We start from the raw sequence: 72089 nt of genomic DNA on the forward strand, positions 1-72089 counted from the left end.
GAGCTAGGTTCCAAACAAACCAAACCCTCGACAAATTTTCATGATGGCACAAAGCATCATAAAGATCAAGACTTGCCTCCCATCAACACACATGATGGGGATCAAAAGATTTTATGATGCACAAATAAAGAGAGTGTTCTAAAGAGAATAGGATAGCTCCCCCAAGGGATGTGCATTATATAGAATTTGCATTTAAATACAAAATGCACAAGATGGGGTCATCACTTTCTCTATATCTATAAAAACACTAGACATGTTAAAATAGATCCATAAAAGGTAAGGAAGACAAACGAAACACAAAATCCAATGTAAAGACGATTAGCAATTTCTACCATATGATGGGAATACCAATTGTCAAAGGACAAGAAGTATTGTAAATAATACTCATTGGTAGATCGCAAATATATCCAACATCATATTTTACCCCTAAAATGCAAGCAAATGACACTTGTAGAGATAACATGCCACCTAGAAACAAGATAATTTACAATATCAACACTAAGTGGCAATACCTCGAATGTACACATTTTCTAGGCTTGTAATATTCACATAGCATATTACTCCCCCATAATGTGATAATCCAACAATATTAACAAGTGGAAAATTAAACCCAACAAGAGATATTTAATGGACCATATAGAATTTGAATTTCTCATGAGTAAGACATACCACATAGAAACTAGATAATCTTGAAATATCAATACTAAGTGGTATTCCCCATGTATACACATTTATAGGATCGTGAGGTGTGCAAAGCACGTCACTCCCCCACAATGGGATAATCCATTAATCTCTCACAAGAGCCACCAAAGATACAAACACGATGCAAAAAGGCTCAATACAAGACTCATATGTACATTATGTGCAAACCAATATACACATACTCGATTACTCAAGATAAGCAAGTTGGAAGAACAACATATACAAACACACGCAAGGTACAAAACCACAACATGCAAAGGGGCAAGTAACTAACAAAGTAAACAATTTAAGTACAAGTTACCATAAGGAGGCACATTGGATATAAGATGGAAACTCGGTAATCGAAATGACTTGGCTTGAGAGAATATGAATGATGAAGACCCCTTAATTCTTCATTATGTATCCAAGTCTCCAATGTCCTCCATTATCACCTATTGATCAAGTTTGTGATTGTTGGTTCCCAACCAAGTTGGGTCCTAAGAGGTTAGTCACAATAGGCTTGGCTACACAAATGGTTCTTTTCTTGACACCACTTGAGTACCAACAAACTTGGCAAACACATTGCCAATCTTATCCTTCCCGAGAGAATATATATCATCAATAATGATTGGGTTGGATACATTACCTCTTGTGCAAGAAGAAGCGAAGTGACACTTCTCACGACATAAGTAGCAACATCTACCCTTTCCTTTCTTCCCAATTGATTTGTCAAATTGACGAGTGTTGGCTTGGGTCTTCTTGGGAAGAGGCCTATCTTCAACTTGTAGTTGAGTATGTGATTGAACTTGTGCCACTTCCCTTGTTGCTTGTGACTTTGCGGCTTCTTCTTTAGTGGGCAAGATCTAACATGGTGCCCTTCAATTTTGCACTTGAAGCAAATAATCTTGGCCGAATTCTTGACTTGTTCTTGGCCCTTCTTCTTGAAGTTTTTTGACTTCTTCTTCTTGTTGGAGTTGAATCCAAGTCCATCTTTGTCATTCGGAGATTTTTTTTCCCACACAAGACATTGTTGAGTGTGGACATCCCTTCAGGACTCTTCTCCAAGTCTTTCTTCAAAGAAGTGACTTGGGACTTGAGCTCTTCGATTTCCTCTACATGGTTAGTATCAAAACAAGTACTAGAGGAAGTATAAGCTTCATTGTTAGAGCAACATTATGAATAGAAGAATTACGAGGACTAGCACATGGCAATATAGCATTTTGACTAGAAGTACTGCCATTGTCCACATGAGGCTCACTTGATGTTACCTTGGTAGTAATAGCCTCATGAGCTAACTTTAGCACATTATGGGACGCTAGAAGATCATCAAGAGAGCTTGTGAGCATTACATGACTTTCTTCCAATTTCCCATAATTGCTAGATAGCAACTCAAGTTGATCCCTTAGCCCAACATTCTCCTTTAAAATGGATGCTTCACAAGAAGTAGAGTTAGTAGCACAAGCATCATCATTAGCAATAAGAGGAGAAGGCAACTTGGCAAGCTCTTTAGCATATGAAGCTTCAAGTTGAGCATGAGACTCGGTGAGTTCGATGAGACAACTCTTAATAACCCTTGAGCCATTTTCGAGGTGCTCATAGTCCTCAAGGAGTTTAGCATGTGCAACTTCAAGCTTATCATTTTTAGTTCTACAATCATTAGCCACCTCGAGAGCTCTATCATGGGACTCCCTTAATCTAGATAATTCTAGAGCAAAGGTTTCCTAAAGAGATTCCTTGGTGGTTTTTTCATTTTCAAGAGCTTGAGATAGCTCCGCGATCTCATTAGCATAATCACGCTCATGACCTTCCATTGTCTCAATGGTGGCCTCATGCTCCTCAAGATTAGCTTCCAACTCCTCAATGTATTTCTTGCCCTCAATGGCAACATACATGATTTCCAAGAAGTTGGAACAAGCAAGTTTATTATTATAAAGAGATTTAAAAATCATTTCACCCTTAATTTTGAAGGATGCAATATTATCACTCTCTTCATCATTATCCTCATCCCCATTATCATCAACATCATCATCATGAGATATATTGGGATTCAAAGTAGGAGATACCTTTGAAGCCTTAGCCATAAGGCAAAAGTGAGTAACAATAGATGATGATGTAGGATCCCTTGAAGCATCATTCAAGGCCACATATTGTTCCATGGAGTGATGAATTTCCTCTACATTGTTAGCACAACAACTCGAGGAAATAGATACATTTTTATCATGGCAACAAGATATAGAAAGCACATCATCATGAGATTTAGTCAAGCAGTTTTTACATGATATGCAAGGACTATCAACACAAGCATGTAAAACATTTAGAGTGCTCGAAGTATTAACGCCCAAAGATGAAGAATTGCAATAATATAGTGATGAAGGATCATCAACAATAAACCCACTATCATCATTGCAATGATCACCACTACTGACCATATCATTACCTTGTGGCAATCCACATGTAGGTGGAGTAGATGAACTTGAGAAGAACACACGACCGGAGGTAGAGGGAGAACAATCATCCCTACAAATCTTGGACACACCATATTTATCTTGAAGCTTTGTCCACAACTCATGAGCATTCCGGAATGGCATGAGTTGAAATATAACTACATTGCTCAAAGCATCAAAAAGTACATTAGAAGCTTGAGCATTGAGATAAGAGTTTTTCTCATCCTCTAAAGATATAGTTTGAGAATCCTTTGGAGGATAAAAACCCATATCTACAATTCCCTCTAAATTTAGGTCCATGACCCTAAAGAGATTAAGCATGCGAATTACCCAAACATCAAAATTTGTGCCATCGAAACTAAGAGTGTCACAGAATCCTAATCCCCTAGTCGACATCCTTAATCTTTAGGTGGTTAAACCTAATAAAGAGAGACCTAGCTCTGATACCAATTGAAAGGACGTGGATGTCACCTAAAGGGGGTGAATAGGCGCTTTAAAATAATCACGGTTTAGGCTTGAACAAATGCGGAATAAAACTAACTTTTAATTTGTCAAGCACAAAACCTAAAACAACTAGGCTCACCTATGTGCACCAACAAACTTATGCTAAGCAAGATAAACAACTAAGTGATAGCAAGATATATGACAGGAAACAATATGGCTATCACAAAGTAAAGTGCATAAGTAAAGGGTTCTGGTAAGAGATAACGGAGGCACGCGGAGACGATGATGTATCCCGAAGTTCACACCCTTGTGGATGCTAATCTCCGTTTGGAGTGTTGTAGAGGCACAATGCTCCCCAAGATGCTACTAAGGCCACCGTAATCTCCTCACGCCCTCGCACAATGCAAGATGTCGTGATTCCATTGAGGGACCCTTGAGGGCGGTCACCGAACCCATACAAATGGCAAACCTTGGGGCGGTCACCAGTACCCATACAAATTGCTCGGGGCAATCTCCACAACCTAATTGGAGACCCTCACGCTTGCCCGGAGCTTTACACCACAATGATTGAGCTCCGAGACACCACCAAGCTTCTAGGACGCCAAAGCATCCACGAAGAACAATCTCTAGGGCACTAAGTACCAAAAGGTAATAAGCTTCTCAAACTTCACTTCCACGTATCACCGTGGAGAACTCAAACCTATGCACCAAATGCAATGGCAAGAACACACGAAGTGGACAAGTCCCTCACACTCAAATCCCCCGACAACAACAAAAGCTATGGAGAAATATGAGAGGAAGAAAAAGGAGCTCACAAAGAAATCCAAGATCAAGATCCAAGGGGTTCCCCTCACATAGAGGAGAAAGTGATTGGTGGAGATGTGGATCTAGATCTCCTCTCCCATTTCCCTCAAGAACAAGCAAGAATCATTGGAGGGATTGAGAGTTAGCAAGCTCTAAGAAGGTCAACAATGGGGGGCAAACTCGAGCTTAACGGATAAGTATCAATGGGGAAGAAGACCCCCTTTTATAGGTGGGGAAAACCCAACCGTTATGCTTCACAGCCCACACAGAGCGGTACTACCGCTCATGGGAGCGGTACTACCGCTCGATAGGATCACCAGCCATGCTGAGGCAAAAAGGATGCGCAAATAAAGTCCGACAAAGGGGTACTACCACTCATGGGAGCGATACTAACTCTCGATAGGTTCACCAACCATGCTGAGGCAAAAAGTATGCGCAAATAAAGTCCGATGGAGCGGTACTACGGCTCCTAGAGCGGTACTACTGCTCGGCACAAGTGGTACTACCACTCGCCACAGAAAGTGCCTTAACTTTCGCATACGGACTCCAATTGAATGAAACCAAGTTTTTTTGGAAAGCTAACGACATGGATAACACAATCTTGATAGAAATATCAATAAGAAGCAAGTGATAAAAGGCCCATAAGAAAATGGTGAGAATCCTTCCTCGAATAAGACCGCTAAAAACTCCCAACATCGAAAACATCATAAAAGATGCATATGGACTCCATTTTTTATGAACTCGAGCTTTTCATGAAGATGACCATAGGCTCTAAAACTCACAAAAAGAAACACCAAACAAGAACCAAGAAGTATGATGCAAGTATGCAAATGGTTTGAGCTCTCAACAAACGATACGATCAAGCTACTCACTTGAGAGCCCCCCTTGGCTATCCTAACACAAAAAACCTATCAAGGGCAAACCTATATGTTGGGGATATTATCCGTTAGGTAACCCGCCCTAGTTGGGCCGGGTCACCAAAGCTGGCGACTCATCTCCAAGTGGTCTGGCCTTGGCCCAGTAAGGCCGGAAGTCGTATGGCGGTTCAGGACCTTCGGGAGGAGTCCCTAGTAGAGGAGATCTCCAAGTCTTGGAAAGATGGCAACTTAGAGATCTGAAGAGTCACGATTTGTGAAAAGGAAAGGACCCTTGTAAACCCTAAGGACTCGACCTGTATATAAAGGCGAGTCCCAGGTAAGGAGAGGGCAGTTTAGAAATCATCGAGTGCTTGGTCAGGCGAGTTACGCCCTCCTTGTAATCGAAACATCATCAATACAAACACAAAGCATGACGTAGGCCTTTACCTCCTCACGAGGGGCCGAACCTGGGTAAATCTCTGTCTCGCTCCCACATAACCCCTTTGAGTCGCCACCAAGGTGCGATGGCTCCAACACTAAGTCCTTTCACAAGGACATCTGCCGTGAAAAAACCACGACAGTTGGCGCCCACCGTGGGGCCTGCGCACGGTGGAGTTGAGTTCTCAAAGGGAGCCCTACCAGGGTTTGGGAGCTACGCGACGGGGCTCATGACTCGGAGCCGCCGCGGGAAGTACTACATCAACAACTTGCTATGGGGGCCCGAGGCGGATTCGATCGAATCTGGTTACAGGGTCCCCTTCGGCAAGATCAGCGTCTTCATCGGCATGATTGGATCGCCCGTGCCTGAGCCGGACACCTCCGCCGACATCGTCGAGCCGGCCAGGTATGTCCGTCCGGTCATAATGCCAAACCTAACCCGTCCGGTCTTTGTTGGATTCACGCAGGGATCTGAGGAGCCAGAACACTCAGCGACCCAGGAAACCACGCCGGTCAACACTGATGACGAATCGTCCATGGGCGATTCAGATTCAATCCAGTCTCTACACGGGGGCTGCCTTGGGGGCTTGTCACTAGCCATGGACCCCGAAGTTCTTGACCGGACTCACCGTCAGATCGTTGTTCACATGGCAGGGGCGACTCAGCCCTCGCCAAACCCGGCAGGCGGAGATGGAACTGGCGAGATACTTCACAATGATGCTCGAAGGGACGGCGTGTACTTGGTTAAAGAACTTGCCCCCCAACTCCATCCAGACTTGGGCTGAATTGAAAGAGCGTTTCGTCAAAAACTTCTGAGGAATCTGCAAACGTCCGATGACAATAGTTGATCTACAGCACTACATTCAACGCCCGGATGAGTCGGTCCACCACTGGTCGCGGCGGGTCGCGGAAATCATTCACTCGTCGGACGGTATTACGGCGGCTCAGGTTGTGCTCATCCTTGAGAAGAATTGCCACTACGAGCCCTTGGTACAGAAGTTGGGGCGACTCAAGCGAAAGGTCCAAGACATGGGGGAGCTAATGGACACCCTCACTTGGTACGCTAAGGCGGACGACACCAAAGATCCCGGCGAGGATGGTGGTAAAGCTAACTCGCCAAGGAAGGGCGAGTCATCCAAAAATCATACCCGGTTCCAGGGACGTGCCTGCCATAATCAGGGAGCGAATGGCAAGAGAAGGCAGCAGGAAGAGTCTTCGGACTTAGTCGCCAACACCAACACCAATAATGGCAACCAGCGTCAGAAAAAGAATAGGGGTTACATTGGCAAAAAGCCGTGCAACTATAATGAGTTACTCAAGGGCCCCTGCCCGCACCACGCCATGGCAGACGGACCGACGACTCATTCTTGGGAGGACTGTTACGTGATGCGGGAGTTTCGGGCGGAGGCGATCAAAAAAGGGCAAAGTGGTGACCCGGACCAACGGCAGGAACAGTTCGGCGCACCTAATCAACGCCAGAACCCCTTCGGCGGTTTCCCCAAACCCGGGGCTTAGGGTGGCTCGCAGCCAAGCGGTGGCCAGTATCCGGTGCATCACCAGCGACGGTATAACCCGCCTGGAGTATTTCAGCAACCGCCCCCACAGGGGGCTTCGCAGGGGCAGGACGACAATGGCGGCTTCCGCAATAATCCCAAGCAGTTAAGCAATGGGCAGTACGACGTTTTCACCACCAATGCTTGCATGCGTGATAAAAAAGGTGAGTCACCGAGCGTATAGTGTATCTGAGCCGGCACTCCCTAGATACCTCCACTGGTCCGAGCAGACTATATCATGGAGTAGGGAGGATCACCCGCCAAGAGTTGACAATCCCGACAACTTAGCGTTGGTCGTGGCTCCCCAAGTTGGAGGATATACTTTGTCGAAGGTACTGATGGATGGTGGCAGCAGCATCAACATATTATACTTCGACACCTTCCAAAGGATGAACCTGTTGGAGAAAGATTTGATGCCCTCAACCACGGTATTCCACGGGATTGTCCTAGGTAAATCGGCGTATCCCATAGGCCGAGTTAGGCTCACGGCTGCGTTTGGAACAACGTCAATTACAGGAGTGGGTCGCTTATGTTTGAGGTGGTCAAGTTAAAGAGCCCCTATCATGCGCTGTTTGGGCGACCGGCTTATGCCCGGTTCATGGCTCGCCCCTGCTATGTATATCTTAAACTCAAGATGCCTGGTCCGAAAGGACCCATCACGGTTGATGGCGATAGGAGGATTGCAAGGGAGTGTGAAGAAGGGGATGCGGCTTACGCAGAAGTCGCCTGTGCTGCGGAAGAGCTGAAATATCACCAGGCCAATGTTGATCCGGCTGATATGTCACCTTTAAAGAAGCCAACGACAGACGCTGAGCGGCCCCTCAAGTTCAAACCAACAGATGACACTAAGACAGTGGATTTCGTCCCTGGCGACTCAACCAAGTAGTTCACTATTGGGACGGGTCTGGATCCCAAATAGGAAAGCGCGCTCATCGAATTCATCCGTGAGAATAGGGACATTTTCGCATGGAAACCTTCTGACATGCCTGGTGTGCCGAGAGAATTCGCTGAGCACCATCTTAACGTTGACCCAAAAGCAAAACCTATTCAGCAATATCATCGTAGGTTCAATGAGGAACGACGCAAGGCAATCGGGGAGGAAGTTGCCCGTCTCTTGGCTGCCGGATTCATCATAGAGGTCTTCTACCCCAAATGGTTGGCTAACCCGGTCCTGGTGCTCAAGAAGAACGGTACCTTCCGTATGTGCATTGATTACACGGATCTTAACAGAGCTTGTCCAGAGGATCCTTTCGCTCTTCCCCGCATCGATCAAATTATTGATTCAGTGGCGGGATGCGAACGTTTGTGCTTCTTGGACGCTTATTCCGGATATCACCAAATCAAGATGGCCGTGGAAGATCGGGAGAAAACAGCCTTTATAACCCCCTTTGGGGCTTTTTGCTATGTGTCCATGCCATTCGGACTCAAGAGTGCAGGGGCGACCTATCAGCGTTGCATCCAAAATTGCCTCCGTGGCCAAATCGGACGCAACGTCCATGCCTATGTTGATTACATTGTGGTTAAAACTCACAGGAAGGAAATGCTGCTGGGAGATCTCAGGGAAACTTTTGATAATCTGCGGGTATACCAGATGAAGCTTAATCCCACCAAGTGTGTCTTTGGTGTTCCTGCAGGGAAATTGTTGGGTTTTTTGGTGTCTGAGCGCGGCATTGAAGCTAACCCGGACAAGATTGAGGCGGTTACTTCCCTTGGGAAACCAGCGAATATTAATCAAGTCCAACGGATGGCGGGTCGTATTGCGGCTTTAAGTCGTTTCATAAGCCGTCTGGGAGAAAAAGCTATTCCCCTTTATCAATTGCTTAGGAAATCTGACCATTTTGTTTGGACAGACGAAGCCAATGAAGCCTTTGAAGCCTTAAAACGGCAGCTGGTCAACCCGCCGGTCTTGACCGCCCCGATTGAGAAAGAGCCCATGCTTTTATATATTGCGGCAAACTCCAAAGCGGTGAGTGTGGCGGTGGTCTTCGAAAGGAAGGAGGAAGGGAAGGAATATCCTGTGCAGCGCCCGGTGTATTTTATCAGCGAGGTGCTAACTCTTTCTAAGCAGCGATACCCACACTGGCAGAAATTAGTTTATGGGGTCTTTATGGCAAGTCGGAAGCTCAAACATTATTTCCAAGAGCATCCCATCACGGTGGTTAGATCCGCTCCCCTCGGGGACATCATCCAGAATCGGGAGGCAACAGGGCGAATCGCCAAGTGTGCGGTCGAACTTGGGCCGCACCACGTGCGATACACCCCTCGCACGGATATCAAGTCTCAGGCCTTGGTTGATTTCGTCAATGATTGGACCGAGTTACAGATCCCGGAGGACAAGCCTGACCTTACATACTGGACTATTTATTTTGATGGATCTAGACAGTTGAAAGGCTCGGGGGCTGGCGTGGTGCTGATATCGCCTCAAGGAGACAAATTCTGCTATGTCCTCCGACTCATGTTTCCATGTACCAACAACGCAGCGGAATACGAAGCTTTTCTTCATGGCTTACGACTCACCAAAGAGATGAACCTTACGCGGGTCAGATGTTTTGGCGATTCTGATTTGGTGGCTCAGCAAGTTTCAGGTACTTGGGACTCTCGGGACCCCCTGATGGCAGCTTACAGGAGGGTTGTGTCTGATGTGGTGGGTCATTTCCATGGCTATCAGGTCAATCACATCGACCGGCGCCTTAACGAAGTAGCTGATGCCCTTTCACGTTTCGGTTCCCAGCGTAAGCCGGTTCCCCCCAATGTTTTTCTGGATACTCTCCATAATCCTTCCGTAAGGTTGCCCTCGGAGGAAGAGTTGGCAATACCAGATCCTGAGTCCCAGTTCGTGGCGGCTCTCCATGTTATGCCAGATTGTGTTCTTCCGTATCTGGCCTATCTCGCCCGAGGCGAGTTACCTACGGATGAAGTGTTGGCTCGACAAATCGTTCGGCGAAGCAAATCCATGATGATCATCAATGGCGAATTATATAAACGAAGCACTTTCGGGGTTTTCCAAAGATGTGTTTCCTCCGAAGAAGGGTGCATAATTTTAAATGACATTCATTCCGGAGATTGTGGGCATCACGCCGGGTCACGCTCCTTGGTTTCAAAAGCGTTCTGTCATGGTTTCTTCTGGTTGACGGCCCATGCAGATGCAGAGGAGATAGTTCGTCGATGTGATGGATGCGAGCGTTACGGGCGACAAGCCCACGTGTCGGCTCAAGAACTAAGGATGATACCCATCACTTGGCCCTTCGCGGTCTGGGGGTTAGACATGGTTGGCCCCTTCAAGATGTCGTCCAACAAGAAAACTCATTTGCTGGTGGCGGTTGATAAGTTCACCAAGTGGGTTGAAGCAGAGCCTGTTGGAGCTTGCGATGCGGAGACAGCGGTCAAATTCTTGAAAAAATTGATCTTCCGGTTCGGATATCCACACAGCATCATTACTGATAATGGCACTAATCTGTCTCAAGGAGCGATGCAGGAGTTTTGCCATCGTGAGCACATCCGTCTTGATGTTTCTGCGGTTGCTCACCCACAATCTAATGGACAGGCGGAGCGGGCGAATCAGGAAGTTTTCCGGGGAATCAAACCCCGACTCATGGTTCCCTTGGAACGTACCCCGGGGTGTTGGGTTGACGAGTTGCCTTCAGTACTATGGAGTATCCGGACCACCCCGAACCGTTCTACGGGTTTTACTCCTTTTTTTCTAGTCTATGGAGCAGAAGCCGTTCTTCCCACTGACATAAGGCATGACTCGCCCAGAGTCGCCGCTTATGTGGAACAGGACAATGAGCTGGCGCGTCAGGACTCTTTGGACGCCTTGGAGGAAGCACGTGATTTGGATGGAGCCCGATCGGCCATTTATCAGCAGGACTTACGGCGTTATCACAGCCGCCGGGTCAAGAGCCGAACTTTTCAGGAGGGCGACTTAGTGCTTCGACTGATACAAGATCGTACTGGCATGCATAAGTTATCACCTCCATGGGAAGGATCGTTTGTCGTCAACAAAAACCTTCGCAACGGGTCCTACTATCTGGTGGATCTACGGCCTGATCGGCCGACCACGGAGGCTGAGTCAACTCGCCCCTCGAACATAGCCCACTTACGGCCTTATTACACTTGAGCTATTAGCTCTACGTTTTGTAAGTTTTTTCATTTCTTATAAAGCAATAAAATTAACGCCTCCCGACCTGGGGGCTTTCCTGCTAAATCATCTTATTGAAAGGCATGGATCTTTATTTCTTCATCAACAAGTCTCCCAAGCATGGACGCTATCCATACCAAAGAGCTTAAGTCGCCACAATGCGCTTATTACAAAACTGGGTATCGATAAGCCAAAGAGGATCAAAGTCGCCATAAGCGTGCGATTCAAACATAGGCGCCTTATATGATTCTGTGGATTAGGCCGGCTTACTTGAGGACAGTTTGTTCTCAAGTTGTTTTGTGGTAATAGTGTATACGCTTCTACAATCCTATGTCGGTCTTTCCCTTAATCATAGGTCACTTGGGGGCTTCCTCTCATTGAGATCAGCCTTACTAACCATTTGGCCTGCGAAAATTACCGCATTACAAATGGTTATACCGGACTGTGTGTTGGCCGAATCGCCATATGGACCCGTGAACTCTTGGCGAGTTATTCCACTCATGGACCCTGAACTCGCGTTGGTTAAAACATGTTTGGTACCGGCAAGCGCCTCACATGGAAAATAGAGAAACCATTGGTTCATTGAACCCGCTTCATTGAAGCTTGACTCGTGCCTGATCAGCCGGTCTAAATACTTGAGCTTTTGATACAAAAGACTCCCTCGGGTAGCACTTGAGTTTATTTAACTCGTCCTATCCTATCGCAACCTGATGAGCCGACGAAATTGCTATTTTTTACCTTCTTGGCACTGCCACAAGGTCTTTCAGTACGTGAGCTTTTAGTACAAAAGTCTCCCCCGGGTAGCACTTGAGTTTATTTAACTCGTCCTATCCTGTCGCGACCTGATGAGCCGACGAAATTGCTATTTTTTACCTTCTTGGCACTGCCACAAGGTCTTTCAGTATGTGAGCTTTTAGTACAAAAGTCTCCCTTGGGTAGCACTTGAGTTTATTTAACTCGTCCTATCCTGTCGCGACCTGATGAGCCGACGAAATTGCTATTTTTTACCTTCTTGGCATTGCCACAAGGTTTTTCAGACTTTTTTCTGACTCGCCTCAAATATCTTGGGTCGGTTGTTATTTATTATCATCCATTACTCACTGAGATGGTTTTATACATGTTTTCAAGCTTAAACAGGTTGATGATCAAAATCATTCTAGCCATGGCGGGTCAAGCATCATAAAAATACCTCAACGGCGGATCAAGCATTTTAAAACGCCTTAAGGGCGACATAAGGATTTTTCAAGATATCACAGAAGCAGTTTGATCTCTAAAAAGACTTATTACATGGCTCTCATGGCCAAAGCTATGAAGTTTTATTCTGCTGATGTCCTTGGATCAGCCTGCTGCGAGCTTTGGCCGACTTCAATTTGCAAGTCGCCCAGTACCCGGTTACATTTGGATAACGCGGCGAACTCATCTTCATCGTTCAGCACTGATGAAAGATCCACCTCCAAGTCAAAAGGATTCTTGGGTCGACGCGGAGTTAAGCTGGTCGTTACAAAGGTTGGCGGGTTAACTTTCTTATTCTTGTTGTCATAGGCGGCTTGGTATTTTGATAAATCCAAGATTACAGCAAGCTGAGTCGCCGCCAAACGGGATTCTTTGGCAACACGCTCGTAGTCTTCTTCAGCAAATTCTGACCCGTCATCCTTGAGCTGGGGAAAGCCCGCCGCTACTTCTTCTGGATTTATTTCTGGAGTATACGCCAAACACCGACTCAACGTAGTCAGTGCTCCTTTTCGGGCGGCTGACCGAGTTAGCTCGCCAATTTGAGGAGGAAAAGTAGATAAGCATCCAAGCATCTTCTTTATTGATGTTATGGGTTCCTTGGCGCCCATCACTGCTTTCACGGTCAGCACACTTCCGGTATACAGTTGCTTTGTCAACCTATAAATTGCCTTCAGCATCAGGACACAATCATCCTGAAGATTGGCAGCTCTCGGATCTGTGTAAGAGGTAATTATAGTCAGCGGTTTATACAAAACTATTTATTTACAAAAGTGCAAGGTGAAGGGTTGGTTTTTACCAAAGACAGCTTGCGCCATGTTGGAGATATGTCGCTTTAAGCCGGACAGCTCTTGTTGCACAATGTCCAATTTGGCTTCAGCTTTTTCTGCTCGCTTTATTAAGGCATCTTGATCAGCTTGAGCCCTTTTTAAGTCGGCTTTTAGCTTCTCCATCTCAGATAAGATCAGTTGACACTTCTCTTCTGATTTTGTCCGGGCATCCTGCTGATCGGTCAAACTTTTCTTCAAGTCGCCAAATGCTGATTCATTTTGGATAAGTGATTCCTGTCGAAATATATAGTCAAGGGGCAAGTCTCAGAATTATTGCAAGCAACATCCCTGACACTTGGGGGCTAATGTATAATTTTTTAGACAAAATTATATAGTATCAAGACCCGGCTCATCTTTTTACAGATGACCCAGCCCTTGGGGGTTACGGGTCGAAAGTTTTTTCTTCAATTATCCACACCCCGCTCATCTTTTTACAGATGACCCGGCCCTTGGGGGTTACAGGTCGAAAGTTTTTTCTTCAAGTATCAAGACCCGGTTCATCTTTTTACAGATGACCCGGCCCTTGGGGTTACAGGTCGACAGATCCATTCTTACTATCAAGACCCGGCTCATCTTTTTACTGATGACCCGGCCCTTGGGGGTTAATGAGGATAATACAGTGCGCAATAAGACGTACCTCATGTTTGTTCTTCAGCAATCGAAGCAGACTTTTCTCCATCTCATAACTCGCCTCCAGGCGACTTGCAAAGCCAGAGCAAAGTTCTTTGAATTCGAGATTCTCATACTGGGAGAGCTTAGCCTTGGAAAGTTCATGCTCAAAAACAGGTTGAGCTGATGATGATACATGCTTTGATAAAACTGCTGTAGCCGGCTTAGAGAAGCGAGTACCAGTGATAACTACAGTGTCTGGGTCTTCTGCCATTTTCAATGGACTTGGCGGGTTAGGCGCTTCCATGGTTTCCTTGGGCGAGCTGGGGAGATCCACTTGATCTTCAGGTTTGTCTTGGTCCGGGTTATCCTGGATCGGCGCCGATTTTTCAATAGGCTCCGAAGTTGTAATGGAAGTTGACCCGCCAGTTTTCCTTTTCTTCGCCTGGGCCCTGAAATCAAAAGGGGATGCGTTTAAAGGAATGGATATTACTATCATCCGACCAAAGGTAAATGTTGTCAAAGGATTACCCAGGGACACGGATCATCGGTGGAAGTGCCGACATCACTGAGTCGCCGGATGTGGGAGGAGAACTCTGTAAAGATAAGTACTTCAAAAATATGAGCAAGTTACAAACGTGATCCAAAAGGCTATGAAGAAGTGTTATTAAAAAGATACCTCATTTTGCCTTTTCTTAGTTCTTGTTGGTAACCCGGACACCAAGTCTCCAGAATGACTCCGAGTTTTCCGATTTGAGGCATGTTGCGCCTTTTTCAGAAGGTAATTTGGATCCAAACAAGCATTTGGGTGTGAGAAGGGAACTTTCCCACAAATTCGCCTGGCCGGCTTAGGTGGAGGAGAAGATGAGTCGGAGGAAACAGAAATTACCTCAATGGAGTCTTCCTGGCTTTCATTTTCTTCATTCTACACAAAGAGTTACAGAGACGTAAATACAAAACTATCAACAATGAATGGCGAGTTAAAAGAGGATGAATTTTTACCTCTGAAAGTACATCGCCGACTTGGGATTCATCAACGTCAAATGGCTCAGTGACGGCGGCTTTGCCTTTGCCCTTGGACTTCTTCTTTGGGGGCGGCCTGGCTTGCTTCATGGCCGACTTTTTTGGCCTCTTGGACCAGAATTTATCACCTTTCTGAAATGGCATATTTTATAAGAGGTCATAGTTCAAGTAAGACGAAAGGAATAAAAACAAGTGGCGGGTTAAGTTATTTACCTTTGGTGTCGGGTTGATCTTGCAGAACGGCTTAAGACCTATTTGGCCGCATTTTGTCGTGGGTTCGCCGGTCAACTTCTTGATGATGGTTACGATATCACTCTCTGTCAGAGCCGTGTGGAAGTAGCACTGAGGGTGATCCAGGGTGCCGTCAAAATCACAAATTAACCCGTCTCGGCGACTTAAGGGGAGGATGCGCCATTCAACCCAGCAGCGGATCAAGTCAACCCCAGTAAGGTCGTTGTTTGTCAGAGATCTTAACTCGGACAGTACTGGGATAAAGTCTGACTCCGCTTCTTCGGTGAGCTTTTCTAGGAGTTTGAAATTTGTTGGAAGGCGATCTTCCCTATAACCGAGAAGCTTGTTCTCGCCCTCAGGCGAAGTCTCCCGACAGTAAAACCAAGACTCGCCCCAGCCTTTGGGATGGCTTGCCATGGCGAGTGACGGGAATGAGCTATCCCTACGGCGTTGAACATTGACACCTCCAAGCTCCAAGATAGGGCCATTGTGAAATTCTGTTTGGCGATTCAGATGGAAGAAGTACCAGAATAAAGGAACTGAGGGTTCCATCCGCAAGTAAGCCTCACAAAACACTTGGAACTGGCATAAATTGCTTATCGAGTTGGGCCCTAAATCCTGGAGGCGGACATTCATAAAGGTCATGGCATCTCTGAGGAATTTCGATCCGGGTGGCTTAAAGCCCCGTTCCAGGTGTTCAACAAAAACAACTATCTCCGCTTCCTTCGGGTTGGGTACTTCTTCTCCTAACCCGGTACGCCAACCGATAACTTCTTGAGGGTCCAGATTCCCCTTTTTTACATAGTCGTTAAGTATAGCATCATTGACCTTGGTTGGGAGCCAATCACTTTTGAAAACAGTGCCCATGCTACAAAGGGATAAAATTACGGGTAAATCGACACGCCAAGCATCTACTAAAAATGGTGAAACAAGTTCATTTGACTCGCCAAACAATTTGCCTGATGGCTGAGGGAGTTTTTTGACCCGCCGAGGAAGGTCCGGGTCAGGCTGCCAGGGCGACTTATGAAACTTTCACTACTTAAAGGAGAGGTGTTTTAGAGCTTCAGTAGTATTTGCCAAGATGGTGAAGTATGAGACTATAAACAGATTTCACTCGACAAGTGATAGATTATGGATCTACTGGACAGACAGAAATGGATGTGAAGAAGGTCTGGATAAAACGGCCTGTGACTAAAGTGGGAACAGTACTGTTGATCTGGTGAAACCTTTTCTAAGTATGCAAATCAAGGCCGAACAACTAAAGGTATGGAAAAACATTGTTGTACTCGTTATCATCACCGCCAACTAATCAGGAACTACGAAGCCGTTCGGAATATACCAAGAACACAGTAGGCATGAACCTCGAAAAACTTGGATCTGCCTTCAATAGCGGGATGCTGACCTGGTGGATACGGCTGGAGGCGTCCGAAGAGGGGTTCGCCGCGAGCGTTGCGTGGACGGCAGCGAAGATTTTGGACGGACGCGAAGATCCCGGGCGGCGACGAGGTGCTCGACGGCGACAAGGTGCTCAACGGCGGTGAGGCGTTCGACGGCGACGAAATGCTCGGCCACGACGAGGTGTTCGACGATGATGAAGTCTTCGGGCAGCGTCGAAGCTTATGGACGACGTCAAAGTCTTCGGGTGGCGGCGGAGCTCTCGGGTGGCGATAAGGCTTTCAGTCTGACGGCGAGGAAGAGAAGGGTGACAAGATGGGTGGGTGAAATGTGCCATGTCCCTTCCTCCCACCTATTTATCAGGTCGGGCGCTAGGATCGAGACGCCACGAGCGGGAACTGCCAAAAGATAAAGATTCGCCATGATGGCGCCCCAAAAATTTTGGGATAAGGATACCGAAGGATCCGTTGGAGATTACGTCATCATCTCTTCCGAGATTCAAGGGATAAGAAGGCGCCAACAAGAAGTGGTTTGGCGACTTGAATTTTTCCGCAGCAGATGGTGGTTTAAGTGTCTGGTGTATACGAAGAATGAAGATGAATCGCCCCTAACTGAGTGAGGATATTGGCGTGAAAGAAATTCAAGTCAATCTGGGGCCTAATGTTGGGGATATTATCCGTTGGGTAACCCGCCCTAGTTGGGTCGGGTCACCAAAGCTGGCGACTCATCTCCAAGTGGTTCTGGCCTTCGCCCAGTAAGGCCGGAAGTCGTATGGCGGTTCAGGACCTTCGGGAGGAGTCCCTAGTAGAGGAGGTCTCCAAGTCTTGGAAAGATGGCGACTTAGAGATCTGAAGAGTCACGATTTGTGAAAAGGAAAGGACCCTTGTAAACCCTAAGGACTCGACCTGTATATAAAGGCGAGTCCCAGGGAAGGAGTGGGCAGTTTAGAAATCATCGAGTGCTAGGTCAGGCGAGTTACACCCTCCTTGTAATCGAAACATCATCAATACAAACACAAAGCAGGACGTAGGCCTTTACCTCCTCACGAGGGGCCGAACCTGGGTAAATCTCTGTCTCGCTCCCACATAACCCCTTTGAGTCGCCACCAAGGTGCGATGGCTCCAACACTAAGTCCTTTCACGAGGACATCTGCCGTGAGAAAACCACGACAGTATACCTTGCACCTCGTCCTCTTCAGCTAGATGACGATGATCTTGGCTTCCTCAAGATGGACCACCTTTCTTGATTGCGTTGGCTTGATGAAGACTACTTGATTGCTCCCCATACACACTATGGGTGAGCCGCTCTTCAGCATATCTTCACAAGTCCATTGCCACCACAATGGACGACAAGCTTCAAGCATGATATCTTCGTGATGATCCACTTGAACTTGCACACCGCAATTTTGATGACGATCACCACTTGACGTTATCCTCCATGGGTTGTATGAGATCTTCCTCTTGACGCAAGCCCATGGAAACACACCTAACCCCACATAGAACTCTCACGAAGACCACGGGTTAGTACACAAACACATAATGGACAATGTTTACCATACCATGGGATCACTTGATCCCTCTCGGTACATCTTGTACGCTTTGTGTGTTGACCATCTTGATTTACTCTTTGTCTGACGATCTTGATCAACCTTGTGTCTCTATGACCATTCTTTGGATAATACCTTGAATACCACCTTGGTCATCATATAAACTCCTTGAACCCAACAGATGGACTTCAAGAAGTGCCTATGGACAAATCCTATAAATATAACTTAAGGCAACCATTAGTCCATAGGAATTTTCATCAATTACCAAAATCACATATGGAGAGATATGCTCTAACATCGTCTTACATGAAACATGCATGAAAATCACAAAAAGAAACTTGATGGGGTTATCTTTAAGGTGGATTTCGAGAAGGCTTATGATAAGGTCAAATGGCCATTCCTTCAACAGGCCTTACGTACGAAAGGGTCCAATGAGTCCTGTAGGGGTCAGGTGTCCTCTTTCATTCAGCAAGAAAGTGTTGGGATTAAAGTTAATGATGACATAGGTCATTATTTTCAAACTCACAAGGAAGTGAGACAGGGTGATTCAATATCCCAGTGCTAATCAACATAGTAGAGCATAAGTAGTCCTTATTGGCCGAGCTAAAGAGAATGCTCATGCAGGAGGGCTAGTCCCACACCTGGTAGAGGTGGGAGTATCCATACTACAATATGCGAATGACACGATAATTTTGATGGAACATGATCTTGCAAAAGCTAGAAACATGAAGCTAGTGTTTTGCCTTTTCGAACAATTGTCTGGACATAAAATCAACTTTAACAAAATTGAGTTGTTCTGCTTTGGAAGAGCAAACGAGGAACAAGACAAGTATAGGCAGCTATTTGGGTGTGAAATGGGCTCACTACCATTTAGTTACCTAGGAAGCCCCATTCATCATAGACACTTGACGAATAGGGAATGGAAATATATTGAGGATAGATTTGAAAAGAGTCTAAGCTGCTGGAAGGGCAAGCTGATGTCTTATGGAGGAAGCCTGGTGCTGATAAACTCAGTGTTGTCAAGCGTGCCGATGTTTCTCCTATCTTTCTTTGAAGTACCGGTGGGGTAGGAAAAGATTAGACTTCTATCGCTCTCGTTTCTTCTGGCAATGTGATGAGGCTAAGAAGAAATATAGACTAGCAAAGTGGGATATTATCTGCAGACCAAAAGACCAAGGGGGCTTAGACATAGAGAATTTAGAGGTTAAAAATAGATGTCTGCTTAGCAAATGGTTATAAAGGTTCTCTACTGAGACCGATGGGATGTGGATGCAAATTTTGAGAAATAAGTACCTACATTCTAAGTCTCTGTCTCGGGCCACTGCTCGACCTAATGACTCACCTTTTCGAAAGGGGTTAACGAAGGTGAAGGTAACTTTCTTTCAGAGGGTCAAGTTTTTAGTTGGCAATGGAACCACGACCGGATTCTCGGAAGACACGTGGCTGGGGAATACGCCGCTTGCTTTGCAATATCCTTCCCTTTATAATATTGCACAACGTAAGGAAGATTACGCAGCGACAATATTTCAATCAATACCTCTAAATATCCAATTCAAGCAAGCGCTAGTGACAGAAAGATGGAATGCTTGGATGCACTTGGTTAGACGTTTGATGGATGTTGAACTGTCGAACCAGATAGATTCCATTAACTGGAAATTAACTACATTTGGTAGGTTTACGGTGAAATCAATGTACACTGATCTAATTAATTCTGGACCACTTTCGAGATCTTTACATATTTGGAAGATCAAGGTGTCGTTCAGAATTAAGATTTTCATGTGGTTTATACACAAGGCGGTTGTGTTAACCAAAGATAATTCGATAAGACAACGATGGATAGGCAGTCCTAAATGTTGCTATTGTGATCAAAATGAAATAGTTAAACACCATCTTTCTTGATTGTCCTTTGGCCAAATTATTATGGCGCACTCTACATATAGCTTTTAACACTACTCAACCAACAAGCATTAACACACTATTTGGGATGTGGCTCAACGGAGTGGACGGAACTATAGTGAATCATATCAGGATTGGAATAAGTGTACTATTTTGGGCTATATGGAACACGATAAATGATCTGATTTTTAATGGCAAAGGTATTCATAATTTTTTGTAGGTTATCCACAGAGCTACAACATGGATCCGTACGTGATCGTTATTCAGCCATGTGGACTCCAAGGAGCTTATGGTTATTTGGTGCAATCGGTGGGAGACGGTCCCATGGGCTATCTTCAGTCGGTTTGGATGGCGAGCTACTAATAGACTAGGTATATAGGCATCGTAGTCTATTTATTTGTTTTTGCCGGATGTGGCAGTTCTTTTCCGCTTGTGAGCGGTTTTCATCCAAGTTTGCTTTGTACATGAGAACTTAAGACTATGTTTGGTTTCTTGTTTAATAAAATAGCTGCATGCATCGATTGATGTAGAGGCCGGGGGCTATGGTCCTCTTTTCTAAAAAAAATAAGAGATGCTATATACAACAAATGATGTTTGGTAGACTGCATTTGACCTCAAGTCTGTGAACTTTTCTCTTCCAATTTCAATCATTTCAACTGGATCTGGATCATTCCATGGAACATGTAAAAGAGGTGGAGGGCGACGAGTTGGCTCGGACGCGGATGGGCAGCCAGGAGGAGATGCTAATGACGAGATTTGACTGCGGCTCGTCGGAAGGATTTGGAGCGGTGGCGCGGTTTGAGAGGAGGGGAGAAACGCGGCACCCGTTGTGGGCAGCAACGCCCAGGTGGTCCCATCTCCCCTTCTTCCTCTCTATTGGTGGCGGATGGCGTGGTCCCCGACGTGGGCATGGAGGAGCACCAGCGAGGGAGCTCGGACAGGTGGTGGACGAGGAGGTTGTCGAGTCAGGGGGAAGCTCCCGTCGTGAGCGTGGAGAAGCGCCAACTATGGATCCCGGACCGGTGTTGGACGAGAGAGCTCACGCGACGACGACGGCTTACTCGATTCAATCTGATGCGTGAGAGAGAGGGGAGGAGGAAAAGGAGACACGACATGGGATTTGCGGCTACAAGTGCGAGCCTCGCTCGGAGATACGGCTGATTCGTGCGTGCCCCTCAGCCTAGCTGGGAGGCCTCCTTTTGCATCGGTTGGGCCAGGGTGAGAAGGCCGCACGGGCCACCAAACACACTTGATTTTGCATGACGGGTGCGAACCAGGTGCCACCCAGGCAACCAAACACGCCCTTAAGATATGTGAATATACTACGCAACATATGAGGGGCCGATGGGCGCTCTCTACGAGTGTGTCTGGACGTGTATGTACGCGTACAGGAGGGAAGATTTATCAAGTCCGACTATAGATGCTCTTATTACGGGCCCTCTTTGTCTTGCACGAGCATGATCGCGCCATCTTCTTCAACTTGCACAAGCCAATGTGGGGGTGAGGGTGGGAGGGAGGTCGGCGCTGCAATATTGATGTCATGGAGGAAGACGTCCGTCCCCCAAACCATTAATTTTAGATTGAGAGTTTTTTTCCTTTTCACCATCGGTTATGGTGTTTGGTCATAGACTGAAAACAAAGATTACATTTTTTTCAAACTTTTATGCTTGTTCAAGTACACAGAATATGCTTCCTAATTAATAGACATGCAAAGCTCTTGATTTGTTCTGGAAAGTCTAGACAACTTCAGCAAATCGATTAGAGGTCTTTTGGGCAAAAAACAACGAACTAAGTGAAAACAAACTAAGAGTTCTTTTGATTCAAAGGATTTTAATAGGAATTTTGAAAGACTGAAATCTTTAGATTCTTTTTTTATTGATCCTGTAATTCATATGATTGGATCCGATATGAATTTTTTCTATGGATTTTTTGTGGGAAATTTTGTTTTGCCACTCTTGATTTCATCAATTTTCCTTATGCCACTCTAGATATTGACATTTCACTTTTATCACTCTTAGTTTTTGACAATTATCACAATTGTAATTTTCGTGAAAAAAAAAATCAGATTGACAATTGTGATAATTGTTAAAAGCTAGGAGTGACAAAAGTGAAATAAAATTGTCTTGCTTTTGCCACTAAATGGTAATAGTGATAATTGTCAAAAGGTGAGAGTGGTAAAAATGAAATGTCAAATTCTAGAGTGGCATAAGAAAAATTAACAAAATATAGAATGGCAAAAACAAAAATTTCCCATTTTTTGTACTGCTTTTCATAGGATTTCTAGCATCCACTCACATTTTTTTGAAAAAGAAATCTTTTATTTATTCTATGATACAATCAAACAACCAAAAATAATGTAGGATTGAAATGATCATGACAATCCAATTATATGTTTTTCATGTTTCCGTGTTTTTAGAATCCTGCTAATTAATTAAAGAGGCTCTAAACGTACTCACTACACATATACGTTTCTTGAACAAGCATTATGCGTCGATTAGGCACGAAAAGATCAAAGAGGTCCAACATAAACACCCCCGGAATGTACTCGAATCTACTCGAATCTATCAAAGCATGCATGCAGTTAAAGCATCTCCAACAGCAGCGTAAAAAAGCGCGCGTGGGGGACAGAATGGCGCACTCCAGCGGCGGAGGGAAAACCGCGCGTGCGGGCCGCTTGCGCGCGCGCGAAAAGGCGGCAGCACGCGCGCCATTTTTGCCGCACCGCTTTCCTCGCGCCTATAAAAGCGCAGCACTCTGCCGCTCCCTCGTGCGCCGTCATCGCTCCGCTCTCTCTCTCTCCCTCTACTTCTCGCGCCGCCGCCGCTCCAGCGCGCCGCCGCCGCTCCAGCGCCCCGTCCCCGACGCGCCACCATGTCGCCGCGCCGCCGTTCTGCGTCGGGCTATCGCGGCGTCTGCGAGCGCCCCAACGGCGGGTTCTACGCCGAGATACGCTCCGGCGATCTCCGGCTTAGACTCGGCACATACGACACGGCGCACGAGGCCGTCCGCGCGTTCGACGCGGCGGCGTGGCGCCTAGGAAGGCCGCGCCGCCAAATGAACTTCCAAGACGTCCACACGCTCCAGCAGGCGTTAGACGTCGCCCCGCCGCCTCGTGTAAACTCCGCGCAAGACCGTGCGGAGCACACTGCGCGGCAGCGCCGCCTCCTCGTCGCCCAGGAGGACGAGCGGGTCATGGCGGAGTGGCGCCGGCGCCACCCGGAGGACGTCGCCTACGAGCAGGATTATTGGGCAAGGCGCCGCGAGGAGGACACGCGCCGGCGCCGCGAGGAGCGGTTGGACAGGCGTCGGCAAAAGGCATTGGCGAGTGCGCAGGCCGACATCGTCAATGCAGGCGGGAGGTCCTTCTTCACTGAAGAAGATGAGCGTTGGTTTGACATCTGGCTGTCAACCTCTGACGACACCAACGACGATGATGATGGTGCAGATGATTGGAGCGACTGGGATTAGTTTTATGTTTTTTAACTATCTAGCACCGAACTATCTATCTATGTTTTCGAACTACCTATTTAGTTGCAATCTATGTAAAATAACTTTGTATCCTTTTTATTTTGATGCAATCTATTTATTAAAAATGTTGTGCGCGCGCTGTATATTTGGGCACTGCTGGAGCGACGCGCGCGCTGCATTATAGAGCGGTTGTTGGAGCCAGCGCCTATCCCCACGCTAAACCAGCCGAAGCACGCGCGACAAACGCATTTTTTAGACGCGGCGCGAAGCGCGCCTCTTAACCAGCTGGCCCAAAGGTTACAAATGTTCACATACTCGAATCTACACATATACGTTGCTACGACTACCACGTTACCACACCTAGCGCTTGATCAGATGCCTAACCTAATACTCCTAGCTAGCTACTTGATGCGTACGTACGCTACCGAGCAAATTAGGCTGTCGTGGTAGCAATAGCAACAGCACGCATGGGCGCGCTAAGTTGTTCGAGAGAAAACTCGATGGTTCCAAGTACATTTCGTCGTGTTTCGTTGACGGCGATTTCAAATGGTTTGAGGAACCCTGCCGGATTCTGCCAACTGCCAACCTCCCTTTCTATGCAACAGTCAAAACACTTTCTCGGCTAGTGGCCGAGTAGGAGTAGCTGACGCCTGACCGGGCGAAGAAGCAGCTAGGAAACCAGCTGGGGTTCCATTCTGCCTACAGTCAACACGCCTATGTGTGTAGCTGCAAAAGCAGTTCCGGAACCACTATCTCGATCGCGTCGCGCGTCCACCTTTCTTCTCGCATGTCAAGTCAAGCTAGCCACACGTAGTATGGTTTTTCAACAGTACAAGTCAGTTGGTGGCTTCAACAGAGTCGTACACACGGCGCAATTTTTAACCCAATCCAGATGATTTTGTGGATCAGTTTCCAGAAGGGCAAAATGGATATACTCCATTCGTTTTTGTATACAAGGTCACACCATATTTTTCATGTTTGAATTTGACCACTAATTTTATCAACAAAATGTGGGTATTTTGTACTTGGATAGCAGTCGTATACTACAAAGAGAAACTACATGTTCTACGTACGATAAAGCGGGGTGCCAACCTAACTTTTAGATGCACACAAGTCTTTTTTTGACCATTACAAAAGCCGTTGAGAGATATGATGACTGGTTCAAGCTTCGGAGAAATGTATTAATTGCAAGCCCTCGATGAAGTGCATTACGGTTGTTCGAGCCTTGGCATATGGGTGTTCGGTCGATGCAATTGATTTCTACATCTGCATTGGTGAAGCCACAATCTTGAAGGTTGTTCGAAGGTTCATTAAAGTAGTGATCGTTGTCTTTTGTCCGGAATACTTGAGAGCACCAACCGAGGTAGACACCAAGAGGCTGATGACTCAGAGTGAAGCAAGAGCATGGCCAGGGATGCTCGAATCACTTGACTGTATGCACTGTATATGAAAGAATTGTCCTGCAATGTGGAAGGGCCAGTACACACCAACAATCCAACGATCATACTTGAGGCAGTTGCATCGATGGATCTTTGGATATGGCATCCATTCTTTGGCTTTCGTAGCTCTCACGGTGACATGTCGAGATCACCACTATTCGATCAAGAAGCTGCTAGGAAAGACAGGAAAAAAATAACGCGCTATACAAAATAGCGTGGCCCCTAAAAATATGCTATTAGCGTGTTATAACGCGCTATAGCGTGCTATTACCGAGACATTGTACACTGATCAATTTAGCGAGTCAATTCTCTACATGCTATAGCGTGCTATTAGCGGTACTATAGCATGCTATTTTTTCAATGTGTGAGAGAGCCTTTGGTGTGCTTTAGAAGCGCTTTGCAATTGTTCATGGCCTTGCCGAGTACTTTGAGCTCCAAGGTTCTATGTTGGATCATGACTTGTTGCATCATATTGCATAACATAATTATTGAAGACCAGAGGATATGCCTAAGGACTTTGGTACATCACCAACGAGACTCTGGTTGAACCAGAGTATGATACGGATAAGATCCTGGCATTTCCTGAGGAGCATCGCGAGATCGAGAACCAACAAGGTCATGCTCAGCTCCAATAAGATCTCATTGAGCATCATTGCGAGTGTCTTAGCGAGTCCTAGTTGTTCTATCACATGATATTTGCTATATTTGGACCATTCGGCGTGTTTGTATTTGAATAATTTGGTTTGTAGACTATGAATTTGGTATGTAAAATATATTTGTGATTTAGTTGAACATTCAAATATATATTTAGTTTTAATATGTGTGCTAATATGTAGCTGCAATGTATATCATAATTGCAAAATTTAGGAAAAAAATCACTTCATTAAATATAGGGGATCGGCTAGGTCCCATCAAAACTTAGTGGAGTAAATATATCCAACTAAGGGTTTACTCCACCGGATACTTCACTATTTTTGGGGTTTCAGTTAGAAATGCCCTTACATGTGAGTGACTTGCATGTTTGGATAGAGGGGCAGAGCTAGCGAATTACCAAAGCATGGGCACGCCGTAAGCTAAAATTAAGCATAGTCTATCAAATGCCACAAGTATCATATACTTGGATAAACGTCATGTGCAATATACGCGCTAATGTTTCATAGATCATAGAAGTAAATAAAAACATGAGATATAATACCAATTAACTTGCTAGAAACTAACTACACAACCAAACCTTTCGACATATCGACGACAAAAATCAAATCTCGGATGTACATCCTTGTGCACACATGAGAATCTACATGATACAATACATTAATAAATTACTCCCTCCGTTCTTTGATATAAGGTGTATAGATTTTTGAGAAAAAAAATCAAAATATAAGGTGTATTGGGTTGCACCATTTGTTTGGATATTTGTTTTAGGGATTTTATTACATTTTCTTATATCACGCAAGCTCCTTTATTTTCTGATATCAATTAGTCAGGTGTAATCTCACCCCAAAATTTGTGAAATATTTCCTCCACGTGCGTTTTTAATTTTCGTATCAAAAACTATACACCCTATATTTAGGAACTGAGGAAGTATATAATATGATTGAAATTAAACACATTAATGAGAATAAATCATACCAATAATGTGCTAATTGAACCTAGGCAAATGCCCTTTCCAAAACTTCATGGCTCAAAACCGTTTAATAATGACATCATCACCAAGTCCTTTAAAAAATTCTTCCGCTCAGTGTACCAAATCATCAAGTCATTAAACAGTGTATTATTCAACTTTCACTTGTAAATATCTTCTAGCGTCAACAAAAAATCAGCTCAATTTTGTAATTCAACAAACAAATGTGGAGCCAACACAATCATCGATTAATTGCACAACTTCCCAATATATTATAGATAAATAACTTACCTAGGGGTCGCTTGCCGCCGGTAACCCTACTTGTTGGCAGTTTGCTGCCAAATTGGACAGTTTTACTGTACGGCTAAAACCAAAATGTCCCAAAAATGGGATCAACTATGCTTGTCATGGAGTGAGCACTGGCATTATCGATGTTATATATCAACAGGCTAAGACCCATACACGCACGAGAAACATGTATAGTCCTAACTAATTGAGGGGAAACAGCAGCGAAATTGAATAAGTGGAATACCAAACGGCAAGCGTACCTTTTCTTAGTAGTGCACAATGTCATCAGTTGCTACTTGTTGAGACCAACTTAAACAACTCGTTTACTTCCACAAAAAAAGCCAATATCATCGACTGGGCTGTTAGTGCACTGCAATATAAGAGGAAACAACATGTGTCCATATATTACTAGTGCACTCATAGTGTCCCACTCCAAGGAAATGCATAGCCATCCACAACAAGGAAAATTTTACCTACCAGGTGTGTATAGTGGAGTATCCGGTCTAGCTAGATTTTGCCTTGCTATATCAGCCTAGTAGCTACTCCCTCCGACCCAGAATTCTTTTCTTAAATTTATCTAGATATGAATGTATATTTTTGTTTCGGTACACCCCTTCAACAAAACGTAGAAAGAAAAACGTATACCCACCTCCACAGAGCCACACCATTTAAATACATCCATTTTTAGATAAACTTAAGACAAAAAAATTTAGACGGAGGGAATACTTGCACGCTTCTAAACTTACAAAACAAATCAAAATTTTAGAGCAAGTTAGAATGTTTACACAGTACTCCTTCTGTACCTAAATAATTATAGTGAAAAAAACTAGTCAAGTTTTCTTCGACTACAATTATTTAAATATGGAGGAAGTAGTATTCTTTTGAGAAAAGGCGTATGCCCGACTTTATAAATAAAGCCAAACAACTTTGCATAATATACGGTTGTACATGTTTTCAACACTGTTTTCCTAGTAAACAAGCCAGTCTTCTGTTTACCTATGAAATGCATATGGCACGATGGACTGCTCCACTTGACCACCAACATAATTAGGCTGATTAGGAGTCAATTTTGGCAGCCATAAGGCTGGTCATGGACTAGACTAGCCAGGTAATCCCACCCCCTCTTCTCCCCTCCTATAAAACCCCATCATCCCCTCGTCCTCCCTCCCACCAACACAAGCAAACAGCACCTACAGCACACAGCTCATCACTCCCCAAAGGCAGTCACCACAAGAGGCATCTCCACAGAGCCACAGCAAGAAAGCAAGCACCTTCGTCGTAGCAAAATGGCGCCAACAATGGCCATCACCACCGCCACCCTGGTGCTCCTCGTCGTCTCCCTCCTCGCGCCCAGCGCGCTCGGCTCCCGCTCCGGCCTACCATCCTCGCACCACGGCCACGGCGGCCACGCCAAGCACTCCCCGCCGCCGTCGCCACCGCCGGCGCCCGTCGCCCCGGTGGCCGCGGCGCTGGTCCGCACCACCTGCAACTCCACCGCCTACTACGACCTCTGCGTGGCCGCGCTCGCCGCGGACCCATCCAGCACCACCGCCGACGTGCGCGGCCTCTCGGCCATCGCCGTCTCCGCCGCCGCCTCCAACGCCTCAGCCTCCGCGGCCGCGCTCGGCGCCAACGTGACCGCGCAGGGCGGCGCCGCCGTCGACAGCACCGTGCAGGCGCTGCTCCGGACCTGCTCCGCCAAGTACGGCGAGGCGCGGGACGCGCTGGCCGCCGCCAGGGGCTCCATCGCGCAGCAGGACTACGACTACGCCGCCGTCTACGTCGGCGCCGCCGCGGAGTACCCGCAGGTGTGCAAGGCGCTGTTCCGGCGCCAGAGGCCCGGGGCCTACCCGGCCGACCTCGCCGCCAGGGAGGAGGCGCTCAAGCAGCTCTGCTCCGTCTCGCTCGACATCATCTCCCTCCTCAGCGCCACCAGCTGAACTGCTGAGGCAAGCGGCGACGAACCATAATATACTATGACTAGTGCCTGCTGCGCACAGGCTATTTCGTAAATTAATTATAAGGATGTAACCGCAAGTACGTACAGTATTGTAACTAGTGTAGCGTACGTGTAATGACACGTGCTAAGCCTCCTTACGTTTTTGCTACTATACCAAGTGCAGTGTACTCAGTTAACTAGTACTAATAATATTGATGAGATATTTGTTGAATTCTGGTAATTGATCACTTCTATTTGAGGACTTAAATTTTTACCTAATAATAAAGAGGCTATCGCTTCTGTCGGAAAACCCACCGCGGTGATTTTATAAAAAAGCCCTTGATGTTTATGACATTCAACCCGCAGTCCCTTCATAAGTGGATCTAAGAAAACGTTTCATGTTTTCAAAAAGCCCCCTACATTTGTAAGAATTTCAATTCCGAGCCTCTGTTTCATCTTATCCAGACTCTGCAGCCGCGGCGAGGTGATGAGCGGTGCAGGAGGAGGGAGGCCGCCTCCATCTGTCCGCCGCCGGAGCCGTGCTCGGGCAGGAGGAGGGAGACCGCCTCCATATGGCCGTCGCGGGCGTCGTGCTAAGGCCGGGAGGAGGGAGGACGCCTCCATCTGGGCGGCGCTGGATGTCGTGCTTGCGCTGGAGGAGGGAGACGACCTCCATCTGTTCGCCGTCGGACGCGGTGCTCGCGCGGGAGAAGGGAGGCCGCCTCCATCTGGACGCCGCCGGCGTCGTGGTCGGGCAGGAGGAGGGAGGCCGCCTCCATCTGAACGCCGGCGGCCGCGTCCACGTGGAGGAGCTGCACTGTAAACAACAACAGTTATGGTCCATTCTTATCCCTGGACATGTAGGTCTGCCATGAAAGGTTTCCCCTGCACTCGAACTCCCTAATGCATCATGCGTGCAGGCCTACAAGGAGGGAAGACCACCGCAAGAAGCAAGCTTCTCTTCTCTTCTCCACTAGAGCTATTGTTACTTTTGTACATGAAGCAATTTTGTCAATTTTGGGAGTAGCATTTGCAGTAGGTGTGGAGTTTCAGCCAATTTTGTCAATTTTGCAAACGAATCTTTGCAATTATCTTTGCAGTAGTATAGCATGTGTGGCTGCTGTTAAGTTTCAACTAATAAACTAAAATGTTTTTAGTTTAATGTCAGATTTTCATGTGTTTGCTTGCAGTAGTTTTAGTAGTTTAGTGCGTGCGGCTGCTACTCCTTTTTCTGTAGTTCCATTAATTAAGTTTCACCTAATTAACCTTGCAAGTTGTGCTTGCTTGCACTACTTGCAACCTACTCCTTTTTCTATAGGAGTAGCAAGTTATGCTTTCTTGCACTGCTTGTTTGCTTGCACTAGAGTAGCAATAGCAAGTTATTTGCTTGCTTGCTTGCTGAAACGTTTTTCTTAGCTAAAAAAAATAAACCTTTTTCTGTTAATTTAACTGAAACATTTTGCTTGCTTTCTTACTGGGGTTCTCCTGTTGTTGCCTGCATGTTCTGCTATTGCTCCTTGCTGACATAAACATTTAAAGTTAATTGCACCACATTTAAAGTTATATTTAGAGAAGGAGTACTCAATTGCACACTATAATTTCTACTAACTTCAATTATTCAGTCAAAACTATTAATTTTTCAGTTGACGACAGCATAAACTGTTAATTTTTTAGTTAACCACAACACATTTTGGTCAAATTCATTTAACTTTGCGCACTTATCAGGACACATTAATCTAATCTATGTAGTTGTATGAGGGCAAGTGCGTGTGCGTCCCTTGCAGTTGGAGAGCTTCAGAAAATCAAGTTTTGAGAATTGCATGCATACTTTTGTAGGCGAATATACAGAAAATGCAAGATAAAGCATGCTATAAATTATAAAATCTAATGTTGAGATTTCATTCTGGAAACAAATTGGTTGGCTATGCAAATTTAGGCAGTGAACTATGTTCATCACTTTAAAAGTTAGGGGTATGTCACACTGGCAATGTCGAGAATAGACTGTTAGCCTAAAATCTCTAAAGGATTTGTTTTTCTTTAGTTGCATCCCACCTAATAGGACTGCTTGGTTAGACCCACAATAAATTTGCAGTGGCTATGAGATTTTTATAAGTTGGCACTATCTCCATTGCTGTTCGTGATTCACAATTTGATAGTATACCTGAACCAAACATGATCCTAATCTAATAACCATTACATTTTTAGAGAGGAGGAAGACCGAGAAATGTTCATACCTAGAGGAACTCACCTTCTTGATGCTCCTTGCTTACACAATGTACTCAGGAATTTTTTCTCCGGGCCTGCATATTTTGATCCTTTGCTATTTGTGATGGGTGAAGGGGGAGCAAGGAGGAGTAGGAGGGATGGTAGAGGAGGTTAACATATATAGGTAGGTCATGTGGAGGACAACTCGGCAGCAGATCCTGGCTTATTCCGTATGTCTATATACATCCGTATGTAGTCCGTAGTCAAATCTCTAGGAAGGCAAATATTTAGGAACGGAGGGAGTATTCTCTAATAAAGCTACTGTTATTTGAAGATCTTGCTCACCTCAAACCTCTTTTCCAAATATCAACGGGCTGCTATTTAAGGAAATTTTGATCAACACTTCGGAAAAATGTATTATGTACCTTTTTTTTACTTTGGATTATCAGTATGCAAACTCCAGAATGTTTCTATGGCCAAGGGGTGGGGTGTCCGAACCACCGTGGGAAATCATGGTGACTTTGTTCCAATGAGTCGTTCTGGCCGCTGGTGGAGCTAGCAGAGGAGATGTTTCATTTTAGAAAGAAGCTACTTTGCTTGAGTCGAATCGAGTTCGTGAGCCCGAGAAAATTTATAACTGGATTACGAGTTTGGAACTGCTAAACAAACAATTGGATAATAAGCTTGAGAAAGTTAAAGACTACTTTTATAAATTAAGATTTCGTTGTATTTTTTCCCGTTGCAACGCACGGGCCCTTTTCCTAGTGGTTCAAAAAGTATTATCTCCGTCCTGATTTATTGGTCTTTTTGTATTTTGCGTCAAATTTAATCATATATTTAACTGACAAAATATAAGTTATATGTCATAAAACTTATATTGTTGGATTCGTATTTGAAAGAAGCTTTTAATGATATTACCTTTTTAGTATATAACTTGTTTTTTAGTTAAATCAAAGATTAAAATATGACATAAAATACGAAGAGGATCAACAAACTAAGATGGAGGTAGTACAAAATAGCAGCATGGAGCAGGACACTACTTGCTTAATTGTTAATAAATTGATCTTTAATCTTTTTCTAAAACCCATTCACCTACTTAATTAGTTTCAGTTCACAATGTATTTTATTGTTAGCAACATTTCTATCATTAAGCTTGGTTCGATAGATTGGGGTGATACCTCGGCCGATATGCCTGACACGATTGCCAATCTCCACCGGTACGGGGCCGTCTACTATTACGACATTCAACAAGTTTTTGCGCGTACTTTGGTGGTCAGATTTCTCGATGTTGTACAAGTTCAGATGTAAGTTTGACAAGAATTTTCAGTCATGTAGTTGTAGTTATTATGCCCCTTTGTCATGGGTCGTATTTTGGTGTTTGTGAGTTCAAATACCCCAATATGTGGCCATATCCAATGTTTTACTAATCTAATATAAACAAAATTTGAGTAAGAAAAACATGTATCTTGAAAGTGCGTTATATCGACTAGAGGGGGGGTGAATAGGAGAGTTTTAGAATTTCATCACTGAGGAAATTCCTTTTGAGGAAATTCCCCACTGATGACTAACTTTTGAGCAAAGTTTCACAACAGCAATTTTTCAGAGTGAAGAATGTGAAAACAGATTGCACAGTGAGCAGGCACGCAGAATACAGATGTGGATTAACTGACGTGAAGAATTTGGGGTTGAGGAAATTCAGAGAAAGTCTTCAGCAAATTCTTCAAACAGTTGCAGTGGAAGTCATCAACACATAATACGAGGAAAGTAAGGAGTTGAGGAATTAGAACCCGTTTCTCAGTGAAGACAATCGTTGATGACCCAGTTCCAACTGTTGTGACAGTCGTACATCTGGTTTGGAGCGGCTTGGTATTGAAACCAAAGGACACACAGTCCCGGGACACACAGTCCCGGGACACACAGTCCCTACCGTATTCTCCTTGAGCTAAGGACACACAGTCCTCGCCCAACACTCGTGGTAAGTCTTGAGGGCAGACTTCCAAACCCTTACAAACTTGGTCACCCGGTGATCCACAATTGACTGCTGGAAAGCTCTAGACCATGACGCCTAACCGTTTGGAGGATGCACAGTCCTCAAAGGTAAAAGGCGTCAGTCCCACACAGGAACAACTTCTTCAGTGATGCTCAATCACTAGATTTGGTTTGTGGTTTCGGTGTATGGTGTATTTCCTCACTGATGAGTTACTCTCGAAGGCTCTGAGGAATTGGGTTGCTCTTATGACAAGTGTCAGTCTCTAACGGAGCAGCCAACCAACTAGTGGTTGTGGGGGTGGCTATTTATAGCATGGGAGCATCCCGACATGATTTGACACTTATGCCCTTAAATAATATGACCGTTGGAATGGATAAGACCAATGACTTGGTGTGGCTATCGAAACGGTCGGGACCCTCAACTGTGAGAGTCCTCATGTCACTCGTATTCCTCACTTGAGGATTTTGGTAGGATTTAGGCTTGGGTTGAGCATCATGAGGAAATTCATTCCATAGTGTAACTTCGACCGCCTTTAACAGTACGGTGTTCCTATTACTCAAATGCGAAGAAAATAAAACAGAAAGTGTAAGTCTTCATGCTTTAAATTCTTCAGAGTGATTTTCTTCAGGACACACCGGACTTCTCAATATCAATATCTTCATGAGGAATATCAACTTCATCGTAGATTCCTCGCGATTCATTTCTTCAGCTTCAGACCAATTTCTTCAACTGAAGACATATATTTTTAGGGGTCGATATTCTTCAAATATCTCAAACTCCTAAATGACTTATAGATCCTGTGTATACTCACAAACACATTAGATACTTAACCTATAAGTCTTCAAACCACCAAAATCACTAAGGGGCACTAGATGCACTTACATATCTATCTGCATATTGCCCATGTTTCAAAATACATTGACCAATATTTTGTCCCATCAAGACAAGTCTTTAACCAATATTTACCCCATTAATAAGTGGCTTGCATAACACAAAATCACAACCATAATAAATATTTTTGGAAATGAATCTAGTGACATCAATTGCATGTCACATGAACAACATATTAACAAAGCAACTATTGACCAAAGTTTGTCTTACTGAAACAAAATATGGCAGATACAAATGGAGTATTATAAAGAGTGGGCTATGATCGATTGCAAATGTGAACTTGACGATGGTGCAAAATCAAAGTTCATTAATGATATCTGTTGAATTCTAGTACTTGATCGTGTTTATAAGGGGAGTTGGATAATTCATGGAGCACCAGTTTTTAATTAACAAAATCATAACAGTTAAATATCTAAAGTCTCTATAAAATTCACCTCAAATTAGAACTAGTTTAATTTGTAGTGTTTAGACCGAGCAATGTTAGCAAGATATTTATCTATATACCTCGTGCTTTCAAAATATAGTTCATATTTTCTGTCTTTAAGACAAGTCTTTGTCTAACTTAGACACTGTTAATAAGTGGCCTACATGATATATAATCTTAATGATAAGAACTCATTTTGAGAACAAATCTAATGACATTAGTTTCATGTCATTTAAATGTATATTACCAAAGTAATCGTCGGTTAAAACCTTGTATTATAGATACAAAATATGTCTTACAATTTTCAATGGGATGAGTATTATATATAACAAGGTTGGGCTACAACAGTGTCTGTTGTAGTGGTGAAAAACTGAAATTCTGAAACTCCTCATGGCCTTAGAGCAACTCTAGCACACCCCGCATCCCGCCCCGACCCGCAAAATAACCGCCAAATTGCGGGCCGGGGCCAGAAAAATCCACACGATCAGACCCCGCATCCCATCCCGGTCCGCAAAAAATTTTGCGGGGCACAACAAATCTTCTCTCCCGGCCTCTATCTTCATGGGCTGGGAGGCCGACCTGAGCTGAACCCCTATCCGGTGCGAGATTTAGCGGGAGGGACATTTTCGCGCGCCCTTTCCCCGCTCCCCGCACCCTCCGCCACCATTGCCCCCCCCCCCTCCGCAAGCTCCGGTTCCTCCTCCCCGGTCGTTCCTCGCCGCCATGGAGGATCCCATGCTGTCCCCCGTCACCGTCGAGGTCGCGCATGCTCCTTCCCCTCGGGCGGATCTCGTCGCCGGCCATGTTGCCCCCGCCGCCGTCGCCCAAGCACACACCGCGCCTTCCCGCAAGCGGCAGGGCAACGTGGTCGTGCAGGGCGGGAATCCGGCTGCCCCCGCCGCGACGGCCCGCGCTCCGGGCGCCAACGCCGCAGTGCGATCCCGGCCGACGACAGAGAAGGCCCACAAGGCCGCGAGCGCAAAGAGGGGCTCCACAAAGCTGCCATTGAGGAGAGAAAAGCACGCGTCTCTGAAAACAAATCGATGTCATTGTTGCTCGCCGAGGAGAACAAGATCATGTCAATGAACCACAATGACATGGACGACCTCACCAAAGCATGGCATGATATGGCAAGGAGAGAGATCTTGAAGAGGAGAATGGTCGCCTCGATCGGTCCGTTGTGTTCCAGTTCCGGTGATGTTTTCTCTGCTCCATATGGTGCCAATGTGGATGATTTCGGTGCGGGAGTTGGAACAAGCGACGGAGGTGGATTCTCTGGCGTCGATGAACTTCAATATGGACTCCATGGCGTGGAGTGAAGATCGACCCCCAAGATGATGCCGAACATGGGCACAAACCTTTGCATGCCCTCCTTTGCGTAATGAAGTTCGCTTTTATTTGCGCGCAAACTGTTTATGTCGTTTGAATTTTAACTTCTTTGCCAAACCCTATGTCAAATGCGAGATTTGCAGTTTTTCTGTTTGCGGGTCGTCGCGGTGGAGCCTGAGCAGAACCTGCAGAAGCCGGCCCGTAAAAAAGCATATTCCGTGAATATACTTTTTTACGGATCCGTTTGGGGGGTCTGCATCCATGTCAGTCCGCGCCGGCCCGTAAAAGGGGTTTTGCACGAACTGCAAACGCGTTTTGCGGGCCGGCGGGATGCGGGGTCTGCTAGAATTGCTCTTAAGGCATAAAACCAAGAGATATAGTGCTAGTAGCAGAGCCGGGATCAACCCACATCACAGGCAAGCCCGCACCCCTCCTTGCCGACCGGCGGCGGATCCACCGCCCGCTGCGCTCCGGCCTGCCACGAATCCGCGGATTCGGCGCCAACGGCGTTCGTTGACCCAGTCTCCGGTCGCGTTCTTCCCTGCGTCGCGCTTCGAGGCCCTCCGGAGGCCACGCTCGGGGAGTTTGTGGATCAGATCTCGGGGAGGATCCTCCCGTGCGTCGCCTTGATTGCGTTGGAGAAGGAGGCTGCCATCCTTGCCCACGACGCGGTTCCCGGGATGCCCCTCCTAGGCAAGTCTCCGCGGCTCGGCCGGCGGGGGTGGTGGTCCAAGTGCCATCTTGGGCGGAGGTGGCCGCCCTGGCCAGGCCTAGGCTGCGTTCCATTATTGTGGATCCGGCCGCATTAACACCGCCCCCTCCTCAACGCCAGCTTTGCACAAGGGGGGCGAGGCACTCCGACTCTGTCTCGCCGGCTGCCGCTCATGCCCGCCCCCGTTCTCGGGTGGATCCTAGTAATGGAGGATGGGAGATTGCTGTCTCTCGGCATTCGCGATGCCAGGCGCGGCGACAGGCTCTCCCTCTTCTGCAGCGAGCTGAGCATCCGAGGCATCTCAACGAGCGCGGCGCGGCTGCTGCTCAGGCATTCAAGAAGAGGTTCGGTAATTGCTGCTTTCGTTGCCTTGGTAGTCGGCACAAATCATTTGAATGTCGTGACCCGTTTATTTGCTACACCTGCAAAAGAACTGGCCACCGACAGCGCGTCTGCCCAGTCCGTCTTGCTCGCCCTTCAGCAAAGGTCACTGCGCTCGCCCCGCTCGCTCCCAGGCCACCAGACCTGCCCTCCAGGTCTCCTCCGCTGCACTGCGCCGCACGGCCAACCAACCCACCACAGCCTCGCACCGCGCCACCAAAGAAAGCTCCAGTTGTGACTGCCATGGCTTTCGTCCCAGGAGCACCGCGGCAACGACCGGCGAAGTCCAGCTGCAAGGTGGTCAGCACACCACTGATGGAAGAGGAGGCATATCGCTTGAGGACCACGGCCTTGCTGCTAACAGCCACGTCCGACTGCTCGGGCATCTCCCCCGATATGGTGGTGGACGTGCTGCAGCGCAATCACCGTTTCCGCATTGGCGACATCGAGGTGGCGCCCTGCTTCCCGGAAGATTTCATTCTCACGCTTGCGGAGCGATTTCAGAGAGATATCGTGTTCGAAGCCCGCTATGTGGAAGTGGTAGGTGTAAAGTTTCAGCTCAGGCCATGGTTTCCACCGTCGAGTGGCCACAAGATTTGGCGATACTACTATAGAGTGGCCATCGACAGACTGCCGCTTAATGCTTGGGACTGGGACAATGTGCAGCAGGTCATTGGCCAGAACTGCAAGCTAGATCTTATTGAGCGTTAGTCAACTTCCAGGAGGAACCGGTCTGCTCTCTTTGCTTGGCTGTGGACATGGAACCTGTACATGATTCCAAGAGCGGCAGGTTTCACGGTGCTCAATAGACCGGACTGCATTCGGTCCAGGGAATCGCTGCCGGAGGGAGCACCGGTCGAGGAGGGTAAGGAGGGGCCTTTTTCCCGATGCTCATTCACCTGGATGAGGTGAAAGATTACACACCCCTTCCAGAGGAGGACGAGGGGAGTGAATGGCCCCGAATCAATCGCTTCGCTGAATGGCGGTTGGGCATCAAGGACGGAGAGAGCAAAAGACGTGCATCGGTGCCGACAGCATCCTTCCACTCTGGTAGGCGTAGCGATGAGGATAGAGATGACGCTGGTTCGCAGCGTAAGCGTGGCAAGAGGGGAGGCGTCCGATAGAGGCTCTGGCAGCGGTTGCGCGACCAAGCGCAGTGTTGTGACACGGCCTCTTACAACCCAGCACCACTGCAACGTCGGCGGCACGGTGAGGCTGCGAGCTCCGCGCCAGCTGCAATTCCTGTGGCACAAATGGCTGATAAGGCTGGCTCAGCGCCATCGCTGCTCACTCGCGCGAAGAGGGCACTCACTGGTAATCGGCAACAGTCTCAGGTAGAGGCTCCTCATGGATCGATAGAGCAGCAGGATGAGCAGAGATCATAGGATGGCATTAGCGACGCCCAGAGCCTTGCCGCACATCAGCCTGACGAGCAGCGCTCCATCCCTAACCTGCAGAAGACTGTTTTGGAGACCCTAGAGCTCAGTGATGCTATTAGCTCAGCAGAGCTGCAGCCCAGTACGCACCATCGGGACTGCCCCCTCTCCCCCTCCGAGCTAGGCCGATGCCAGTAGGCTGAGGATTCGTCGGGCAAGGCTTCGGCATGCCATGATTTCCCTGGCGTTGGCATAGGACGGAGCTCGGGCCATTCGGATCTTCTGTCCATTGTCTCTAACACAGGGCATCAAGTCTGCGACTACTGGACCAGCTGGGCCGATGGGTTCACGGCCCCAGATGCAAGTAGGATCCCCTGCATAGCCACCAAAGTCTGCAACTTCGACCTACCTCCGCTGCCTCCGACCCTGGACCAGTTCGTTACTCCTGACTGCGAGTTTCAGACTACTTTACCGCCTCAGAAGTTATCCTTTTGTGACCAAGCTGCAATTTCGGCGGAATCATACTGCATGCCTAGCTGGGCTACTGCCCAGGTTGCAATGCCTCTGATGGATGTAACTTGGAATGCTATCCCAGAGGTAACATTTCAGCAAGGGGTGTTTAGGAACATCTATACTCCACTTACAAACCCGATACACTGGATGGAGGGAAGGGAAGAGCACGCGCAGCAAGTATGGCAGTCCGTGGAGGAGCTGCGTGCTAGAAAGGCTCTGGACGAAGCAAATCTGTCTGGTCCAGGCTTGATCTCAGCAATCACGGAGAAAATCCACGGGCTACATATTGATGAACAACAGCGATTCATTGGCAAAATTGTGGCCATCATATCATCCTCCATCCTTGGAGCCCCACCAGCTGGTTCGGCCTCATATTCAAGGAGACCTAAGCAACGCCACCTGGGAGCTGCCAAAGCTTCCCGACAGAGTCCTCGTCTGCAGCGCATGCGCTCCTCGCTATCATCATCTCGAAGATCCCAGGCAGATATCAGCGTTCGACTTGGCTTCATCAAACGTCCAGAGGAGTTCACGGATGAAACTTTGCTGGCCTACCTGCAATTCTTCCGCGCGCCAATGTCTCCTGATAATGTCACAAAGCTGGCAGAGATTGCAGGGCTTTCGTCGCCTTCGCGCTTGTGCTTACCTGACTTGGAGTTGCAGGCAGTCCTCGAGGAGCTCGCAGGAAGGCCTCTTTAAGCTGCGATGCTTTGCATGCCGCACTATGTTGTCCATCTAGTTTCCCATGAATTGTTACCTCCATCATCCTACCTTGCATTTGTGTGAGCGCCTGTGGGCTGCTGGGAGGGTCCTTTTGACCCTCATGTATCGGTTCTTCATTGGGTTTGCGATGCCCAGACTCTGTTTTGTAGCTTATGGATCCTTTAATGAGTAACAACCTTTCCATAGCTAGCTGGAATGTCCGCGGCTTGAATAACCGAGCGCGTCGGGTGGCTGTTCGCGCCTTGCTAGCACAACTAGCCTGCTCAATCATCCGCCTGCAGGAATCCAAGCTGCAAACCATGGGTACAGCAGATATTAATGAAATTGTTGGCCCGGCGTTCGACTGTCACGCAGCCCTGAATGCTGATGGCACTCGTGGCGGTGTCCTGCTTTGTTGGAAATCATATCTCTTCACGGCTTCAGCAATCACAACGAGAACTTTCTCCATTACAGCGACTTTTACTTCGATCGGAGCTAACTGCCCGTGGTCATTATCTGCTGTCTATGGGCCTCACGACTATGGCGGAAATAGAACTTCCTGAATGAGCTCGCAGATATCCATAGCGGCATGACTGGGCCTTGGGTTGTTATTGGAGACTTCAACATGATTGTAGACCCGACAAACAAAAACAACGATCGCGTATGCCAACGATGGATGAACAAGTTCCGTTGCTACCTCAATAGGTCTAGCCTACATGAGGTGTCGCTGATCGATAGAAAATATACATGGAGCAATGAGCAAGCTTCCCCTACCCTTGTGCGTCTTGATCGGGCGTTCTCCAACGTAGACTGGGAACTTATGTTCCCGGCGGCCAAGCTACTGCCTCAATCATCGTCTATCTCGGATCACTGTCCTTTGCTCCTGCGCAATGACGTGATCATGAAAACAAACAAGCGGTTTAGATACGAATCATACTGGGAGCTCATCGATGGTTATATGGAGCGGGTCAATCAATCCTGGATGGCGTCGGTTAGCGCGAGATGTCCGCTAAACATGCTGAGTATGAAACTTTGGCGGCTCAGTAGAGACCTGCGGAAGTGGAGCAAATCCAAGGTAGGCGACATAAAGCAGCAAATGGCCATTGTCAATGAGATGACGCTGCAGTTGGACGCTACACAAGACCATAGGAGCCTATCGGCTGAGGAGAGTGGCCTGCGTTCAAAACTGAAAACAAGATCGTTGGGGCTGGCTGTGCTGTTCAAAGTTAAGATGCGTCAGCGAAGCAGGGTGCTCTGGTTGAGGGCTGGGGATGCCAACACGAGGTTTTTTCAAAGGAAAGCAAACGCTAGGTACAATCGCATCATGATCCATGTCCTGCATGGCCCAGATGGGATGGTTTCTAACAGTTCGGAAATGACAGTGCTAGCCAGAAAACATTTTTTCAGCATATTCGGCCAGTCTACCAGCACACCAGCAGTTTTAAACTGGAATGAGCTAGACCTAAATTGGGTCGATCTGTCCGACATCGATGGTGAATTCACTCTTGAGGAGATCAAACTAGCAATTGATGAAATGCATGCGGACAAGGCTCCGGGGCCGGACGGGTTCCCTGCGGGTTTCTATAAACGATGATGGGAGACTGTCAAGCTGGACGTGCTAGTAGCTATCAATCAATTGCATCGGCTCGACAATAGGGGGATGGGCCAAGTTAATAGAGCGCTCATTGTGCTCATCCCAAAAAAGCAGGGCGCGGACAGCCTATCGGACTTCCGTCCAATATCTCTGGTGCACAGCATTATCAAGATTTTCACTAAACTTCTAGCGCGACGCTTGACCCCAAAACTTGCTGATTTGATAGATCACTGCCAGAGTGCTTTCATCAAGAACCGCAGCATCCAGGAGAACTATGTCTATGTGCAGAACACAGCTAGATATTTGCATAAGTCAAAGAAGCCGTCTATTCTGTTGAAGCTTGATATTGCGAAGGCCTTCGACTCTCTCTCTCTTGGGAGTACATTCTGGACATGCTTCGTGCGCGTGGTTTCAGCCAGCGTTGGCGCGACTGGATCGCAATGCTTTTGAGATCCTCCTCTTCACGAGTGCTCATTAATGGCCAACAGTCCGAGCACATAATTCACAGGAAAGGCCTGAGGCAAGGAGACCCAATTTCGCCTTTTCTGTTTATACTGGCTATGGATCCTCTTCAACGCATGATGAGCCTGGCTACGGAAGAGAAAGTCCTCTCGAGGCTACCAGGGAGAAGGAGCCTCATGTGTTGCTCCTTCTACGCGGACGATGTTGTGATGTTCATCAACCCGATTGAGCGAAATGCGCGCATGGTTAAGCTACTGCTAGACAGTTTCGCATCCATCTCCGGGCTTTGCATGAACGCTTCCAAGAGTATGGCCTTGCCAATCCGCTGTGCAAATTTTAGTCTGTCGGAAATTCTTGCCCCTCTAGGAATTCCTGTCAAGCAGTTTCCAACAACATATCTGGGAATGCCTCTATCCCTAAGATGCCTGACTAAGGTGGACCTAGAGCCCTTAGTTCTCAAATTTGGGAGCAGATTGTCTGGTTGGAAGGGGGGATTAATGGCAAAAAGCGGAAGACTAGTGCTACTTAAGTGCAATCTAGCAGCTCTTGCGGTCTATCTAATGTCTGTGCATTGCATACCGGCGGGGGTACTGCAACAAATTACAAAACTTTGTCGTGCATGGCTGTGGAATGGAGAGAGTGGCTGCAATGAAGGTCAATGCAGGGTGGCTTGGAGCATTGTTTGCAGGCCAAAAAGCCTTGGTGGACTTGGAGTTCTTGATTTTCGTAAATTTGGAATTGCGTTAAGGCTTAGATGGTTGTGGCTCGCTTGGAAAGACGACCAGAGGCCATGGGCGCAAGGGCCGCTGCCTTGGAGTACCAAGGAAAAGGAGCTCTTCTCCATGGCAACCAGAATTAGCTTGGGAGATGGCGCTAAAGCCAGTTTTTGGAATGATGCTTGGCTGCAGGGGCAATGCCCGAAGCTCGTTGCGCCAGCCCTATACAACATATCAATGCGCAAAAACAGATCGGTGAAGGAGGCACTAGCGCATGACACATGGCTTATGGACCTTCGAAGTGGACTAACAGAACAAATGACAGACGAGCTCACAAACCTGGCTGCCCTGTTGGATGATGTACAGTTGCAACCTGACCAACATGACAATATTGTATGGCGATTCTCGCAGAAAGGAAGCTACTTAGCCAGATCTACATACATACTACAATTTGAGGGGGCAATCAAGTTTGTTTGCCATCATCTGATCTGGGGCGCCTGGTCTACTGGTAAATGCAGGTTCTTCGTCTGGACTGCTATCTTGAGCAAAATACTTACTGCTGATGTCCTGCTACGGCGGGAGTGGCCGAACAATTACTTTTGCCCGTTGTGTATGAGGAATCTGGAAACCACCTATCATCTTCTGGTGGACTGCCCATGGTCCAGATTGGTTTGGGATGCCATTGCAACAATGACTAAATTGCCTTCTCTGGAATTGGCAACATGGAACGACTCATCCGACCTCAAAACCTGGATGAATATGAGATTCAGGCTAGCTCAGGCAGTCAATAGGAAGAAAGTCCTAACAGTGATGCATTTGGTTCTCTGAGAGATTTGGCTGGAGAGGAACCGTCGCATCTTTAGCCTCGACAGTCGGCAGATTAATGTTTTCCTAAAGAAGGTAGTCGATGAAATTCATCACTGGAATATGGCAGGTGCAGGAATCCCATTTGACCGGGCTGAGATGGAGGTGTCTCCACACCTTTTTCTATTTTTCTTTCCTTGTTTTTCTTCTTCTTTTAATCTGGGTGGGCGCTTGCTGCTCCCTTCGGAATAACTTTGTATGTCTTACTTTCTCCCCTGATCAATTAATTCGGCAATCCATTGCCGACATTCCAAAAAAAAAAAGCTACACTAGCCATTTGTGCTACAGTCAATGAAGGATCTCTCCACCAGTCCATCACGTCCCAGCCCGGGGCCTGGCGCCGCCCCTTATAGTGTCAAATGATTTTGAAATATCCAAGAAGAAGAATTAGGTAATTAAATGAGTCATGCAAGCAAATAGTGGTTTGGAAACCTTGGGCACTTTCAAAATACTTCCTCTATCCTAAAATATAGTGCATATTACATTTTTTTATCCAAACTTTGTTTAGAGAAAAATTTATCAACATCTAGAATACCAAATAAATATCATTAGATTCAGATGGAATATATTTTCACATCATATATATTTGGTATAGTACATACAGTTAGTTTTCTCTACGAAGTGGGTCAAATTTTGTTAAACTTGACTTCTGTGAAAATCAATTGATTGTGAATGTGGATCATCTTGACCTATACAAGCTAGAATCAGAGGAAAATAGTACATGCTCTACACATGTCGGTGCACTCTTTAGTATATGGATCGCATCCAAATCAATGGCTTCCATCCAAGCTCATTTGAAGGGTCTCAATCTGTCACTCAATGGTTGACATGCACCATTAACGATAGGCCTATGCATGGAAAGTGATCCTCTCTTATCATGTGTGTCTTCCCGAAAATGTCTGTCTCTGGGTAATTTGAAGTGAATGGCTCCATGTAGCCTAGGGTCCATTTCACTTTATTGGTGCCCTAGCCCCTTTTTGTTCTATCAAAAAACCCAACAAAGCACCCCACAAAAAAAAGCCTACCCGACTAATTGGGCATTGCACTGAATGTTATAAAAACTAGACGATACCCTGTGTGTAGCCGTAAAATTGAAAATCTATTTTCTAGAATACAAATTCCGTTCTTGTGATTTAAACATATGCCATAAATTCTTGCATAAGCAAACAAAAATCTTAACACGAAAAGGCTGCATGTTAAAATTAAATGCAATATGATTTAAAACCCACTTAAAATGCACTAATGCATGTTGCATGGTATATATATTCTCATGTCTAAACCGAATGGATGCTAATTTTGATGATGTGGAAGCACGGATGCTCGAAAAAATAGCTATTTAATGACTTGTAGGTGGGATCTGCCTATACAAGATACTTCCTCCGCTGCATACTATAAAAGCGTTTTCTACGCTATACTAGAGCCGAAAATGCTCTTATATTATAGGACAGTGGGATACACTTAACATTGCAATGGAAAAAAGTACTGGCCATTGCACTGAAGAAAAAAGCCGGCTACTACACTGGGAATATGTACAGCAAAGGAAAAAAGTTTTTGGCTAAAAGGTGAATAAATATGTGGTACCGGGTAATGATGGTTGGTAAAAAAATCATATAGCACATGAAAGATAAGACTGTTTGGACCAACGAGATGATGAATCTTTTCTGTTTGGACCATTTGGATTTTGGAGGAAAGGAAAGCAGGAGTGAGTGAAGTAACATGCTCATCCTCAATTTATGATGGAGTGGGGATAAAACTGAAAAGCAGCAAAGCATGTTTGTCCCACGCTGTTTCCTTCTTTACTGGGTGCACCTGAATCAGCGGGTTTGAATTCATCAACTTGCTATTTATGTATCTTTTCGTTTTCCCTCCTTACTAATAATGAACTTCTTTTTCTCTTCCAATTTACTACTATCATTTTTGCGCTTCCCTTCCAGCTGTTACAATCTCTCGTTATCAACTACTTCCTTCGTTAGTCTTTCTAGAGGTTCCACTAATGGACTACATACGAATGTATATAGACATACTTTAGAGTGTAGATTCACTTATTTTGCTTCGCATGTAGACCCCTAGTGAAATCTCTTAAAAGACTTGTATTTAGAAGCGGAGGAAGTACAACAAAAGTTCACTCGTTCTGCACAGTTGGATGGTTTTCCATGACACCAACCTTGCATAGTTCTTCTTCGGAGCTCTTCTTCAAAGTCAGAGTTGCGTCATCCTCGAGACGGGTAACTGAGTTTTGAGAGGAGCCTTTTTCTGTTTCTGCACAACCCAAAGTCAGAATCGCTTGCTCGAAGATTAAGGAGGGTGACGCCGTCTATTATGGAGAAGTGATGATGATGACGTCAATGTGCGATCTTGATGACCCCCTCTATGTTATGATTTGTATGGGGGTATTGCATGGTTGTCCCTCAGCGGTTTGTGACGGTTCTCACCCTATTTTTCGTTTATTAACGAAGCAACTATCTTTTGTCTCCGTTTTAAAAAAGAGTCTACTCTTTTCAAGAGAGAGGAAAGGCCACAATACTGGCATGCTTGGATCTGATGGACAACATAATCATGTTCATGAGACTCTTCTTATGTAAAGATCTGCCCTCTGTTTACTGTTTTCACGAGGGTAAATGCTACAATAGTGGCATACCTGCATCTGACGGAGGAGAAGATAATCATGTTCATAAGACTCTTTTCATGTAATAAGATCTGACCCCCTTTTGCACTATATTCTTCCTTTTACATGAAAGGACGTAGCCCTATGTTGTTGCAAAAGCCAAAAGAAGGCTTGCTGGCCACCAAACAGTGCTTCATAGATGCCATTAATCCACACTAAAGATGGAGCCTTTAATCGTAGGCTAAAGATGAAGTTTCATAGGCCAATGGGGCCTTTAATCACACTATTCCGCTTTACAAAATAAAGGATCCAAAAGGATCCTTTAATCACCTTGTGAATCTTTTACTAGTCAGTTTTGCCAGCACAGGTGCACAACCCATAAAAGAATCTGTAGATGCCAAAAGCTTCATTTCCAATGCTACTTGAGGATCTCCTTTATTTATCAGTTTTGCTAGCACAAGTGCACAACTCATGATCCATGGAAGAATCTTTAAAAATCAAAAAAGTTTTAATCCCCATGCTGCATCCACAAAAAGGAAAGGGCAGTACTCCCAACGGTTGGAAGCATGTTGATTTGATTCGAAAATATACATTAGGCCAACAGACATGCAAGGCACGGATCAACAAACTAGTGATGGACAGTCAAGAAGGCAGCAGGGGACCTTTGACCATAAACAAGAAAAGGTGGTAAAAGGTGCTGCTGCACTGATAAGAAAAAGGCACGGGACTGCAAAACAAACATTCATAAATATCAATGGGCACTCGAAGTTTGCACAATCCAAAACCCCCAGGCGATGCCAAAAGGGATCGCCCACAGTGTTCCCCGCACACCCAACCACACCAGGAGCAACTCATTGCATATTACATAAGTACAGAATTCTCTAACACTCGCAGAACCACAATACAACCGGGAGAACCAAACAGAGCTCAAAGTTGAATAGGCTTGATCTTAAAGTGGAGGTTGATAAGTGAAAACACGAAACATTTAAGGTCCTGCAAACAAAAAACATCCACAAATGTTAGGGGTAGTTTTCGGTTACAGGTATACAGAATTGCGAAAGAAAACAAAATAATAGCAACCCTCAGAACAGCTTAAACCAATTAGTCAATTTGCCTTGGTGGAGTAAAGAGCAGCTAATTACGCAGTTTTGTGCCCCACTTTGAAGCTTTTTAACTATAATGCACATGCCACTAACAGTTCCTTAATATGCCTAGGAAATTATTAACACATGGTCGCCCATTACAGTTGTCCACTAAGCAAACCTAACAGACTGAGGATATGATGATAAATCTATGGTACAAAAGAGTTAAGATATTTTCATTAGGTGGAAGAACCAATTTAAGAATGTCATCAGAAATAAGGCAAAATAACATGTTATCTTTTTCCACTAACACACCCCATCACATCAAAGGTTTTCAGTTTTTCCATATGGTATCATACTGTCAACATGAGATACAACAATCACCTAATTTATTAAACGACAGGTCCCCAAAAATAGTAAAATAGAGCATGCAACAAACAATAAATTTTATCCTGTTATTTTTTTAGAGGGATTAGACTTAGTAGAATTAAAACCGAGTACATGAGGTGTGGTTTCAGTACTACTAGGCACGAGGAGGAGGAGGAGGAGGTTAGCCTTGATGGGCAGGTGGTGCCTCAAATGGATACCTTTCAATATTTGGGGTCAATGCTGCAGAAGGATGGGGATATCAATAAAGATGTGAACCATCGAATTAAAGCCGGATGGATGAAGTGGCGCCAAGCTTCTGGCATTCTCTGTGACAAGAGAGTGCCACAAAAGCTAAAAGGAAAGTTCTATAGGACGGCGGTTCAACCCGCAATGTTGTATGGCGTTGAGTGTTGGCCGACAAAAAAGGTGACATGTGCAGCAGTTAGGTGTGACGGAGATGCGCATGTTGAGATGGACGTGTGGTCACGCAAGGAAGGACCGAGTCCGAAATGATGATATACGAGAATATGAGATAGAGTCGGGGTAGCACCGATTGAAGAGAAGCTTGTCCAACCTCGTCTGAGATGGTTTGGGCATATTCAGCGCAGACCTCCAGAAGCTCCGATGCATAGCGGACGGCTAAAGCGTGCTGATAATGTCAAGAGAGGCCGGAGGAAACCAAACTTGACATGGGAGGAGTTCGTAAAGAAAGATTTCAAGGACTGGAGTATCACAAAAGAACTAGCCATGGATAGGGGTGCGTGGAAGCTTGCTATCATATGGGTTTCACCTCTAGCCTACCCCAACTTGTTTGGGACTAAAGGCTTTGTTGTTGATATTTTTTTGAGAGAAGCCTCTCAGCCCAAATTTATAGAGAAGGCAAATGTGCTGAGGCTACCAGTTTAGACATGAAGCACAGAAAACAAAAGAAATTAGCATCATAGCTAGTTATTAAAACCCATACTGGGCAACAGATAGGAAAGCGAGCTTCAGAGCACGTAGCTAACGGCCAGAGATGACTACCTAACCGACAGCAGCCTCGAACAGTTTTGTTAACCCTATTATGAACTCAGTCAAGTATATTATAAGGTGTAAACTGTACAGAACTTGCAAAATCTCTAAGGAGACCTGATGCATCCATTGATGTATAGCAATATAATGTTTTTCGTATTTACATCTATAATATTCTGTCTGGTAGGAACTCTAAACTGATCATGTTCAAAACGGCTATTGGTGTTAGTAACAACTCAAAACCAATGTCTCCATCTTTGTTTCACACTGTGCACACATAGTTTTCAAGATCTTAGGTAGTGAAAGTGGGAGATATATTACAAATGTATTGATGTTGATTAACAGAGAAACCAAAAAAGCCAACAAAGATGCATGTTCTTCACAGTAAATAAGAAACAATACCATGGAATATGCTAGGTAAAACAGCTGGCCCATTAAATTCTACTCCCTCCGTCCCAAAATAAGTGTCTCAAGTTTGTACTAGCTTTAGTACAAAGTTATACTAAACTTAAGACACTTATTTTGGGACGGAGGGAGTATAAGGAAAGCACACTGTTCCAGTTCTATTAATTGCAAAATTCAAACCGGCATTAAACAACAAAGCGTTTTTTATTATCTACTGTAATGGGGGGGGGGGGGGGGGGCTGTTCTACATCTGTGCTTCATATGTTTAACTGTTCCCAAATAACTGACACGGTGACAGCCTCGCACAGGCACAGTTTTTTCTAAGGTGCTAACATAGACAAAAGAAGTATATGACTATACGCAGGAAGAGATGACATTTCCTCAGTGCTGGTGTAGACAACTAAGTATAAGGTCATCCAAAACAGAAATCATTAACTGTCACTGTCACAGACTACTGGGTTGTATGGTATCCAGAAACAATATGATATTACGGGGGAACAGTCCACTCTTGTTTCTTTTCTTGTTCATTTCGCTTTTTGCGTTTCCATATAATTCAGTTTTTTCTTCCTTGCACAACATCCCTACAGGTACAGGTTATGTCGAGTAGAGTGAAAGGTTCAGAAACAGAACAGATGTTGGTTGATATTGAACTCTTGAAATCATGTTATATTTCTGACCTTTTAGTTCGAGTCTTTAGCTTGGTCACTTGTAAACACTACAGACCAAAGGGGGGACGTGATATGGTATGTATTATTTCGCTTCCTTTAGATGTCAGGTCTGCTAGGTTCTTATGGGGTATAAAGCAATGATCGATGGTATTAGCACGTTTTGTAAGAAATTGGTTTTCACTTGGTTAATAGAGGATGATGAAGAAAGAAAATGATCTGACATCTTGTCAACCATTGACTCGTCATTTATCTCAAAATCATGAAGACGTGGCTATAACAATCTCATTAAGTTCCATTAAATTGGGTATATATTACAAACGAGTCTAGCTCAAGGAATACTCACCCCAACTCAAATTGATGGGCAAAGTCTTCCCAGTTTGTACCAAGCATGGATACTCCTAGAGAAACATTTGAGTTTCTACCACAAAGGACTCTAGATATGCGACCAAGTGAGTAAGAGTAATGTTCAGTTAAGCTATGTTCCAATAGCAAGCTCACACCTAAGACATGACCCAAATGTATGCAGGACAGCACGCAAGTAAGCAATGGTGATTGGGAAAGAATGAGGATGGAATTACCTGGACGAGGTAGTAGAAGATGCGGAGGCCCTCCGGGTCCTTGCTGGTCTGGACGTCAACGAGGGAGCCGATCTTGGAGGTGGTGAAGGAGATGTGCTCGTTGCCCATGACAATCTCGAGCTCCTGCCTGCCGACGCGGTCGGGCTCCGGCCAGTTGCTGTCGTCCTCCTTCATTATCTGCAAGTCCCAGCAGAGATTCGCCCATCACCGTCGGCACAAAACCCTAACCCTAGGTTCCCGTTCGTGACTAGAAAAAAGGAGGGGCGCGGGGCACAAACAAACCTCCGAGTCCTGGATGATCCTCCTCGCCTCGCGGAGCACGGAGGGGGAGACGAAGACCTCCTTGCGGATCATGGTGTCGTTCTTGTAGTTGGAGTTGTTGGCGTAGCGGAGCTTGCCGTCGGGGCGGAACTCGAACTCGAGGAACTCGTGGCCGAACTTGCCCTTGTGCCCCACGTAGTACCGTAGGTAGAACTCAGCCCCGCCTGCCTCGTCGCCGGCTCCGTTGCCCGCGCCGCCGACCGCCGCCATGGTTTTCTCTCTCTTCGTGGGGGGCGGAGAGGTTGCAGCGCCGCTATGTTCGTGCTCGGCACTTCGTCTGACCCTCGAGACGTTTACTGGACCTCCCCTTTCTGTTTACTTTTCAATCTTTGGGCCGCCGTCACCAATATTGGACCAATGGACGGCCTGCACTAGGAGTGGCTGCACCACGTCGCTTTGGGAAACCCTATTTACCGCTCGTTGCGTCAAATAGACAGGCAAACACACAGGAGCGCGACAAACTGGGCCGGCCCATCTCCCTCTGCAGGCAGTTCCGGTTTCTGCTTCATTTTTTTTGTCTTTTTTTTTTGTTTCGTTTTTTTCTTTTTTCGTTTATCTGCTTCTGTTTCTTTTTTTCCTTTTTCTACGGTTATTTTTTCAACGTAAGTTCATGTTTTAAAAAAATCTTGAAATTCAGAAAATGTTCTTGATTTTATAAAAATGTTCTAAATTTTGAATATTTGCCGCTTTTCAAAAACATTCGTAGCTGCAAAAAATGTTCGGGATTTTAGAAAAATGTCCGACATTTTCAAAAACTGTTTGCATTTTTAAAAAATGTTCTTTTTTTCAAAAAATGTTATTGTTTCCTTTTTAATTTTTTTCCTTCACTTTTGTTCCTTTTTCCTCTTCCTATTTTTCTGTTTGACATTTTATAAAAAAATTGTATTTCAAAAAATGTTCTTGTATTTATAGTTTATATTTAAATGTCCATGCTTCAAAAAATGTTCCTGCTTTCAAAATGTGTTCATCTTTTGAAAAATGTTTGTTTTTCAAAAATTGTTTTCGTATTCAGAAAACTGCATAATTTTTCAAAAAATGTTCCTTTTTCATAATTTTTTCACAAGTTTTTAAAAAAGTTCTTCTTTTCACATTTTAATATGTTGAGTATATTGATTATTAGAAAATATGAGATAGACTAGGACTTGTTCTACCTTGCCGACCGCTTGCCTCAGATCGGCTGCATCGGGCTGGATCCCGGATCCGGCTGCCTCGGGCCGGCTGTCGGCTACTCGACCGCCGTCACCCCGCCTTCACCGAGCGAAGTCCCCGAGCTCACGCGCGATCGGATTGATCACCCGCCTGAGAGCGATCCGCGTCATCTACGCCGTGCGATCGATCTGGCCCGTCGGTTGCGCACGCCCCCGCGGGTCCCGTAAAGACCGTCCCGAGTAAAGCGCGCCCCTCCACCGCTCGAGCATCGGGCTGCCGCTGCGCTGCCCCATCGGGCCGCGGCACCGTTGCCCCCGTGGTTCTCCCCTTGGCTGCATCGCCGCACACTACCGTTACGCCGTCCCATCGGGTCGTCGTGTTGCGGCACGCGGTCTACGCCGCTGCCCCGAGGTCTTCCCGCCGTTGCCCCGACCCGCGAGATGCCGCTTCATCGCCCCTTTGGGTCGTATCAATGCGACGCACGGTCCACTCCGCCGTCCCCGCGCGTCAACTATGCGACGCGCCGTCTCCTTTGGCACGGGAACGCCATCGTCCACGTCGGTTTTCGTCACGTTGTCGGGTTCTTCCTCGCCCATATTATATATGCCCATGAAGCTCAGGCAATACAATAACCATTCCACCAATCTCTCTATTCTCCCGTTCAATGTAATAAAAAATGTTCCTATTTTACGAAAAATGTTTCTCTTTTTGCAAATTTGTTCACAAATTGAAAACTTGTTCGAATTTTTTTCGTCAATTCTAAAATTATTCATGATTTGAAAATGTTTGGGGAGTTTAAAAAATATTCTTCATTTTCTAAAAAACATTTTCCATTTCAAAAAATGTACGTAAGTTCAAAAAATGTTCCTGTTTTAAAAAGTGTACATAAGTTCAAAAAATGTTCCCTTTTCAAAAATTGTTCATAAATTTCAAAAAATGTTCTTTCTTACAAAAAAAGTTCTATGTTTGTAAAATGCTCCTGTTTTCAAATTTGTTTATAGACTAAGAAATTGTTTATGTTTTAAAAAAAATGTGTATTTAAAAAATTGTTCGCTTTCCTTATTTGTTCACGTTTTTTTTAAACTGTTCTCGGTTTCAAAACTTGTTCTCAAAGTTAAAAACTTGCTCTTTCAAATTTGTTTGCGGTTTTTCAAAAATGTTCTCCTTTTCAAAAAATTGTGCTCAAGATTTAAGAAATGTTCGTGTATTTATAAAACTGTTCGCGCTTCCAAATTTGTTCACGTTTTTTAAAAATTGTGCTCGGTTTCAAAATTTGTTCTCGAAATGCAAAAAATGTTCGTGCTTCGAAAATTTGTTTGCGCTTTCAAATTTGTTCGGGGTTTTTCAAAATTGTTCTCCTTTTCAATTTTTTGTTCTTAAGATTCAAAAAATGTTCGTGCTTTAAAAAATTGTTAGCGCTTCCAAATTTGTTCACTTTTTTTTAAAATTGTACTCAGTTTCAAAATTTGTTCTCAACATTTCAAAAATGTTCGTGCTTCAAAAATTTGTCCGCGCATTCAAATTTGTTCGGGGTTTTTCAAAATTGTTCTCCTTTTCTCAAGATTTAAAAAATGTTCGTGCTTTAAAAAACTGTGCACACTTACAAATTTGTTCACATTTTTTTAAAATTGTTCTCGGTTTCAAAATTGTTCTCAAAATTCAAAAAATGTTCATGCTTAAATAATTTCTTCGCGCTTTCATATTTGTTCAGGGTTTTTCGAAATTGTTCTCTTTTCAAAATTTTGTTCTCAAGATTTAAAAAATGTTCGTGCTTTAACAAATTGTTCACGTTTCCTAAAAAAATCACATTTTTTCTAAATTGTTATTCAAATTCGAAAAATGTTAGCTCCCCGTCCCTTTCACTGCCCCTTTTCCTTTGTTTGTGATTCGTTTGATCAAAAATAAAATAAAATGTGATTCCGTTTGATCAAAAATAAAATAAAGTGTGACTCCGTTTTATCCTATCACAAGAATGTTCACACATGCGAGTTCACAGGGATCAATAGAGTTGAATTTCTACACTTGTACTAGTCCTAAAAACTGCGCATTTCGTCAATCTCACTTTTGAACATTAGACTGCAAACATGAAAGCCTATTAAACATGAAGAAGGAGCAACATGGCCTCCAAATGCTGGCCTTAGAGTGAGCCATTGGACTAATCGCTCGCTCAAAGTGTGTGTTTATGCAAAATTCTACATTGGTGGAGAGTGGACACCTAAAGAGCCTCACATACATGGACCATTCATCTCTAGCTAGCCGACTGAATGTGGAAGACGACCTGTTATATCAAAGATGAGAGTTTGTTAACACTCCCTTATAAGATGTTTTGGATATTTTAATATGACTACATACGAACTGAAATGAGTGAACACATACAGTGTTAACATACATCCGATTCACAAAAAAATAGAACATCTTATATTTGTGAACGGAGGGAGTAGTGGACATGAAATTCATATCTTAGCATCACAGAAGGCAAACACAAACTATTGGGCATGAAAATAAAATTCATTCCATCCTGTAGAAAGCAAGGATAAGGCTCTGCCCCCTTTTAATAAACCAATGCAAGATTATACCTGTGCTTAATAGAATACTGATTATGAGCAGCTAAGGATGGGTTAATACATGGTAACATTCATAACCGATTTGTAAACAGAAAATGCTAAGACTTTGACAATAAGACTGCTACTGAAAAGTACTATCTAAAACTATGTTCTCTGAGCAGATCAATATATTGCTGGATGTATGAAACACTAATAAGCTGCATTAATCCGAGACTACATTGTTCAGTTAATTCAAAAGCAAATCACAGTAAGAGCATGTGCGCCCAGAAATGTGCTCATCAACCAATGGAGCAAACTCCCTACACCTTTTTTGTGGAAATCCCACCCTTTCTCTTCAGAAAATACATAACCAAGGATAAGAAGAATTTGATAATTGGGTCGCTCACCCATAAATATAGCATTTCCCAATATAAGTCAGAGGTGCCTACTAAAATAGTCAGTCAAAAGCAATTCAAGAGTATCGCTAAAACATACAGAGAGGTTGATGATTATACACTTAAGTTCAGGAGCTGTAAGATTGTTCTTGAGGAGGTGCCTTTTGACTTGTGATCACTAACGGACGATGTCATCTCTTTGTTTGTTTCAAATTTAAGAGCGAAGTGCATAAAAGAGAACCTTGGAGATTCGACAAATACTAACAAACTTAGTGGGCAACGCAGTCAAAGAAAACAGCCCCAAATATATTTTGTCAAAGATGAAAATGCTCTTTGCTTATATGGAACATCGAATGATTAGTGATTTCCTCTTTATTATTGTTATAACGAGCTTGCATGTACAGCTGCGCAATGCACTCCCTTCGTTCCTAAATATAAGTGAATCTACACTTTAAAATATGTCTATATATATTCGTATGTAGTCCTCTAATGGAACCTTTAGAAAGACTTATATTTAGAAATAGAGGGAATAGAATATTACTTAGCTTGACTTCTAGCACTACAAATATATCATTTGTTGTTATACTTTCCTTCACCAAACGACTGCTTTCATAAATAGGTCATTTTCCACCTATCTTCCTTGACATATCTGCAAGAAGGCCTCTATGCTCCACATACGATACATCTACAATTACTAGAGCACACCGGTTAGCATCGCTTTCAAAACATAACAAAAAACAAGAACTTACACAACCCATAGGTAAGATTATGTAACCTTCGTCTTCTTCATCTCCTATCATGTCCGACGCCAAATGTTGTTGTCCATCCATATTTTCAACAAAAATAAGAAGAGCTACCCACGTCCAAACAAAAGCACCCAACTAACCCTATTTAAATTCACAAAAAACGTACAACAGTCATATACCTACATCACATCTCCTCGAACATTCAAATAAACACATAACCAAAAGACTTCCCTCTTTCAAGACCATCTTCGGAAAATGAGGGTTTGTGGGTACAAATTCTGAAGAATAAGTACTTACACACCAAAACCTTATCTCAAGTTACAGCACGACCAACTGACTGTCCTTTCTGGAAGGGGTTGATGCAGACAAAAAATGCTTTCTTCAGCACAACTAGGTTTATCATAGGCAATGGTGAATCTACTAGTTTCTCGGAAGACACTTGGTTAGGGGAGATGCCTTTAGCTATTCAATACCCGCGGTTGTACCATATTGCACAACGTCGACAAGCGTCCGTTGCGTCAATACTTAGTGAGATTCCTCTAAATATTCAATTCCGTAGATCTCTCATCGGCGATAGATGAATTAGTTGGTTGCACCTCTTGAGAAGGTTGATGGACGTCAACCTCTCTCACACACCTGACCGTGTGTATTGGAAGTTGACCACGAATGGAGTATTCACGGTAAAATCTATGTACATGCATCTCATAGATTCAACACCTATTCCAAAATCTGCGCATATTTGGAAGATAAAAGTTCCTCTTAGAATCAAAGTCTTCATGTGGTTTGTTCACAAATGAGTTATTCTAACGAAGGATAATCTTGCCAAGCGAAACTGGAATGGTAATACTAGATGGAACTTTTGTCCGAATAAAGAAAGTATTAAGCACCTCTTTCTCGATTGTCCTATGGCTAAACTGGTTTGGCGGTCGCTGCACATTGCTTTTAACATCACTCCTCCTAATAGTATAAACACGTTATTTGGGATGTGGTTACAGGGGGTTGATGTAAACACTGCTAAACTTATTCGCGTGGGTTCTTGTGCACTGTTGTGGGCTGTATGGAACAACAGAAATGACTTGGTTTTTAACAGACAACGCGACTTTAACTTCTTGTAGGTTATCTTCAGGGCTTCCGCACTGATCCGCACATGGTCGTTACTCACTCCTGTGGAAGCCGGGGAGCCTATGGTTACTGGGTGTGTCCGCTGGGAGATGGTAGCACAGGGTATCTTCAACCGGTTTGGATGGAGTCATGTTAATAGGATAGGTGTTTAGTCATCTATATATTTTTTCATCTCCGGGTTGGGCAAGAAGGATGCCTTGTATCGTCCTATTTTATTTTTTGTTGCACACTTCATGTACTTTGTGTGAGACTTCATTTCGATTTTAATATATTTGGCCGTATGCATCTCTTGATGCAGAGGCCGGGGCTCAGCCTCCATTTCGGAAAAAAAGACCACCTTCTACAACTAGAATATCTATTAATCAAACAAAGAAATCATCAGGATAGAAAATTATACACTACACACAAAAAATCATTGAAATCCACCAGCAAGGCGTGTGTGCCGCCGCGCACAGCATGGCATGTAATGTAACAATCTGGACTGAAATCTACTCCCTCTACAGAGGGAGTAGATACCAGACACGGCTCAGCCCACCTATTTGAACTTGGCACAACATTTGTGTCCAAACTGATAAAAACATCAAGTAAAACTTGGACATGTGTTTAGATCTTATTAATACTGAATCGTTACCTACATCCCAACATATATGGAAAGTAAAAGTACCTCTGAAGATAAAGATCTTTATGTGGTTTGTCCACAAAGGGGTTATATTGACAAAAGATAACTTACTCAAAAGAAGATGGGTGGGTAATTCTAGATATTGCTTCTGTGATCAAAATGAGACTACCAAACATCTCTTTCTCGAATGCCCTTTGGCTAGACTTTTATGGTGTAGTATCCATATAGCTTTTAATATAAACCCTCCAACGAGTATGAAAATGTTATTTGGAATGTGGCTTAATGGAGTGGACGTTAACACGGCGAGATACATTCGAATAGGAATTTGTGTCATTCTTTGGGCTATATGGAACTGTAGAAACGACATGATTTTTAATAGGAATAACTTCATCAATTTTTTGCAGGTCATTTACAGAGCTACGGCCTAGATCCGTGTGTGGTCGTTACTCACGCCAACAGAGTCCAGGAAGCTTTTGGTTACCGGGTGCAGCCGATGAAAGATGGCAGCGCGGGCTATCTTCAACCGATATGGATGGCGGCACACCAATAGTCTAGGTGTTTAGTCATCGTAGCCTATTTTTTCTTTACATTGCCGGATGTGGCATTTGGTTTTTTTTTCTTTTATGAGCTATCTATGCTCTTTTTTGGATTATTGAACCTGTTTGGAACCTTATTTGTTTAATAATATGATTGCATGCATCATTATGATGCAGATGTCGGGGATGGTCCTCCTTTTTCAAAAAAAAACTTGGACATGTGTTTCTAAAAAAAGTAGACATTGTTAGGAAGTATTAGTATTAGTCTAGGAGTCCTTATTAGTCTATTAGTATTAGTCTAGGAGTCCTTATTAGTCTATGCTTACTTTCCTTGCACCTCAAGTCATGTATAATATATATATGCCCCTTGGGCCTTCAATATAGACAAGTTGCTTTCCTAACATGGTATTAGAGCCTTATGGTTTTTTTCTCGCACGCGCAACTCGTGCTTCGATCCCGTCTCGTCCGTATCTAGTTCCCGATCCAGGCGCTGCTCTCGTCCCGATCCAGGCGCTGCTCTCGTCCCGACCCAGGCGCGGCTCCCGTCCCGATCCAGGGGCTTCTCTCGTGCGCGGCTCCCATCCCGATTCAGGGGCTTCTCTCGTCGCCAGCCGACATCCCGATCTAGGGGCCGCTCTCGTCCACGTCCCCGATCTGGAGTCAAACCACGGGACAAGGAGCATCCCCGATCTGGAGTCACACCACGGGACAAGGAGGAGCAGTAACCTGATCCAGTTCGGTCTTCTCTCGACTCCACCTGCCACCGCTGATTTTGAGTCAAACCACAGGACAAGGAGCATCCCCGATCTAGAGTCACACCACAGGACAAGGAGCGGCAGTAACCTGATCCAGTTCGGTCTTCTTTGGACTCCACCTGCCACCGCTGATTTTGTTCCCGATCTGGAGTCAAACTAGTCAGCCCTTGCACCTGTAATGCCCCAAATGTAGGACTTTCCCTTTTTGTAACCTTCCATGTGGGGCCACCTTGACTTTGTCATGAGAGTTTCTATGCACGTATGATTTCATGTGTCACCTTCTATTTTGCATTTGCATGCATGCATCCATGCCATACCATCTTTGCCATACCTTTGATTCTATGTCATGTTATGATTGCATGTCATGTTCATGTTGGCTTATGTTCTTACTAGGAGTTAGTGTTGGTGGTGTTATGATTGCATGTGATCTTGCTAGGAGTAATGTTGTGGTATGGTAATTTCTGGTGTTGAGGCACATGTGATGTTGGTGGTGATGGGTAGGAGTGAGTGCTAGGCATTTCAAAGCTCTTAGCTATTTTAAATCCTTTTCCCTCCTATTATCTCATGTCAAAATTCCTTCTTCCCAAAAGTTATTCTAAAATGTCTGGTGGTTAGAGTAAATTGTGGTATGAGGAGGTGCAATTTTGCTGACTTGTTCTTTGATTTTTAAAGGTGCAAATAAACCCAAAACAGTAAATTAATTGCTGTTTTGCATTTATTCCAAATGGCTCCAAATATTGCCTTCCTATTTTTTTTCTAATGGGCCATAATTCCTTATGACCAGGAGGTTTTTCCTTTTGATTTTTATCCCAGTAGTTTATCTTGTGTATTATTTTTCCTCCCTGGTGTTTTTAATCTAAATAGAAAACCCCAGCGTTTTTTTTCTTCTTCTCTCCCCTGGCACAGCATGGGCTTCCTCCCGTTGCTGGCCCAGTAGCTGCTCCCCCTCCAGCGAGAGCCCACGCGGGAGAGCCCCCTCCTCCTCATGATGCCGTCACTTCTCCTCCCCCCGCTTTTCTCCTTTCCGTCAGTACGTGAGAGAGAGGGAGGAGATGACGGCGCCGTGGCACAGACGTCGAGGGCCCCTATATAGCTGGGCGTCCGAGCCCTCCCCTCGAATAGGGTTCCCTCCTACCGCCGCCATCTCCTTCCTCCCCCTCCATCTCTTCCTTTCTTCCCCAGGTAAGTTTTCTGTAGGGTTAGCAGAGAGACAGAGAAGTGGCTCGCCGGCGTCTACCCCCGCGTGCTTCGTCGGGCGGCACGGCCACCATGTCCGGGAGCTTGGGGAGAGTGCCCGCGCTCCGTTCCCGCCGTTGTTGAGGTCGGGGAGAGACCACAGCAACGGGCAGGAGCTTGTCTTCGGCGCGCACCCGACGAACTGCTTCCTCTACTTCGGTCTACGGCAGAACTTCTTCGGCTCGCTTTCTTCCCTCCGGTCCGGCTTCTTCTCCGTCAGATCGGCGCCCCCTCTTCTTCCCTAGGTGAGGACGTCGCCTCCCCTGTGCCTCTTCCTCCTTAGAGCGGCCAGATTTGTCATGTGTCGCTGTGCCCCTGTATGTTGCGGTTTTGACAGTCTAGCAGGTGGGACTCGATGTGTAGTAGCTTAGCGCGCGCAAGTTGGGCAGTAGACTCCTCCCTCTCGTATGGATGAGTGGGTATGCAGTAGTCTCCCGCCGACGTGCAGTACCAGTGACCTTCCTTCGCCTCGATCTTGGTAGACGCAGAGCAGCAGCGCAGATTTTGAGCGTGTACTCTTTCTTTCTAGGGCGCCTTGCAGGTGTTCACGAGCAGCAGCAGGGATTCCTCCCCGCGTAGATAGGTGTTCGACAGGTGCAGGTCCTTCCCGTCGTCGGTAGCGCAGCGCAGCAACGCCGGCAAGAGAGTAGCCCGTCAGGATCTCTGTCGCTGGCGTTCTCTGTGAACAGAGGGTGATTTCCTGTTATCTGTTCTGTTTGAGTTTCCCCCCTCTGTCAGTAATCACATCGTAGCCCGGTGGTTGTTCCATGTTTGCGCCTGATGAGAGATTGTGGGTTTGATTCCCCCCCTCGGCGCTGTGTGTTTTGTCAGTTTTTCTGTTTTTCATGTGCAAGAGCAGCGGGGACATGATTCCCTGTTCTCTTCCCCCACCCTGTCGACATAGTGGTGGTGGTGCAGTGGCTAGGTGGTGCTTTGTGTACCAGGAGGTACTGGGTTCGACTCCCAAGACCCCTGATGTATGTTGTTGCTATTTGTTTTGTTGTCTTTAATTTTTTCTTCCTCTACCTTGTGCTTGGGTAGCAAGGTGGCATATTAGTCTTTTTCCTTGCTAGTGTAGTTAGGAGCAGATTCCTTTGTGTGTGTGTTTTGCACACTTGTGAGATGATAGATGATGTATTGCTAGCCTTGTGATCCTATGATGAGTGCATCTTGTGGTGTGAAGTTACACTTGGTAGAAGCTTGTGCATGTGATGTGGTTTCTTGTGAGTGTTGTTCTTAAGGGGTGATAGTAGCACTAGTTAATCATGTATAGCCCATCTTTTGAGTTTTAGTGTGGACTAAGTTGGTCTTGTAGATTTAATTGCTTGTATAGGTTTAGTGGGGTGTGGATGCCTCCCCCTCACCACATGTATTTGATGTGGTGAGATGCACTAGGTGGCTATCTATGTTAGCATGTGGAGGTGTGGATTACTAGTTAAGCTAGGGTAGATTGTTGTGGGGGTTGCTCCTTGGGAATGACATGATTCCTAGAGTGATCCTAGTGATATATGTGAGAGTGTGTACCATCACATGCCCATATGTGGGGGTGTGCATACTCTCTTGTTAGCATAGAGTTATTTTGTGTTGAGCTTGATGCTAGTGCTAGTGAGGTATTGTGTGTGTTGGTGTTGTTGATGTGCATGACACAAACATGGGGTTCAAACCCCCATGTCACTTTGTCATTGTGCACATAAAACTCACCTATGTAATTGTCATCTTAGAATAATACATTATGGAGTTGCATTTGTAGTTTTGTGAGAAGTTTGGTCTATGATTCCATGGTATAGATGGAGCCCAAGGGCATGGGTTTTGTGTGTTAGTAGTAGGGGTTTGTTCTCAACACCATGGTGGTGTCAACTACCTCTTGGTGACATGTGTGTGCAAACTATGCCTAGACAAAGTGGGCATGTGGCTGGAAAATTCCAGATTTTTGAACTCTGAAAATTTCACTTAGCCTGGGATGCTGGAAACATTTTCCTCCCCTGTAGATGAGGATGTGCTGGTCATTCTGTTGAGAACTGGCCTTAGTTCAGTGCTAGTATTTTGAACCTGGTATGTTTGTGAAGCTTCTTGTCAATTTTCAAGTCATTTGGAGTCCAGTAGGTTGTGTTTTGATTGCTGTCAAAAAGCTTCAGAACAGAAACAGAAACTCAGGTGCAGGAATTTTCACTAAGTCCCTGAGATCTGATGGTTTTGGGAAAGTTTGTGGCCTTGTATCTTCTAGAGTTTAATTCCTTTTGCTGTGATTCTTGCTGAGGCTTGTAGTGTTCTTGGTTGGAAACAGCCACATATATTATTTGTCATGTTTGAAGACCTGTAGCTATGTTGCATGTTGCTCCCAAACAGCTAAGATGCAGAAACTGGCAGATTATGTAGTTTTGCCATTTTGTTCAAAGTTTGTGCTTAATTGTTGTTGTGGTGTTCTACCTTGCTCCATTTCATTCATGTTGGGTTAATATATGTCTTGTAAACCTGGGAATACCATATTGGTGCCAATTGTGTGTGTGGTGTTGAATCTTTCACGTAGAGCTTCATATCTTGTATCGTTGATTCCCGTTGATCCGTAGCTCCGTTTGCAATGTACTTTATATGGTTTTGCACCGTTTTTACGAGCTGCATCTGTTCATGTCATTCCCATGCATGTCCAAATAGTTAGTGCAAAGTTCTGTCCAGAAACTTGTTGTAGTTTATTTTGCTTGTGCTAGTGAAAGAAATAGTGGTGCATGCTCAACTTTCATCTCATGCATCATGTGATTGTTGCATTTTGTGGTGTTGTTGTTCATTGGCTGTTATTCTTATGTTGGGTAGCACCGGGAGCGGAGAACGAATACGTGGAGTCCGGAGAGTACGTGCAGAACGATCCAGAACCATTCCAAGCTGAGGATATCACAGGCAAGATGATATGACCTTGATTCCATCTCTAGACTTGTTATGTTAGTATCGATTCCATGTCATATTGCTCGCTGCCTACCACTCAAATTACATTGCCTCTTCATATGCCATGAGCCCCAAACACCTTACTCTTTCCTAGCAAACTTGTATGGCTAGGTAGGCTTGCTCAGCTACTAATGTTAGCATTGTTAGTTGCAGGTGTTTTTAACTCATGTGATGACATGAGCTTGATATCATTTTATTAAATTCTGTTATTTATTTAATGCACCTATATACTTGGTAAATGACGGGAGGCCTAGCCTTTTGCCGGGTGTCTTGTTCCGTTATTGCCGCCTTAGTTACCGGTTACCGGTGTTTGATTCCATAATGATCGCTCCTAACACGTTCGGGGTTGTTATGGGGACCCCCTTGATAAATCGCGTAGTGTTAAGGCTTGTCCGGCAGGACCCAACTTTGGTGTTAATTTGCTAATAACTTAATAATAATCTGCATAGGGAGTAGCTACCCCGAGGTTTCTTAATCAACAACCCCGGCCAGTGCTCCTCATGAGTGTTGGTCCAAACTGGTCTGCCTGCGGGGCCACCACAAGGAAACTTGAGGTTTGGTACCTGTAGCTAGTTCCATCCGGCGTGTCCTGAGACTGAGATATGCGGCTCTTATCGGGGTCGTCGACACGTCGGGAGGTCCTGCTAGCCTTGTCTTACCTTAGCGGTATATCTTGCGTATAGGAATCCCGGTGAAGCTTTGGTTTCCCCTAGAGTTGAGGTTTTCCTCTAAGGAATCCGACGAGATCACGAGATTCGTGATAGAGGATGCCTTTGCGGCCTGTGTTCGTTTGTGATGGACTAGTTGGAGCACCCCTGCAGGGTTTAATCTTTCGGAAAGCCGTGCCCGCGGTTATGTGGCAACTTGGAATGTCTTGTTAACATCCGGTATTAGAGAACTTAAACATAAACTAATAAAATATGCCAACTATGTGCGTAACCGTGACTATCCCTTCGAAGATCTCTCTTCGATCGGGAACACGGTGGGGTTATGAATGCCGTAGGTAGGTGTTCAGGATCACTTTCTGATCAAGTATTCCCGATCGTTAGCGTAGACCAATTTCACTTCTCTTTTGCGTAAGATAGCCACTTAATCAATCATAGGATGCAGCAGCCTGATACACTTCTTCCCTTCCTTACCCAAATAACGTGACTAGATTTGGCACCAAGGTCCTAGATTGCTGAGTCCCCGTGGCTCACGGATTCCTCCGAAACTCCCAGCAGGTACAGGTATCCCGGAGACAGATGATCCCGACGGCACCCAGCTGGCGTGGCAGTACGACGAGGAGACAGATCGCCTTTACGTGAACTATCCAGAGGACTGAGCCGTGGTCGTGATCGTGGGCCTGCAGCGGGTAGCATAGCATTTTCCTTGTTTTGTAGTCCGTACCGGAACTACCTTGTTTGTATCTGCGTTGTACTGTGTATTATTAATAAGAAGACAGTTGAATCCTAGATTGTCTACTGTAGTTATTATTATGTGCTATGTTTACTTGCTTGCGAAACACTTAGATGCGCTTCTTTCCCATTCGGGGGCCTCGACCCCCAGGACGGAAAGGACCGCATCTGGTCGTTACAGCACCGCTGATCCTGTCGCCCAGATCGCCAGCAGCTCCCGATCTCGTCCCCCCCCCCCCCCCCCGCTGCTGAATTCGTCGGATTTCGCCGGATTCTCTCGACGTGATCTCTAAAAAGGAAAAAAAAAGATGTCTACTGCATCTGGCTATGTTGTTGTCCCTCGTTGTTCGGTGATCTTCAATGGTAGTAACTACACCGAGTTCATTGGCTTTATGCGCATTCACATGCGTGGCATCCGTCTCTGGGGTGTTCTTTCTGGCGAGGTCTGCTGTCCGTCACGTCCGGTTCCTCCTGTGGCTCCCACTCCGCCGATCCCTCCGGCTCTTCCTGCGGATGCTCCTCAGACTACGAAGGATGCAGCTAAGGTTGCTGATGAGGCTGCTATACGTGCTTATGATGCGAAGGTCTTGGCTTATGAGGAGGCTCTTCAGGTGTATCACGGTGCTCTGTCCGCTTACGCCCAATGGCTTATGCTCGTGCTGCAGCTGTTCTCACTGCTAGTATTCTGCCTCAGTTTGCCTCTGAGTTTTTGGGCCTTCCTACTGCCTTTGAGATGTGGACTCGCCTTCGTCAGCGCTATGCGCCCTCTGGTGATGCCTTATACCTCTTCGTGGTTCGTCAGGAGCATGCTCTTCAGCAAGGTGACTCTACCGTTGATGACTTCTATACACAGAGTTCTGCTATCTGGCGCCAGCTCGATTCTCTCTGCACTGCTGGTTGTCGTACTTGCCCCTGTTGCCAGGCTGTCCAGACCAACTTGGAGTTTCATCGCATCTACGAGTTCCTGTCTCGGCTCCGTAAGGAGTTTGAGCCTCAGCGTGCTCAGTTGTTTGCTCGTGGCCATATTTCTCTCATGGAGGCGCTTTCTGAGATTCGTGCTGGGGAGACTCGCTTATGTGGTGCTGGTTTGCTGGAGGTTCCCTCCGTGCTCGCTGCTCGGGCTACTTCTACGCCCCCTGCTGCACCGACTCCTTCTCACTCGAGTACTCCGCCACTCTTGCTCACTCCTTCTGGAGGCTCAGGTCGCCCCCGTCCAGATTGTGGCTACTGCAACAATGATGGTCACATTGAGTCCCACTGCTACACGAAGAAGAAACAGTTGCGCAGGCGCAATCATCATCTATAGAGACTTCGTCATCTACCTCGACAACTTCAGCCATCGCTTTGACTGAGCAGGATATTCTGCAACTTAAGCGTCTGCTCGCTGCTTCAGGTTCTTCCTCGACGGGTACTGCTGGTATTCTGACTCAGGCTTCCCGCACTGAGCAACCACCTTCTACACAGTCAGGACCGTCTCACGCACACTCTGGTTGGAATTGGCCTTCGCCGCCATGATATTATTTTTTCTCTTCCGCTGCCATCATCTCTAATCTAGTGTGTGTTTTCTAGTTTTCTATTTTCTCCGCTGCGTCAACCAAATCCGTTGATAATTTGTGTTTTCTCATACCATGCGAGTCCACCATACCTTTGTCCGTCAGCCTTTCTTTGGTCCTGATCCTTTCTATGCAACTTTTGTGGCCTACTTGCCCTTGTTGTTTTCTATAGGATTGTCTGGATTTCTTTTGCATTGTCGATCTACGTCCATCGTGCCTTATCCGCCGAGCTTCTTTCGCCGACGGTTGTCGTGGACTATGATTTTCTACACAATGTTTTATTTTCTTGATGTGCCATCTTCTTTTGACAACCCATCTTCTCTTGATACTTTTGGTGTATCTTCAAGTGATGCGGTGTCTTCCTCTGATGTGCCATCTCTTCGGTGTCTTCCTCTTGATGTGCTATCTTCTTTTGACAACCCATCTTCTCTTGATACTTATCTTGTATCTTCAAGTGATGCGGTGTCTACCTCTGATGTGCCATCTCTTCGTTCACTCCTTCGGCGACTCGACTAGTTTTGAAGACTCTTCATGTTACGAGGACACTCTCAAGACGCGGATTTGGATTATCATTTTTTTTAGTATTACACTTCTTCAAATGCAATGCTATTGCATACGCTTTGCATTTGAGGGAGGGTGTTAGGAAGTATTAGTATTAGTCTAGGAGTCCTTATTAGTTTATTAGTATTAGTCTATGTTTACTTTCCTTGCACCTCAAGTCATGTGTAATATATATATGCCCCTTGGACCTTCAATATAGACAAGTTGCTTTCCTAACTGAACTTGTTGCAAAAGTAAACATGGACTTGGATCAGCTACATCATCACAAAACGCCAAGACCATATGTACTGACAACCACTAAATCACTTCGCAACAAATTTTACAGAATACATTTGCAACAAATTTGTAGCTGCACAGGGATTTGCGACAAACCTAGAGCCCTAACAATAATTTGTGCTATGATAACAGAAAGCCTTTCATAGATGAAGAAACTGGGAGGAGACCCTTGGTCGTTTGGAGGCTCCCATGAGCTCTACCAATGACGGCAATGGGCGGGGAACTGCCACGTTCATTGACCTGTACAGCCTCCTCAGCTTTGCATTCAAAACCTTTGATGACCCGACTCCAGCAGTATCTGCTCTGTCAGTGTCAGGGCCTTCAGATCTGTTGCTAATGTCGGATAGAAGAGTGCGATCCTCGGAAAGCAGTTCTTCTGTTGCTTCTACTTTAGCTTGTTTGCCCACGGTCTCAGCGATGAGTTTGACACTCTCCCTGGGCTTGCAAACTTCCAAGAACTTGGATCTTGCAGTGGAACTCTCTTCTTTGACTTCGAATCTAGACAACCTGATTCGTTTCGTGCCTTCATTGCATTTTGCATCCTTCGCAAGTTCAGCATAGCCTTCAGTAATCGAGCTGTACTCATGCACTTCATCTTCACTAATATCGACTCTGATGCCATCAATGGATTCATAGTCGTTCTGAAACTCAGGTTCTAGTACCGAACCATGGAGCTCTTCTGTTGCAGCTTGAGTTGAATCAATCACACCGGCAATGCCCTTGTCAAATTTAACGTAACTCCACAGCTTGTAGGATTTTGTATCTGAATTCTGCAATTCCTCCTCAAATTTAACCTCCTCGGCCACTTGAACACTCTCATACTCGTCTTTCCACAGTTCACAGTCCTGAGGTAATCCAAACCTTGCTCTCCCAAACAATGTCACCGGCTGCGCCACTTCAATTGCAAAATCTTGTAACACTGGTCCTTCATCTTGTAATACCTGGCTGCAAACAGCAGAACAAGTGTCTTCCGACTCCTCTTCCTCTCTCTGCTTAACGGCTTCTACTGTGGTTATCGCCGCCTGTGGTGAGCCTGTGACAGTTGGATTTCCATGAGGTATTCTGAGCAACTTCCAGATGGGATCATCGGGGCTTAGCCGGGACAGGAAGCAGTGTTTCTTGACATAGGCCAGATCCATGGCAAGGCAAGGAGGTGTTGTCGAGATGACCCATTTAGGCCGGAGGAATCGCAGGGCATGCTCCAGTTCCTCGCGAGACGAATGCATGGTCAAGCACACATGCCACACCCCAAATTCATCCTGCATAGGCTCCGTCAGCGCCGGCTTCTGCTTCAGCGACGCCTCTGGTGCCGCATAGTGCGCGTACCACTGGGTAGAAGGCCTGATGATGAGGGGCTCAGGCTGCTGCCTCGCCCGTGCTAATGCAAGCATATCCGTCGCCCGCTCCGACAACCGGGGGAATTCAATCACCTGAAAGCGAGAGGAGGCGTCCTCGGTGAGAATTTCCGGTGCGACCAGCGAGAGGGTGTGGTAGCACTCTGAATTATTGTCCCTGTCGATGTATATCTTCGACCCGAACGCCCTGGACACCTCGATTAGTATCTCCTCCTGTCCCAGCATGTCGGACACGAGATATACAGTCGGCGCATTAGGGTGCTCCCAGATGCAATTGATCACCTGAAAAAAAAAATGTGATGAGACACACAGGTTCAGTTGCTGGTCTGATTTACTGATGAAGCAGCACACATACCTGACGTATGGAGGCCTCCTTGGCCGGAAATTGCAGCGGGCACTTGGCAAACGTGCAGTCCAGGAAGAGGTAGTCGATGCGGCACGACGGCGGCGCCTGGCTTGCTCCTGGTGCCTCCGCGGTGATGTACCTGAACGGCAGGCCCTGGATGCAGTCGGGGGTGAGGCGGCAGTCGCCGGTGTGCAGGGCATTGCCGAAGGCGCCCTCGAACAGGAACATCACTGCGCCTGCGAGCAGCAGAAGGATATAGAATCGGCCGCAGTGGTAAGGGGATTAGCGAGAATGGGAAGAGGACGGCGTTGGCGGACGGACCAGGGCAGTGGTTGGCGTCGAAGGCGGTGACGGTGAAGTCGCCGTCGGGATCCGGGACGAGAACCGGTGCACCGAGCTCCATCTCCACGAACGCGTCCGCCCCAAGCTTTGGAGAGGGGAAATTTTCCAAGAAACGCGGTAATGGAGATGAGATGAAAAGAGACGAACAAGGTACAGATGGGGAGAGATGAGATGTAGGTTGCTGCTTACCTGAGGAAAGATGTGGCGGGCGATGAGGACGGTGAGGCGCGAGGCGTAGACGGCGCCGGCGGCGCTGGTGGTGGTGATGCCGGCGAGGTGGTCGCGGTGGGCGTGGGTGAGGAAGCGATGGCGCTTGAGGGCGGAGGCGGGGGTCCAAGTGTCCACCGCGAAGGGCAGCCCCCTCGGCAGCTCGATCGGCATGGCGTCTCTCTTCCTCCCACGACCACGGCGGCTGGCGGCTATCTCCCTCTCCCGGTCTCCCCTCTGTTTCCTCGCAGTTCTGTTTTGGTGGAGGGAACCGCGAATTCTTTTAGCGCGCCCTCCAAAAGAATTGCGTTTTTGGCGCCAACAGTTGCAAACAGTTCCTTTCAAGTTCCAAAAGAATTGCGTTGTTTTTACATCATCAATTTGAAGCACCAAAATACACATCATCTATTGGAGATGCTTATAAAAAAATCGAATGATTCTGCTGTAGAAAGAAAGGGTCGGCAGCTGAATAATTATAAACATCAGATTTGTCAATTTGATTAGATATCTAACCGCCTGGAGAAGAAAATGACAGCTTCTGAAATATGTACATTGCTGTCTTCAGAATCCGATTGTCCCACTCGTCACCAAACTGATCAACAACGACAATTCGAGGAAAGTTTTGATGCCCCTCGTGTACTTCTTAAATGGAGAAATACCAACCTGATCAACAACGACAATTCAAGGAAAGTTTGGATGCCCCTCGTGTACTTCTTAAATGGAGAAATACCAACCAGTTAGTCCCAGTTGATCCTGGCATAGATTTGAACCGACATTGCCTTGATCCTGGCACGCTTGGCCATCAGGACTGGCTGGCCCGCGATCTCGAAGCGACCCCTCACGTTTTTTCGAAAAGGAGGCCTTGCCTCGGCCTCCGCATCGAGTGATGCATACAGCCATATATTAATCAAACTAAGTATCCAATAAGTACAGAGAATATAAAAAGGAAAAAAAGAGATACATGACGAACATCGCGCCGCAGCCTGGAATGGCTAAAATATCAAGATGACTAAACACCTATCCTATTAATATGCCGCCATCCAAACCGGTTGAAGATACCCTGTGCTACCATCTTCCAGCGGGCACACCCAGTAACCATAAGCTCCCTGGCTACCACAGGAGTTAGTAACGACCATGTGCGGATCAGTGCGGTAATTCGGTAGATAACCTGCAAGAATTGGATATCACGAGTTCTGTTAAAAACCAGATCATTTATGCTATTCCATAAAGCCCAAAGAAGAGCACATGCTCCGACACGAATAGATTTAGCCAATTGAACATCAATTCCCTGTAACGACGTTCCGAATAACGAGTTCAAGTCAACAGGAGGAGTGATGTTAAAAGCAATGTGAATAGATCGCCAAACAAGTTTAGCCAAAGGACATTCGAGAAAGAGTTGGTGAATACTTTCTAGGCTTGGATAGAAAGAACATCTGGAACTTCCTTTCCAATTCCGTTTGGCCAAATTGTCCTTAGTTAAAATAACTCCCTTGTGAACAAACCACAAGAAAACTTTAATTCTAAGAGGGACCCTAACCTTTCAAATATGTATTGATTTTGGAATTGGTACTGAATCAATGAGATCGGAATACATGGATTTAACCGTAAACAGCTCATTTGTTGTTAATCTCCAGGAGATTCGATCACACCTATCAGAAATATTAACCTCCATTAATCTTCTAACTAGATGCAACCAGGAAACCCATCTATCCCCAACTAAAGATCTGCGGAATTGAATATTAAGTGGAATCTCCCGCAATACAGCCGCAACTGTCACTTGTCGACGTTGGGCGATATGGTACAACCGCGGGTATTGAACAGCCAGAGGCGATTCTCCTAACCAGGTGTCTTCCCAGAATCTAGTCAATTCCCCATTTCCAATGATGAACCTCGATCTATGGTAGAATGAGCTTTTTACCCGCATTAGACCCTTTCAGAATGGCGAGTCAAAAGGTCTCGCTTCTACCTGCGATAACGATTTGGAGTGCAGGTACTTGTTTGAAAGAGTTTCCACCCACATTCCATTGGTTTCCATTGACAATCTATACAGCCACTTGCTAAGCAGACATTTATTTTTAGTTTCCAAATTTTCAATACCTAATCCTCCTTGATCTTTAGGACGGCAAATAATATCCCATTTCGTCAATCTATATTTAGTCTTAACCTCATCACTCTGCCAGAAAAAGCGAGAGCGGTAAAAATCCAATCTTTTCCGTACCCCGACAGGTATTTCAGAAAAGGATAGGAGGAACATAGGCATACTTGTTAATACCGAATTCACCAAGACTAATCTGCCTCCATAAGAAAGAAGCTTGCCTTTCCAAGTAGTAAGTTTCTTTTCAAACCGTTCCTCGATACATTTCCACTCCGCATTAGATAGTTTACGATGGTGAATGGGGATTCCTAAGTATGTAAAAGGAAATTCCCCTGCCACACATCCGAACAACTGGTTATATATGTGTTGTTGCTTTTTGGCTTCCCCAAAACAAAACAACTCACTTTTATTAAAGTTAATCTTCAACCCAGACAACTGCTCAAAAAGGCACAAGATGAGTTTGAGGTTTTTGGCTTTGAGTAAATCGTGCTCCATAAAGAGAATCGTATCATCAGCATATTGTAGAATTGAAACTCCCGCATCCACCAGATGAGGTACTAATCCAGAAACAAGGTCTTTTTCGTTAGCTCTCTTGATCAACAGAGCCAACATATCCGCAACGATATTGAAGAGAATGGGAGACATAGGGTCACCTTGTCTTAATCCCTTTAGTGTATGGAAGAAGTGACCAATGTCGTCATTGACCTTGATCCCGACACTCCCTCTTGTGATAAAGGAATCTATGTGTTTTCTCCAAACCTCATCGAACCCCTTCATCCGCAATGTTTGTTGCAAGAAAGACCATTTGACTTTGTCATATGCCTTTTTCAAAATCCACTTTAAAGATAACTCCATCTAGTTTCTTTGAGTGCATTTCGTGCAGAGTCTCATGTAGAACCACTACCCCTTCAAGTATATTACGCCCAGGCATAAACGCTGTTTGCGAAGATAGCACCACAGAGTGTGCCATCTTCGTTAGTCTATCCGTTCCAACCTTTGTGAAAATTTTGAAACTAACATTAAGCAAACAAATCGGGCGAAACTGCTCAATACGAGACGCTCCTTCCTTCTTTGGTATCAACGTAATAGTACCAAAATTCAAATGGAAGAGTTGGAGATTGCCAGCATACAAATCATCAAACATAGCCATAAGGTCCTTCTTAATGATGTGCCAGCAGTGTTTGTAAAATTCTGCCGGAAACCCATCCGGACCAGGAGCCTTACCACACTTCAAACCTCCTATCGCATCTAACACCTCTTTCTCCGAGAATGGAGCAGATAGAGACTCATTATCAGCCACCCCAACTTGGGGAATATCTGCTACCTGGTACTCGTCCATAGTCACAAAACTATCTTGATGAGCACCAAACAACTGTTTATAATAGTTAGAGATATATAATTTTAGGTTCTCATGACCAACTATGGTGCCTTCATCCTGTTCAAGCTGCACTATCCTCTTCTTTCTGTGCTTGCCATTAGCTATTAAATGAAAGAACTTAGTGTTATTATCCCCAAGAATAATAGCTTTAACTTTAGCTCTATTCGCCCACTTCATCTCCTCCTATCTGAGAAGAGAACGGAGCCTTTGTTCAGCCTCAAATCTTAGTTGACGTTCATTTTCATCCAAAACAGAGATCTCTGCTTTTCTATCCAGCTCATCGATAAAGTTTAAGAGCCTATCTCTCTCATCTTTATATGTCCCCGAGACATGCTTGGCCCAACCGCGAAGGTATTGTCTCAGGTGTCTAATTTTATTTTGCCAACGTTGTATACTCGTTGAACCGCCCAAAGACCTATTCCATTCCCTGTGAACCAGGTCCATAAATCCCTCCCTTAAGAACCAGCTGGAC

At 45.5% G+C, this 72089-nt stretch overlaps 3 protein-coding genes across 3 annotated transcripts in view; 1 reads left to right on the forward strand and 2 right to left on the reverse strand.

The window, feature by feature from the left end:
• Positions 1-28086: 28086 nt before the first annotated feature.
• Positions 28087-29115, forward strand: LOC123411499 (pectinesterase inhibitor 28-like). Its single transcript, XM_045104457.1, has one exon. It carries the CDS (start codon positions 28222-28224, stop codon positions 28873-28875), a length of 654 nt encoding a protein of 217 aa, XP_044960392.1. The 5' UTR covers positions 28087-28221; the 3' UTR covers positions 28876-29115.
• Positions 29116-46363: 17248 nt separating this feature from the next.
• Positions 46364-50354, reverse strand: LOC123410409 (protein mago nashi homolog 2). Its single transcript, XM_045103349.1, has 3 exons — positions 50031-50354; positions 49749-49925; positions 46364-46628 (listed from the first exon to the last, which is right to left on the reverse strand). Exons 1-3 carry the CDS (start codon positions 50277-50279, stop codon positions 46563-46565), a joined length of 492 nt encoding a protein of 163 aa, XP_044959284.1. The 5' UTR covers positions 50280-50354; the 3' UTR covers positions 46364-46562.
• Positions 50355-65903: 15549 nt separating this feature from the next.
• Positions 65904-72089, reverse strand: part of LOC123407732 — a 9413-nt gene continuing 3227 nt past the window's right edge. Inside the window, exons 3-7 of the mRNA XM_045100930.1 lie at positions 68919-68976; positions 68127-68325; positions 67917-68022; positions 67605-67831; positions 65904-67531 (exon numbers count right to left, since the gene is read on the reverse strand). Of these exons, the coding sequence (XP_044956865.1) occupies positions 66035-67531; positions 67605-67831; positions 67917-68022; positions 68127-68325; positions 68919-68976 (2087 nt within the window). The 3' untranslated portion in view covers positions 65904-66034. The remainder of the gene's footprint in view (positions 67532-67604; positions 67832-67916; positions 68023-68126; positions 68326-68918; positions 68977-72089) is intronic.

Source organism: Hordeum vulgare, chromosome 7H (assembly GCF_904849725.1).
Source record: "Hordeum vulgare subsp. vulgare chromosome 7H, MorexV3_pseudomolecules_assembly, whole genome shotgun sequence".
Taxonomy (NCBI): Eukaryota; Viridiplantae; Streptophyta; class Magnoliopsida; order Poales; family Poaceae; genus Hordeum; species Hordeum vulgare.

Bases quoted from the DNA above. Each gene is read 5' to 3' on its own strand.
- LOC123410409 (XM_045103349.1), bottom strand. From the start codon at position 50,279: ATGGCGGCGGTCGGCGGCGCGGGCAACGGAGCCGGCGACGAGGCAGGC. The intron at 49,926-50,030 runs GTTTGTTTGTGC...TGGGACTTGCAG, and splicing joins GGATCATCCAGGACTCGGAG to ATAATGAAGGAGGACGACAG. The intron at 46,629-49,748 runs GTAATTCCATCC...TTTTGTTTGCAG, and splicing joins TCTTCTACTACCTCGTCCAG to GACCTTAAATGTTTCGTGTT.
- LOC123411499 (XM_045104457.1), top strand. From the start codon at position 28,222: ATGGCGCCAACAATGGCCATCACCACCGCCACCCTGGTGCTCCTCGTC.